Here is a 60,948-nt window from a genome sequence, read left to right as displayed (position 1 = left end):
TCGCCGCGCCCCCTGCCGGCGGCCGGGCGCGGTGCCGGGGGCGTGCGCCGCCGCGGGACTACAGCTCCCATGCGGCCCCGCGGCGGCGCCGCGCGCGCGCAGTGCGGTGCCCCCGTGCGCGCCGCAGGCCGGGGCGGCCGCCCCGGCCCATCATGTAGGTGCAGCCGCGCCGGCCCCGCGCCAGCCGCGCAGGGACCCCCCGCCCCCGCCCCGCCCGGCCCGGCCCGGCCCGGCCCGGCCCGGCCCGGCGCGCCCCGAGCCCCGCGCCGCCCAGGCGGGAGCGCGCGCGGCGTTCCGGGGGGGGGAGCGCGCGGCTCGCATCTTTTGTGTGCGTGTGCGTGTGCGCGGCGGGCGGGCGGCTCGCCCCTCGGCGGGGCCGCGCGCGGGACGGCCCTCGGTGCGCGCGCCCGGCCCGCACCCGCCGGGGGACAATGTCTCAGCCCCGAGGTGAGAGCGCGGGCGCGCGTGCACGCGGGCGCGCGCGCGGGGGGCTCCGCGGGCGCTCGTGCATGCACGCGCGGGGCGCGCGCGCGCAGCCGCTTGTGCAACTCGGCGGGCGCGCGCGGGGCCGGGCGCGCAGCCGCGCGTGCAAAGCGCGCGTGCACGGCTGCGGGCGCGTGCACGGCTGCGGGTGCACGTGCAGGTGCGTGCACGGGCGCGGGTGCACGAGCGTGCACGGGCGCGGGTGCAGGAGACTGCACGGGTGCGGGTGCAGGAGCGTGCACGGGCGCGGGTGCAGGAGCGTGCACGGGTGCGGGTGCACGAGCGTGCACGGGTGCGGGTGCACGAGCGTGCACGGGCGCGGGTGCACGGCGCGTTCGCACGCCCGCCTTGCGCGGGGGTCGCCGCTCCCGGTGCCGCTCCCGGTGCCGCTCCCGGTGCCGCTCCCGGTGCCGTTCCCGGTGCCGCTCCCGGTGCCGCTCCCGCCGCCGCTCCCGGTGCCGTTCCCGCTGGCTGGCGGTGCTCGCCGCCGCCGCCGGGACGAGCGAGCCCCTCGCCTGCCTTTGGCACGGAACGAGGTGGGGGTGCTGGAGGAGCAGCTGCAGCCCGGGATCGGCGCGGGGTTAAAGCAAACTTTTAAACAAGTCCGCGAGGGAGATGAAAGGTGAAACTGGAGTGGAGTTAGCAGGAATTAAATATATACCTATGTTTCCATGGGAAAGTATTGTTCTCGTGCCAGCGCTGAGATCATTTTCCACCCGTTTCTCTGCCCCCCCCCCCCCCCCCCCCCTTTCTCTTTTAATATTTGGTAACTTTTGGTCAGAGGCAGCAGTGGGGTTTGTCACACCAGCACGCCCCGAGCGTGCAAAAAGGCTGGAATGGAGCGTTTGGGAAGTGCAGGAATTGGGTATTTGGGAGCTGCAGAAAGGCAGGAATGGAGCGTTTTGGAACTGCAAGAACCGGGAGCATTTTGGAGCTGCAGGAACAGAGAGTTTAGGAGCTGCAGTTGAGAATTTAGGAGTTGCAAAAGGGCAGGAATGATGCATTTTGGAGCTGCAGGAATTGTGCATTTTGGAGCTGCAGAAGTTGAGAGCTAATGAGTTACAAAAGGACGGAAATTGGGCATTTTGGAGCTGCAGGAGTTGAGCATTTAGGAGCTGCAAAAGGCTGGAATTGGGCATTTTGGAGCAGCAGGAATTGAGCATTTTGGAGCTGCTGAAGTTGAGAGTTTAGGAGTTGCAAAAGGACAGGAATTATGCACTTTGGAGCTGCAGGAATTGAGCACTTTGGAGCTGCAGAAGTTGAGAGTTTAGGAGTTGCAAAAGTGCAGGAATTATGCACTGTGGAGCTGCAGAAAGGCAGGAATAAAGCCTTTAAGAGCAGCAGGACTGGAGCTTTTAGGAGCTGCAGAAGGGCAGGAATTGGGCTTTGTGTAGCTGCAGGAGGCCAGCATTTTGGAGCTGCAGGAGTTGAGAATTTACGAGTTGCAAAAGAGCAGGAATTATGCATTTTGGAGCTGCAAAAGCTGAGCATGTAGGAGCTGCAAAAGGGCAGGGATAATGCATTTTGGAGCTGCAAAAGCCGAGCATTTAGGAGCTGCAAAAGTACAGGAATGATGCATTTTGGAACTGCAGGAGTTGAGTATTTTGGAGCTGCAGGAGCTGAGCATTTAGGAGTTGCAAAAGTACAGGAATTATGCATTTTGGAGCTGCAGAAGTTGAGCATTTTGCAGTTACAAAAGCACAGGAATTACGCATTTTGGAGCTGCAGGAGTTGAGGATTTAGGAGCTGCAAAAGGACAGGAATTATGCATTTTGGAGCTGCAGAAGTTAAGCACTTAGGAGTTACAAAAGCACAGGAATTATGCATTTTGGAGCTGCAGAAGGGCAGGAGTGATGCATTCAGGAGCTGCAGGAGTTGAGGATTTAGGAGTTGCAAAAGGGCAGGAGCTGAGCGCTGAGGAGCAGCAGGAGGGGGCTTGGGCAGGGGACAGCAGTGATTTATTTCTGCCAGCGTGCTGGTGGTGGCAAAGAGCACTGCCTCTTTGCTTTTTAACTCCCTGCTTCTTCCAGAGTGGCTCTGCCTTGTGCCCTTGCAAGGGCGGGGAGGAGGTGGAGAATTTAATATTGCAAAAATGCTGCGGGAATGCAACAGCCCCTGCAAGAGCAGGCGGGGAGAGCTTTAAGGAGGAGTAGCTGCGGCCATTCATTGTGAAAATCCATGCCTGTGTGTCAGCGAGCGGCCACACAGATGCAGCTTTTAGAGCTTTTGGAAGTATTTGGATTGGATGTTGCAGCTTGGCTCTCCCTGCATCCTGCAGCTCTTGCACATATTTGGGATTTTGGGGGTGAGAGGCAGCGCGTGGCCCGGCAGGAGCAGGTCCCAAAGTGGGTTTGGAGCTGGTGTCGTGTTTATTTATTTATTTATTTATTCAAACTAAGCCTTCCACAGTGATCCTTGCAAGGGGAGGACGTTGGGAAGGAGGTGCCTGCACAGCTCTTGCCACACAGTTTTCCTTTGTAAAAGAAAAATGTAAAGTTGTTGTATAATTTATTCCTCATTTGGGTTTGCTGCAGTCATCTTTTCCAGCCGAGCAGGGAATTGTAAAAGTTTCCAATGCAAAGAGCCAAGGAAGTTTGATAATACAGGATTGAACCCGGTGATACCCAGAGCACTCTGCCACTGCCTGGAGAGCCCTTGGGGTGACAGGGGGGTCCCCAAAAATCCTGGGTGGGGAGAGGCAAAGGCTGAGAATGCAGGGGAGGTGACAGGCAGGGACCTGCAGGGGTGCAGAGCGTCCCCCAGCACGGCCTTCTGCGTCCTCCAGTACCAGAAAAAAGGGAGGATGGAAGTAGCCAGCCCACAAAACATGATCTCAATGAATGGCATCATTCTTGACTCCCTTTGCCGTCCTCCTCGCTCTCTGCAGCACCAGTGCCTGCATTCCTGGCGCAGATAACTTTTCCAAGCTCAGCTGTTCAGGCCCAGCTTTTGCTCAGGAAGGGGTTTCAGCTCCGGGGTTTGCAGCAGAGGTGTTGTTCTTCGGGATAATCTGAGTTTTGGGATCGGGTTCTTTGGGCTAATCTGAGTTTTGGGATCATGTTCTTTGGGATAATCTGAGTTTTGGGATCAGGTTCTTTGGGCTAATCTGAGTTTTGGGATCATGTTCTTTGGAATAATCTGAGTTTTGGGATCATGTTCTTTGGGATAATCTGAGTTTTGGGATCGGGTTCTTTGGGATAATCTGAGTTTTCGGATCAGCTTTCATGTGTTGCACAGGAGGTTCCTCGGCAGCTCTGGAAAGTACAGCCCAGAGCCCCAGCCAGCTGCTGAGCCCTCTCCCTGCTTTGAATCCTTTCCAGAGTTGTTCAGAGAATCCTTTTGAATCCTTTTCAGAGTTGCCTGAGATTAATTTTTTTGTTGCAGCCTGTCAGGGGAACATGTGAGCAGCAGAGTTGTTCTTACTCCCTGCAAGGAATCCCACCTGGTTCAGGGAGACCCTACCTGTGCTATGCAAAAAAATGGGGGGAGGGATCTGCTTCCTGCACAGTCTGTAAAAAGGTTAAAACTGCCCCTGGAATTCAGAAACAACACTTTTCCTCTGGCCCTTTCTGCAGCAGGAATGAGCAGATGCCTCCAGCATTGTGCTCAGGGTCCTGAGCCACTTTACCTGTCCCTGATGGGCTTCCTGAGGGTCCACCCATATACAAAACTCACCTGAAGTCAAAGGCACCCCTGCATTTCACCCTGTGCTCGTTCATTCCCCCTTTCAGGCTGCAGACTGGTATTATTTTGTTGGATGTAGCAACCCATAGCAAATCAGCTTTTCCTGAGCACAGCAGGTTCCTGCAGCGTGTTCCTCACCTTCAGAGATGAGGCTGCTCTGGCCAGGAGGGCCTTGATGTTGATGGGAACTCAGAAGTTGAATCCTTGCCCAAAATCCAGCCCGTTTGGCTGTCATGACTAATAGGATATTATTTGGGAAGAGGAGCATGGGGGAAAAAAAAAGAGGAAGTCCATATTCATTGCAGGCCAAGCACAGTTTGAGGCTGTAAATCTGGACTCTGGTGACAGCAGATATATTCAGGAGTCTCCCATATTGCTTGCAACTGGGGGAATTATTCCCTGGCAAAGCCCACATGGGAGAAAACATCTGCAAATATGCAAATTTCTCCATTGAAATAAGAAAAGGGAAGGGGAAGCAGTGCCCATGAGAGCACTGATTCTTGAATACATTGAAATGATATTTAAACTAAGTATTGCTGCCTGTTGATGTCGCACCTAAAGCTCAGCCTCTTGTTTCAAATACCATTTTCAGTGCTCCAGCTGCAAAGGGAAGCTGAGATTATGAGCAGCACATCCCACGTGATGCTGGCTGAGCATGCACCCTATGGACTTTGACCAAAGGCCCTGCACCTAGTCCAAATACCACAGTTTTATGTGAAACACTCATGTTTTCCCCAGCCAGAAGTCTCAGCGGAGCAGCCGTAAAGCTGCAGTATTCCTTGTTGTTGGGTTTTTTTTGCAGCCCTAGGTAGGTGGCAGGTTGTTGCTGGTGTAGGATTAACCTGCCAGCAGCTCCTGTGGGTTGTGCAATGTGCATTTTGCCTCATCAGCACCACCTCAGCTTCTCCCCACTCACACACTCCCATGGCACAGGCACTTGGCAAGGGCACAGCCAGCAAAGCCGTGGCACGGTCAGCCAGGTGCAAGCCCAGCAAAGCCTGGACTAGCAGCAAATTTCAGCTCCAGTTGTTGATTTATGATTTATTTTTAATTACTTTTTTTTTTTTTAAGGGTGCCCTGTTGAATTAGTTTAGGAGCTGTGCTGCAGTGCTGGAGGTGCCTGTGTACCTGCTTTGGGTTAAGAGGGGGCAAATGTTTATAAAGAGGTTTAAAAACCTCGTGCAATGCCAGGCTGGAGGAATTACCCACCTCGGGAAGAGGAAAATGTGATTGGGGCAAAAAGTATTTGGCTGGAGATGAACCAAAGCTGTGCCCAGGTGAGCCAGGGGAGCTGAGACACCTGGGTGAGCCCTGGTCCCCTGTCCCCCTGTCCCAGCAGGTCCCAACATGTCCCTGCTCAGGCCAGCAGCTCCCTGCTGCTACCCAGCACATATTTAATATTTAAAAGCTCCAACTAGGGGCAATTCTAGCAATAAAAGTGCTAAGTTGCAGGAAGAAGGGAGCAGAGAGCTGAGTGCTCCTGCCAGGCTCCTCAGTGCCTCCGCAAGCGTGGCTCCTTTTTGGTGTTTAAATCACCAGAACCTCGGGGCTTCCTTGGGGCTGAATTCCCTCCCCTGACACATCCACAAGCTGCTAAGGTGAAGCAAATTATGCTCCATGAAAACCACAGGGGTAATTTGGAGAGGTGAGACACTTCATGTGGAACGTGGTTACAGCAGGTTTGCAGATTCTGGGTCCCCTCGTTGAAAATACACGAGGTGACTAAAAAGTTGCCTTTTCCCCCCAAACAGTGCCTGTGTTTGTTGCCACTTAGGCTTTTTCTCCTTCTGAAAAGAGCTGTGACAGCACCTCTAGAAGCCTCTCCGAAAAGGATTGAAAACCGACACACCTGACAAAAGCTGGAAAAAGAAGAATAGTGTGGGAGTTTTGTTAGCACAGGAGTGGGGATGCTTTCCCAGCCCTCTGCAAATGCAGAGGCCCAGAGCTCCTTAGCCTGGTCATTGTGATGGTTCCCAGCCCTGCCCCAAGGGATTCACCCCTTGAATTCCTGATGCTGCTCCAGAGGCGAAGCTCTGCCCTTCCCAGGGAGTGAAGGCACAGGGCAGGTCACAGCTGTGATGGCAGTGGTGGCACAGGCAATTCTGGGTAAGAATTACTCACCAGGAGTCCCTTCCTGCTGTCACTCACGTTTTGGGGGACCAATTTGGGGTGCATTTACAAGGTGGCAGCATCATTAGATGAAATGTTGAGTCAGCCTTCAGTGGCCAGAGAAATTGCAGGAGTGTTCTTTTGGTTTGAGACGTGGACAGAGCTATAATTAAAAAAAATCAAAATCTGTTTCATTACCTGTGGAGTTCCTTAGGGCCTGTCTGGGAATAGTTTAAGGGATTAGCATTATCAGCTCGAGCAGTGTGAGCAGGGAAGCAGATCCAGGAGGCTGGAGCTGTGCCACAGCAGATATTATGGTCTGTGGTGGCCAAGTGGTGAAGGCCAGTGGGTGCAATCTCCATATCTGCTCATTGTGCAAAAAGTTTGGGGTTTTTTGGTTTGTTTTTTTTTTTGGTTTGTTTGTTTGTTTGGTTTTTTTTTGTTTGTTTTTGTCTTCCAAATACACAATATTCTGCACTTGACAAGTGTGAATGGAAAAGTGACTCCTGCTCAGTGGCCTTGGCTCAGTGAAGAGCAGTTTGGAGAGGGGAGGTCTGAGGCTGTTGCTTTCTCTTGCCTCAAAGCCAAAATTAAGCCCATCCTTCCAATCTCCCCATCCTTTTAAACTGGGGATTCCAAACACTGAGGGCTCATCCCACCAGGACAGTCTCTGGGGTGCTGAGGCATTTCTGAGCCATCTTTCCTTTGGACGTGGTGCAGAGGGATGCTGAACATCCTCTGTGGGAGCTGCAAGAAGCCTCTGGTGCATCGCTGGTGCTGTGAGAGCTGCAGCAAATCCCTCTGGATCTGCAGCCCATCCTCAAGCAGGAGCCTGGATTTGGAGGGGCAGGGTCAGAGATGGCATCAGGGAAGGCTCAGGGGTAGGAGCTGCTCTGGCTGCATCCCCCAGTTGCTGTTGGAGCAGTGCCTGTGGCTTTTTGGGCTGCAAAATCTGAGTGCTGTGAAGCCCAATGCAAACAACCTCTGCAGCTGGGGTAGGGTTTCAGATCTGTAAGAGAAAAAGCATTTATTTTTCCCCTAGTTGAGCAGGAAAACTTCACAGAGCTGAGCTGATCCAGTTTCTTGCTGGTGCTGTTTTGTTAGCCTACTTAGCCTGCAATTTTATCATCAAGGCTGGGTTTTCTTAGCCTGCACCCAGGCAGATCAAAAATCGTGAGGATAACTGAAGCCACTTTTACTGCATTCAGATAAAAACAGTGGGGAAAAAAAAAAGAAAGGAAAAAAAAAGAAAAAACGCAGCAGAAGTTGCAGATGAGATGCCAAAGATAAGGCGGCAATAGGAAATCAGTGCAGGAGTCAACACTTGACTGTGTCTGCAAGAAGAGGCCTTTAATGAAGGCTGAATCAGCACGGTCTTGGGAGCTGCTTTTGAAGGAGAATCTTTTTCTAAACAAAAATATGTAATTGCACTCAGTGCAAAATGCTTCTCAGTGCCAAAAGGCCTCAGAGCATCGCGTGGCTGCTCTGTGCCAGTCCCAGGCGTGGTGGATTTTGTGCCTGTGCTCCCCTGCAGTGGGGGCTCAGCCCCCACTGCCTCACTCCTGGGTTTTCAGCAGGGCTTATTCCACGCTCGAGCAACAAGTTATAAAAATTACAGCTTCTCCCCATGGTATCATTCCTCTTCTGAATGTTTATTGCTTCTCCAGTAGCTCAAGGTCAGATATAGAAAATGACTCAAAAGTCTTTTGTTGCTCTGAGAGCACTAAGGTGATGGAAGGCCCAATCCAGCAAAGACAAACCTTCCCAGAGAACCAAAAGGGAAGGATGAAGGACTATTTTAAAGGCAAACCCACCACTGATGACTGACATTTTAAAGCAGGTTTGGATTAGATATTAAGAATATTTCCTGTGAGGGTGGTGAGGCACAGGGTGCCCAGAGCAACTGTGGCTGCCCCACCCCTGGAAGTGTCCAAGGCCAGGTTGGATGGGGCTTGGAGCAACTTGGGGCAGTGGAAGGAGTCCCTGCCTGTGGAATCAGATGAGCTTTAAGGTCTCTTCCAACCCAACCCATTCCATCACTGGGTGATTTTTCCCTGGATTTGCTCCGTTCTGTCTGCTCTCACATCTTTGGTGTGCAGCAGCCCCAGGCAGAGCCCGCTGCAGTCACTGCCTCAAGTCCCTGCAGTAGGAGGGGAAGCAATCCCTGCCACAGTCCTGCCAAAAAGCAGGGCACACGAGCTCAGGAGGTCCTTTTGGCAGCTTTGTGCAGCACCAGGCACAGCCCTGGGCACGGCTCCTTCTTGCAGGGCACCTCTCCAGCACTGGAGTCAGAGCCACACTTCCCAGCTTGGATTTCAGCACAGCCCCTTTTTCCTAGGGCTGCTTTAATTGCCTGCAATTAGGGTCTCCAGTGTTGCAAAAGTATGAAGGAATAAAACCCAGCCTGGCTCTGGAAGGGCTGGGATTGATTTCTTCTCTCAACCAGCTGATGCTGTGACCTTTCAGAAAGGAACTGTCAGCCTGTGGCTGTGGGGTTTGTGCATGCCCAGGGTTACAGCACAAATATGGGATATTTATTGTAGTTTTATCCAAGGAGAGGAGCACCTGTAGGAGCTGAGAGCAGCTCAAGGAAGAGACAGGATTTTATATGCTGTCATCAAAATGCCAAAACCCCTTTGGGCTAAGCTGCATCTTGAGTAGATTTGTTGAAGCACTTGACAAAAACGGCTGGAGCAGAAGTGCAAGGCACAGCACGGGGCTGTGGCAGCCCTGAGGGTGCAGGGGTCACCCCAAGCCCTGCAGAAGGAGGTCAGGCTCTGGCCAGCTGGGTGCCAGAGGTGCACACACAGGTCTGGCCGTGATTTCCTTTGCAGCTTTGGCAGCAGCAACAGGACAGGGAAGCTGCTGCAGCCAAATCCGAGCACTGCTGAGGTTTGGGATGGGAGAGGAGGAGAAATCCTGCAGTCAGTCCCCTCTTGCAGGTTTGCTTCTCTGAAGAGAAAGATGCTGCTGGTTAATGCAGAAGTTCCCTCCCAAGCAGACCTTGGTACTTAACTGTGTTAATGAAATGCTTTCAAAAACCCACAAGATTGACCTTCTCTGCTTGCCCACAGATTTTTCTCTCATTTAACAAGCAGAGGGTTGTCAGAGCAGCCTATTAAAGGAGAAGAAAGGCAGTGCTCTAATACTGTTGGGTTTTGGCCTGTTACAAAGTGTTTTTCTGCTTTTTTACTCCTAAAAGATGAAAACCACAATCCCTTAACAACCTACCAGGAGAAACCAGGCTGAGACAAGGAGTTCTTGGCTGAAATAAGGCATAAAGTCTGATAAAATAATGAACAGAAAATCTAAGTTTTTTAGGTATCTCTGGAATATGCCAGGACAACCATCATATCTACAGGTCCTTGTGCAGACAGAGGAATTGTCCTTTGGGAGAGACCCTCTAGAAAAAAACAAAGGCCAATAACACAGACTCTGACTTCCTTACCTTTCCCAAGGACACCAGCAATTTGCTCATTGCTAATAAAACTTTGGAACATATCTACAGAAACCTTGGATGCCTGCCAAGCAATCAGTTTTATAAATTAACCAAAAGAGCAGATCGTGCATTGCAGGGAAGGACATCCCACATGCCAAAGCAGCCCCTGACAGCAGCACCAGAACTGGAGGGAGAGCCCAAAATAGCCCCTGGCAGCTGGGGAGGGTGACACAGATGCTGCATTCAGAGATGATGAGAAACAAGTTGCTTTCTGGAGGCAAGAAATGAAAAAAATCTTCACTGAGAGAGTGATGGGGCACTGGAATCAGCTGCCCTGGAGGTGGTGGGATCACTGTCCCTGGACGTGGCACTCAGGTTTAGCTGATGGGGAGGTGTTGGGTCGTGGGTTGCACTCGATGATCTCAAAGGTCTTTTCCAGCCTGGTTCACTCTGTGATTCTGAAGTGAGACAAGGCTGAAGTGGCAGTGTTTGGCAGAGAGAAGGAGCCCAGGGCTTGCACCTCTGCAGGTCCCTGTGGGGTGACAGCCCTGGCAATGTCCTCTTGCTCAGAGCCACCTGAGCTGGGCAGCACCTCAGGCTTCCTCCCAGCGTGACTTCAGCTCCATTCATGTCATCAGGCAGCTTCCTTTACAGCCAGGCATGCCTTTTCTTTTTTTTCCTTTCTTTTTTTTTCCTTCCCCTCAAAAACATTTGGTACTTCCCCCGCAAGAAATCAGGAGCTTTCTGTCTGATAAGGGGCTGGAACAGCTTCCTGCAGTAGGAGAGAATTTCTCCTCTGGCTCTTCCTGCACAGAGCCAGAACAATGCCAGCGCTTCCAGCCTCGCATTACCTCGGATAATCTCATTTAGGGTCCATCCTGTGCGAGCATCTCCTGCCAAGGGGGGCTCCTTTTCCAGCAGTTGGCTTTAAAAAGGGTTTTTAAAAGGTTTTTAAAATGCCATTGCCACAGCAGAAAGGCAGGAGCAGTCTCTCAGGGCTGATGCAGAGCAGGGCCCTCTTTGGAACAGTAGGGGCTGAAGAAATTTTTTCTTTTCCCTTAATGGAGAAGCTAAATAGGATTTTTTTTTTCATGTCTTCATGCTGAAAGTGCACGTGGTAAACTCAGAATGTCTGAGTCCTTTTGCAGGATTCAGTGGGACTGAATGTGCTTGGTTGGGGTTGAGCACACACATAAAAGAATTTACAAGGTTGGGATGTATTTTGTCTTGGTTGCTAAGTGGGATGGACAGTATGGATCTGTGTTGATAATTTATGTTATCCTGCTTCTCTTGGTTCATTTTCTCTCCCTGTTTTTGATTTCCTTTTTTCCCAATTCTGCTTCTCTGCTCATGGAAAGCAGTATCCTTTTTGGGAGTGTGTGAGTGAAACTACAGCCTCAAACCTCACATGGGGAGTTCTGTGGAGGCTTTGGCAGAAAGGCTCATAAAGGGAGGTTTGTATTTTCAGCTTCTGCTTTAGAAGGCTGGGTGGAGAGATGTGTCCTGATGGGCTTTGATCCATGTGGACATATGTAGAGAGAAAAAAAATCTGCCCACTTGTGTCACTTTATAGGGAGGACAAGCCTTGCTGTCACAAGTCTGTCACCGTGCTGTGCTGTCATGGATTTCTTCAGTGTGTTTTCCAAATTGAGATAAAATTGCATGATAAAACCTGGGGAAAGGCTTTTGTTCTTTATAAATGGCTTGTGTTCTTGATATGCCAGACAAGCAAATGTGTGTTCCTCAGCCTGGAGGAGGAGGAGGTCTCAGCAATTCCAGCTGCTTCCCTGGGTGCAGCTCCAGCCTCTGCTCTCTGTGACAGGGACAGCACCAGGCAATGCTGGGGCTGGTCAGTGGGGTTGGGGTGGATTTTAGGGAAAGGTTCTTCCCCCAGAGGGTGCTGGGCACTGCCCAGGCTCCCCAGGGAATGGGCACAGCCCCGAGGCTGCCAGAGCTCAGGAGTGTTTGGACAGTGATCTCAGGGATGCACAGGGTGGGATTTTGGGATGTCTGTGCAGGTCCAGGAGCTGGACAGGATAACCCTGACGGGTCCTTTCCAGCTCAGGTTGTTTTTAGGATTTGAGGACATTTGAGATGGTGTGCTGGGAGCAGTGGAAGGGAGGCTTGGGCCATGTGTGAACTCAAGTTGCTGGGTGGAAAAACAGTTCAGGAGGTGTCTGGCAGGTCGTGCTCTCTGACCTCTGCTTTAAACAGGTTTGAACTTGAGAGAGCTTCCCTGGAAGCTGCATCCACCTTGCCCTGCACAGCCTGGAGCTCCTGGAGCCTCCCTCCTGTGCCAGCCCGCACTGCCCGGGCGTTGGCAGCACCCAGACCTGCTGCTGGTGGTGGAGCATCTCCAGGGCTTGGCTCTCCGTGCCCTGGTGGCTGCTGGCAGTGCCAGGAGCAGGAGGACACTCCTTGCCAGGAGCTGCTGGGCTGGGGCACAGAGGGGTCGTGTCGGGATCTGTGGTATTGATGATTCCGAGATTGTAAAAACTCTCTGTCTTTCTGTTTTGTTGTTAAAGAAGAAGTCATAATTTGTTTGTGTTGGTTTTTAAGGTTGTTTATTTTTGCTTATTTATAACATGTTCTGCTGCCCTGCCGTAGGTTTGTTTTGCAGGGCAGCGTGCGGGGTTCTGCCCCTCAGTGGGGTGTGATAAATATTATATATTAGAAACTACGTGTGCTATATTTATAATAATGTGTTAATGTCTATTATTTACGTTGAATAGTGTGTTCTTAGTTTAAACTAATAGAAAAATGCTAACACTATAGTGAAACATGGAGGGTATGAAGAAGGAAGAAGGAGAAAAAGGATAAGACACACAATTTCTTTTATTTTGTCTCTTTTGAACTTCTAATTTAGAATCTAAAAATTTTACTTTTGCACCCATGCCACACTTAATTATTACTTCTATCAAACACTCAGAGCTGGTAATTCATCCTGTAAGGTTGAAAACTCTTTTCCATGGGCAGAGATCACAGCCAGTGTCTCTGGGGGCTCTGTCCAGGGGGGTTCCTGACCCCTGCCAGGGTCCCAGGGCAGCCACAGGGAAGCCCTGGATTCCCACAGGGACACAGCTTTGGTTTTCCTGCAGTTCCTGTGGCTTCCCCCTGGGTGTTCCTGGGTGGTTTTAAAGTAGGACCTCCACTTTTGCTGGAGGCATTGCCAGCAGAGGGAGCAGGAGTTGGTTCCTCCCCTCTGCACTGGTCAGAACTATAAAATACCATCTTTAATAACTGAGATATAAAAATCAGCAAGTAAGCTCATGCATCGTTAAAGGATAGCAAGGAGCTATGTGATGGTGTGGCACAAAGGCAGGATAATCAAAGCCTTGACCTTCACGTGTTGAAACTTAATCACAATATTGGGCTGAGACTTTGCCAGAATTCCCAATGACAAAATGCAAGGAAGCAGGTCCTTTCCTACCTTGCCAGAGCTGCTGGTGTTGTGGTGTTCCTCTCAGGGAGGAGAACTCTGGGCAGAGTTGTCACCCAGTTTTTGACCTGCACATGGATTAACTCAGCCCTCCTGTTCATCAGGGCCTTCTGCAGAAGGTGAAGATGCTCGATAAAGAAATGGTTTGTGGCACATTCCTGTATCCATGGGTATTCCCATTGGGCTCTAAAAGTTATTGATATTTAATAACTCACAGAATGACCAAATCAATGGCAGTTTTCTCCCATTTGGGAATTTTCTCCCAATTTGGGAGTTTTCTCCCATTTTGGGAGTTTTCTCCCATTTGGGAGTTTTCTCCCAATGGGCATTTTTCTCCCATTTTATCCCAAGGTATCTTTACTCGTGAGCAGAAAATTTTAACTCCCAAGTTTTACATGCAGAGCATCAGCAGGAGATGTGTGCTGGCAGTGCAGTTGAAATGTCCAAATTTACAATATGCTGTACAAACCCAATCTGTGCTTGGTAAAACAAGGCTCGTGTGGCTGCCTGGAGCCCCTGGTAACAGAAATAAAAATGTACCTCACCTTGCCTGGATGGGATTTTATTCCAGCCTGCTGCGAGGGTGGTGGCACCAGGACAGGGATCCCACAGGGAAGGTGCTCAGTGAGCAGCAGCAGCTCTGGGGGAATGGGGCTGCCTTAGGGGTGGGAAGCAGGACTGGAGCATAAATCTCTGTGCATGCTCTTCTCTTTGGGGACAGTGCCACCCCAAGCTCCCCAGATGAGCCTTTCCTGACCCAATCACCCCCTGGTGATATCCAAGCCCTGCTTTTCCCAGGTTTAATCCTCCTGACCCCTTTGGGCTCAGCGCTTGCCCACGGGGCTTTGCCAGTGGGTGCCAGGAGGCAGCATGGGGAGGGTGGCGGTGAGGAGCCACCATGTCCCTTTTGGGGCTGACAGCTAAGCCAGGAGCCTGGCACTGCCTTTCCACCCCTGGTCCTGCTCAGCCTGGCACTTAGGCCAGCCTGAAGGGGAGCCTGAGCTCAGGCTGAGCTTTGGTCTGGGTGCCCAGAGCCCTGCCAGCTGTGCCCGCAGCATCGCCAGCCAGCAGGTGCCAATGTCACCTTCCTTTTCCAAAGCCATTGGCACTTCCCCGTGCTGGCAGCACAGCTGGCAGCTCCAGCAGGCTCTGGCTCCTCGGGAAGTGGTGCTGGCACTGCCAGGCTGGCTGCCCTGAGCTGGGCTGTGTGCTCGGGGGAGATGCAGCTCTGCTGCAGGGCTCCCGCTGGGCTGCTTCAAAACCCCCGTGCAGGATGTGCTGGGAGGAAATCCCAGCTGCACCGAGCACGTTAAAAACCTAAAAGCAATATTGGAATTAGAGAGAGAGCTTGGGCAAAAATGTGTCTGTGGGGTGTCTGATACGAGTGCATCCTGTCACCCTGAGAAAATTGGGGGTTGAGGCTCCACGTGGCAGTGGGGAAAGGAGTTGAACTTGAAAATATGGGTCCCTTCCAACTCAGGATATTTATAATTTGTAATTTATAATGAGGTGGATGCTTCACTGTTGGGAGCAGTGGGAGAAGTGTTTAGCTGGGCTGGGCCTCATGGATTCAAGGCAAACCCTGCTCCCCTTGTGTCTGAGGCAGATGCAGCACTGCTTCTGTGTTAAATGCAGGACAGTTGCTGCTGCCTGCTGGGGATTGGTGTGGGAAGCTGGCTGGAGCCCCGTGGTCACTCACGGTGGCATTCAGGGGTGGAATCTTGGTGGGTAAGGGGAAATAAAAAAGTAAGTGTAGTACTGGGATGATGCCCAGCTCATGGATGAACCCTCAGCTCACATCCTGGTCCAGGAGCTTCGTCTCCTCATCCATGGGTTGATGGGGAGCACCCACTGGCATGGCAGGGTCCCCTGGGAGACATTTTAGGGCACTGCTGCTGCTGCCCTGGGGAGCAGAGCCCATTCCCTGCTGCCAGAGGGGCAGAGCCAGCACAAAGGCTTGGGTGAGCCACGATGCAGGAATATTTGGGAGGCTCTTGGCCCTCTGTGCTGCTTTGGCACTGCTGGCAGGTGTGGGAGGTGTTGGTGCCTGGGCAGAGCCCAGCCCCTGCTCTGCCCACCTCCTCCCCATGCCAACCCTGCTCTGCCACGGCCAGGTGCTGCTTGGCACGGGGAGAGCAGACACGGAGGTAGGGCAGCGAAGGCAGCCTCGTCCTCCAAACCCTCCTCCACAAAAGCCCTTTTGTTCCCGGGGTGAATTCCAAGAGCTTTTCTCCACTTTTGATTCCAGCAAACTCCCACTTCAAGAAGACAGGCGAGGGCTGAAAACAAAGTGGCAGCAAAATGAAAAGTTCCTTGTAAAAAATCCCCAGCCAGGGCTGGAGGCTCTTTTCTAACAGCTTCCTTGGCCTGCATCTCCTGTGGATTTCCTGATTTGAGATAAGCAGTGAAGACAGCAGGCTCTGGGATGGGGAGGCAGGGAAGCCAGTGGACTTGGCAGAGGGAAAATGGGGGTGTGATTTGTGATTTGTGATTTGTGATTTATGGTGTGCTGCTGAGTGGGGGGAGCGCCTGCCCCACTGCTCACTCCCAGAGCTCCAGTGCTGGCATTTCTCATGATACAGGGGAAGGGGAGAGGCCACGGGGCTTCAGTGGCCTCTGTTGCTCCGTGGGATCTCCATCACTCCCACACCTTTCCCAGAGCAGCAGGAGGATGTGGCCGTGCACAGGGGATGCAGCCAGCTCCAATGACCACGAGGAGCAGAAAACCCAGTCCTTTAGGAGAGCACCCCTTGGAGCCCTGGAGGATTCCCCTGAACCTCACCTCTGTTTCTTGCAGCTTCCCTGTGGTGCAGCTGTGAGTGATTTTTGGGATTTGAGGGTGTTTGAGGTGGTGTGATGGGAGGAGTGGAAGGGAGGCTTGGGCCACCTGTGAAGTCAAGTTGCTGGGTGGAAAAACAGTTCAGCAAAGGAAGGTGAGAAGGAGTAAGAGGCTTTGGTCTTGATTCCTGGCAGGCTGTTGGAGATGGGAGGGTGCATGGACAAGGCGTGGAATTCTGCGTTTTGTGGGCTGCATCCTTTGGCAACTGCTGAAATCCTCATCCATGGCAGCCCCTTGCTCTGGTGGAGGTGACTCAGAGCCCACAGCAGCAGAGGTGGTTTTGCCTGAATTCCTCACTGCACACACCAGGCAGAGGGGACACACAGACAAGGCCTGTGCAACTCAGGGGTTTGGTGGGATCCTTGTGGGTCCCTTTCAACAGGGATGTCTGTGATTCTCCATGTCACCCGTGGCCACGGATGGAGTTATTAGGGCTGAAATTTGCGTGTGCACATGCTGGTGCTCCATCCCTTGCACCACCACCTCCTCCCATCTTCATCCCATGGATCTGAGGCACTGCCTGTTCCTCTCAGAGCCTCCTGCAGCCGGGAGAATCAGGAGAGAGCTGAACATTCCCACTTGCAGCCCGCTGGGAGAGGCTGTGTGGGATCCCGAGGTGCTGCTGGGGTCAGCCTTTTCCCAGGTGGGTGGGATTCCCCGGGCTCAGGTGCTGCTCCTGCAGCTGATGATGCCACTGTGTGCACAGAGCTGCTGCTGTTTGGGGGGAGCTGTGCCCTGTCCCCCAGACCCCAGAGTGGGAGCAGCGGGATGCACACGCCAGGTGGGTTCAGCCAAAGTGTTGTAAAAGGGATTTTCATGTTCCCATCTCCCATGGCCTGTGCTGAAAGCTGGAGGCAGGCAATGCACTCCTATCTCCCATCGGCACCTAAGGGACGATGGATTTGGGGCTGCTGTGCATTGCAGCTGCTGTCTGCAGGGAAGCTGGCTGATCCCAGGCTGCCTGCCAGGCCAGGGCTCTGTCTGGCCTTGTCACATCTGCAGGTGCCAGCGTGGTGCTGGCAGCAGCTCAGCAGGAGCAGGACAGTGTGGGTGGCCCCACACCGTTCCCTGGATAGACTGGAAGTGACGCTGTATCTGGGCTAGGAAGGGATGTTAACTGGGAAGGGACTTTTTTAACTGGGAAGGGACATTGTCTGGCCAAGCTGTTTGTCCTCAGCTCCCCATAGCATCAGGAGAGAGCGTGTGGCTGCTCTTTGCTGATCTCTGAGAGTGGAAATGGGACTGAGGCTCCTGTTTCTGCTCATGTTGGTATTCCTGCAGGAATGGAGTAGAGGAAATGGGGCAGAGCCCAGTTGGGAAGTGGAATTCATGTTGCTGGGATGTCCAGTGTGGGGGCCTGTGAAACAGCTCAGTGAGGTGTCAGTGGCTTCCCCAGGACACAGAGGATCCTGAACAGCCATACCTGTAGGATCATCTCCATCAGACAACCAGCCTTCATCTCCACACTGGCCCTGGGTGCTGGTGTCCCACAAAACCTGCTGGATGGTTGCTCCAACCTGTGATTATCCCAGTGCTCTCTGCAGGAGCTGCAGGGGGCTCAGGTCTGTTTGGTGGGGGGCTCCAGAATTGCCCCAAAGCTGTATCAGCTGCCTGTCCCCTGCCCAGGTCCCTGCAGCTCCCTCCAGGACATGTCTCGGCACAGATCCCATGGCTGATCTCTATCAAATGTGTCTCTTCCGCTTGCACTCAGCAGGTCTGAACTCCTCTGAGATTTGGAAATGCACTCTTATCAAGGGCACAGACAGACTCTCGTAACCAAAATGTGCAGATAAACAAGGAGAAATTGCATCCTCTGGTTTCCGTATTGTCATGAGTAACACAGCAGCCTGCAGCCCTTTTCCAGGGTGTGTTAAGAGGAAAATGGGCAGAGTAAGAGAGATTAGCCCGAATCAGGAAATTACCTTCAAAATTGAATTACTGAAATACAGAGCTTGCTGAAAGGCGGGCAAATAGGTCCTGATACTTGCAGGGTTTGGCGACATTTCTGTCCATGTCTGCACCGCAGGATGCTCAGATGAAATCTGCTGGAGTCCGTATTGCAGAGCTCGCTGCTCTGCCTCCTTCCAGCCTTTTCTTCTGCTGCCGTTCAGAGCTTCTCCTGCTGGAGGCCGGGCTGAGGCAGGCACCGAGCCCTGACCTTGTGATTTTACCTGGCAGCAAAGGCGCAGATCTCTGTCTCGGCGGCGTTGGTGCCCCAGCAGGGCTGAGCTGCGTCAGCCGCCGGCAGCGCGGCTCCGCGGCAGAGCCGGGCCGGGGACACAAATAACCCTGGCATTGCTCAAGCCTGCCCCATGCACCGGCTGCACCTCGCCGCTCCCTGCACAGCCCTGCTATTTTGGTTTGGAGCCTCTCCTGCCCTGGGCTTATTACAGCTTGTGGGCTTGAGTCAGAGCAGCGAGTTCAGCCCTGCGCCCGAGAAACCCCGGGGCGAGCGCTGGTGCTGGGACACGGCTGGGTGCTGGGGACATGGGTGGGTGCTGGGGACATGGGTGGGTGCTGGGGACACGGAGACATGGATGGGTGCTGGGGACACGGAGACGTGGATGGGTGCTGGGGACATGGATGTTTGTCGGGGTCATGGCTGGGTGTTGGGGTCATGGCTGGGTGTTGGGGACACGGATGGGTTTTAGGGATATGGATGGGTTTTAGGGACATGGATGGGTGCTGGGGACATGGATGGGTGTTCAGGACATGGCTGGGTGCTGAGGCATGGCTGGGTGTTGCATGGGGACGTGGATGGGTGCTGGGAACATGGATGTTAGGGACATGGCTGGGTGTTGGGGATATGGATGGGGGTGCTGGGGAACATCTGGGCACTGGGGCACAGACGGGCTGGGGCACATCTGGGTGTTGGTGCACAGACAGGGGCTGGGGCACATCTGGGTGTTGGTGCACAGATGGGCTGGGGCACAGACAGGGGCTGGGGCACATCTGGGTGTTGGTGCACAGACAGGGGCTGGGTGTGGCACCCTGAGGACAGGACGGTGACTTCCATCCCCACCATTCCCATGTGGGTGTGACTCACAGCCAGTTTGGGTTCAGCTGGTGCTGGTCAGGGGGGCAGCTGTGCCCAGGCCATGCCAGGCCGTGCTCTCCTCTTCAGGAGCCTTGGGAATTCAGATGGGATGCCAGGGCAGCATCGCCTGCTCCTGAGATGTGCCAGTGTTCCAGGGTTTCCTGCCTTGCTCTCCTTCTGGTACACGCTGGAAAAATTCACCACAGCCATAAAAATGCTCTCACCTTTCCAAAATATGACTCCTGGGGGACAGAAAGGAAAATAAATAATGCTTTAGTTCAGACATCAGGGTGTGAGTTGCAGTGTGGGCACCGTGGGGCTGTGCTGTGCCCAGAGCTGGATGTGCCAGTGGCCACGAGCTGTGCCAGCAGCTCCATGGCATCCAAAGCAGAGGAGGAAAGGCTGGAGCTGGAGCCACCTCGGCCCCAGGACTGTGGCAGGCTCAGCTCCATTCCCCAGGCAGCCCAGAAATGTTGTTAAGGAAACACATCTCAAGTTTGCCGTTTCCAAGGAGTTGTTGCAAACAGCCATGAGGCAAGTCACAGATAAAGGACGTGTGGGGAATGTCCCTGTCCTGCACAGAGGACATGCCACCATCCCTGGAGCATCCATTTGCTTCCAGCACATCCAGGTGCAGTGATGGAAGAGCAGCCAGTGGCCCTTGGCCACTGACTGCCAGGGCTGAGGAGAGAGCAGCTCCCTTGGGTTTCAAGGAGAAAAATAAATCACAAATCCACCTCATCCCATCCCTTGGCCTTTGGTTGAAACTTCTACATTTTTTAAACATCTCTTGCATATTAAATTCTTTTTGTGGCTTAATGAGGGGTCCTAAACCAGATTTTCAGACCCACTTTTCCACGTTGTTGGTGCTTACATGAACACCTGGCTTTTGGTTTTCTCCAGAAATTAGGGCTTGGCTAAAACTCGGTGTTTACAAACTGGATGGTGAGCACAGCTCAGCCACTCACCCAGCCTGTCCCTGGCACAAAGGGAATTTAAGCACCTTTACCAAAATGTTGCCAAGGCACACAACCCAACCACAGGGGCAGAAATGGTGAGAGAACTTCCCTTGTGCCTCCCTGCCACTGTCACCACTGTCACCAGCACCTGTCACCTGCTGCTCCATCCCACAGGCACTTAAATCCAAAATCCATTGCCTGGTTCTGCACTTGGACTGCCCAAAGGGCAAATTTCCAAGGGTTTTCATTTGGAGCCCGTGGGAGGAAGGTGGATGTAGGGTTGCGTCCCCTGTTGATGTAGTAAAAAAGTTACCCTTTGTCTCCTTAAAAAGGACAAAAGCCCAGAAGTTTCTCTCCTCAATTTGGTTAAAAGACACCTCACAAGACCTTGGGGACTTCACCTCAAACTTAAGGATAGAAAATTGGACAGGAGCCAAAAAGTCCTGCCTAAGCAATTCCCTAGAAAAGAAGAGAACAAAAGAAGTAAATAGCTTTTGTGAAGTTTTTTAGCAGGAGCAAGAACTTCTTGCCCTGTCTCGGTTTTTCTCTGTAAAGAGCTTTGTTATTTTGCTTTTTAATAAAATTTTCTGTTTCCAGCACTGTCACAGGAGCCATCCTGCTGCTTTTATACCACCTGAGGTAGCTGAGCTGTCAAGGCTGTAATGTTTGAATAGACAAACATGAGTTGGTAGTGCAGGAGTCACTGTGGAGATGCCACATGGGGATGTGGCCACCAGGGTTTGGTACTACAAAACCCACCAGAAGTGGCTGCTTGAGGAGTGTACCCCTTTTGTGTTCTCTTTGAGGGCTTGGTTTGCACTCCAGCTGGAGTGGAGCCAGAAGGAGTCCTGGTCCAGCTCCAGCAGCACAGCCTCTCCTCAGGCTCACTCGTTGAGAACACACTTTGTTATCTCTGTGTATTTGGATTTTTCAGCTCGGCAGGGAGCCCCGGGCTGTGCTCACGGGTGTTGTTTAGTCTGGAGTGGGCAGTGTTTGAGTGGGGACACCAGGGATGCTCCTCTCACACTGGGCTGGGATGTCCCCAAGTGTGAGGCAAGAATTTAATTGCTTGGGGGAGAGTCCTGGGCAGGATTAAAGGCTTCAAACCTTGGGCACTGGGCAGTGGTGAGGAGCTGGTGCTGGGGCAGGTGACAGGACATCCCCAGGCCTCAGGTTTGTGTAACAGCCATAAGAATTCACAAATAGAAATAATGAACCTGTGAGACTATTTGTAATACTTGTCAAAAACACTTTTTTAATTTCTTTGGTCATTTTTGGTCATTCTGTCAAAATATTTTTAAATACGAGGTTGTACACCTACAGCAGCAGTTGCTCCAGGTGACCCTGCTCTGCCCTGGGTGCTGAAATATCTTTGAGATATCTCAGTGTTTGTGTCCAGGAGGGTTAATGAGGGAGTTTCTCAGAGATTTGGGTATTTCCAGGTGTCCTGCAAGGCTTAAAGTTCTATTTGACAGCATCAAACCCAGCATTGTTGGTGAAATGTGGCTGGAGCAGAGCTGTGGATAGAAGTAGCCCTTTGCACTTGCACACCAAGGCTTTGCAGGAAGAACTCTCTCCTGCTCAGCGTCTCCAGAGTGGCTGGGACACAAAAGAAATATTCATAATTCCTTGGTTTTTCCAGAACCATTTGGGTTGGGAGTTTTGCACCTAAGCCATGGCCATGGGTCCTGTCCCTCTGCAAAGTGACACTTCAGGGTCAGGCCAGACTTCGGTTGTGGAGCCTTGGGAGCTGCCCATGAGCTGCCAAAATTCACTTTTCTTCCATGGAAACCCATGAAACATTCCCATTTTGCCCTCATTTGAGGGGTGGGAGTTTGCTCACAGAGACTACAGCTGATAGGGGAAAACCAGATGATTTAGCCTTCAAAACCTTCCAAGAAATCAGACCAAAAATCCTTGGGAGAGACAGGAATCGTAAATGAGCCACTTTTATCTCCTGAAAAATGGGAGAAAGAGGCATTTCCTGCCTGTGAAATTTTACCAGCAAGTTATAAGCCTAAGAGTGTTGTTTGAAAGGAAGTGTTGCTACATGACTATTGAACACATTTTTAATAATACATTGTGGTGAAGACAGAACTAGTTAATATCCTTTAAAGGAAGTAGGAGCTTTTTGTGGCAAGGAACCATTTATTTTGGATTAAATCATAAAAAGTTTTTGACTGCAGTGAAAAGTCTGGAGACTGGGATTTTCCTTCAGAAGTCAAAGTTTATTTTCTGTTACAGCCTATGTGGGCAGCAAATTCCTCTGTCTTCCCTTCCTTTGTTATTCTCTGTTCTTTCCACTGTGAAACGTTGAAGTTTCCTTGTTCAATATTGATATTTAACTAACTGAAGGGGGTTACCAGCATCCATCCCCGTGCTCTGTCAGTGGGAAGAGGTTAAGGAGCCCCTTGGCAGTGTGCTTCCCTCCCCTCCCTCAGGAATTGGGTTTAAGACCTTCCCAGGGAAGTGTTTTGTGTGTTTTCGTTGAGTCAGGGTTTCTGTGTCCTGTTCCAGTTCTGCTCTCAGGCTCGGTTTGGTTCTTGGGCTGGGCCAGGAGCGCTCGGGGTCGGGGCTGGGGCACGGGAGCTTCCAGGGATGCTGCAGCCAAGTGCTGCCATCAAAACCCAAAAATCAGGGAGTCACTGAGGCTGGAAAAGCTCTCCAAGCTCATTGAATCCGAGCAGTAACCCAGCACTTCCAAGCCCACCTCTGAGCCACGTCCCCACGTGCCCACATCTATTGAATCCTGCAGGGATGGTGATGCCACCACTGCCCTGGGCCCTCTCCCAGTGCCTGCCCACCCTTTTGGTGAAGAAATTCCTCCTAATTTCTAATCTGAACCTCTCCAGGCTGTTTCTTCTCATCCTGAGAGGGAACTTGCCAGAAAGGCTTTGTAAAGGTGGCACCTTCTTCAGCATCAGTTGGCTCAGTATTTACTGTGGGGTATTTTTTGTTTTGGTTTTTTTTTTTTCCCTAAAAGAAAGTAGATTTAAGCTTCTGCTTAATGTCACAGATTCCCTGGAAGTTTTGTTTATCAAAACCGGGTTCTGGAGATATCTCTCAGCATCACTCCAAACCAGGCTTGCTTTTTTTCTCTCTCAATTATTCTTAAAACTTGGCTTTGGAGTTAAGTGCTTGTGGATGTCTCCATGTGCCACATTACAGGGAGAGCTCTCAAATGAGCTTGAGCTCGAAGGCTCAGGGACCAGCAAGGCTCCAGGGCTTGTTTACACAGAAAATTCATAGTTTTTTGGGTGCTGGGCAGCAGATGCACAATCCCATCTGCTGAGCCACCAGCAGAAGCTTCTGCAGAGGGAGCCACGTTTAGACTTTGAGCTGTGTGTGGTGCTTCACTGGGGCTTTTCCTTATTGCAAATCCCAAGGGATTGCAGGAAAACCCCTCTGCAGTGGTGGGCTGTGCCCCAGGCTGCAGCCCTGGGCTGTTATTTCAGTGTCTGAAGCACCTGGAGCCTGTGTGGATACCTGGTACCTGCCATGGGTGGCTTTTGTCTTTCAGTCCCTGAGCTGGGGACTCCTGTATTGAATCACCTGCTTTTCTCAGATTTGCAATCTCCAAAAGCTCGGTTTTTGTGTCAGATGGGGCTGACAGGGGCCACAAGCGACGCAGACCGACAGATAAACACACACGGTGGTTTTGTCCAGGAAACAAAGCTAAAAATAGTAATGATTCATAAAAACACTGTGGAAAATACTGGTTTTCTGGTGCATGGAACAGGTACCATCCAATTTTGTGTGCTATTAAGCTGCCCCCACATTTGGAGCTCCTGTGCAGATGATTTTCTCCCCGAGCCGACGTCTGCTCTGGCAAACTGGGGGATTTTATTTTGACAGAGAGACACTTGCTTGGCAGTTCCTATTGAACAGAACTGATCTTGAGGCTTCCAAATACTCTTTTCCTTAAAAAAAAAAAAAAAAGCCTTTTAAGTGTGTTTGTGTTTGGGGAGAAAGTCAATCTTGTGAGCTGGACTGTTGAATTCTGGAGGGAAGGGGGATCCTGGTTCCTGCATCCCACTGCAGCCTGCTGGGGTGGTTCTGCTGCTTATTTTGGTTTTAGAGCAGTGCCATGCTCAGGATTGCTGGTGCTCCTGCAAACCACTCACAGACCTTGGCCCCAGAGGCTTGGAGAGGCGAGTGCTTTGCATGTTGGAACAAAAGGAGCTCAGAAATTTGGCCTGATCCAGTTAAAAGCCGTGAAATCACCTGATTTCAGCCCAGGATTCATTAAATAACCATAAAGGCAGCACATCCCCCCCACCATCCACACACCTCTGGGTGCTGCAGGTGCAAGTCCTGGCCATGGCAATTCCCATTTCCCATCCCTGGTGCTATCATGAAATCCATGTCTTACTCAAGCTGCTGTTGTTGCTTTCTGCTTTCTCAAAAAGCAAACCCCAAAGAATGTTAAACCCTGCCTGCGCTTTGGCAGCTGGGAGGCACGGACAGATTGTGCTTCAAAAAAATGGCAAAGTTTCAAAATATTGTGTTCTGTCAAGAAGAGACAAGGAAAATAAACTCCCCAAAATGCAGATTTTATTTCCCTGGGAGGAAAGGTTTTTAATGTTTATTTGGGTTTGGCCTTTTGCTCCCTGGTTCTGCTGACACCGCTTGTGAGCCACGATAAGATTCAACGCTGCACAACCTTTTCTGGGCCCAGTTCAAATCAGCTTCTTTGCCAGTAGATTCATTTTCCCCTTCCCATAGCAGTTCCTGAGCATCAGGGACAGCACATGGGGTGGTGCAAGCAAAGCCACGAAGGATAACGTGGAAAAAAGGGAATAGCAGAGCAAATTTGTGCCTATTTCTTTGACTTGGGTTGTGCCACTGTGACTGCAGCAGAGTGAATCCTCTGGAGGAGCTGCTGAGTGTTCACAGGGACAGTTCAGCTCTAAAAGAAGCAGTTTCTCCATAGGCAATTTGGTGGGTTTTAGTGTCTGCTTTTCCACGTGCAAAATCAGTTTGAAGATGCTTTTCCTGTTCTTGTGCTGTTCCTTGAGGATGCAGAGAGGTGGCTGGGATGGCAGCTTGGAAAATGCCAGAGGAGCAGGGAATTGCTTTCCCTGCCCTGCCAGACCTGTATTTTTGAGATTCCTTTTTTTGGGTAAGGTGCCAACATCCAGAAGAGCTCTCCCCATGAGCATCCCACAGGGCTGAGGTGCACTTGGCACAGCCTGGGCAGGAAGGGGGATCTGGAGCATCCAGCACAGCTGGGCTTGCTCCTCACTTCTGCCTCCTGCATACAACCCAAAAACTGGAAGGAAAAGGGTCAAAGAGCAGCTCTGCTCACTGGAGGAATTCCTCCATTGGTTTTTAGAATAGTTTTTCCTTCCTTACACACCTGTGGGAGTCCAGAGCTTCCCTCTGGCTGCCCTGGGACCCTGGCAGGGGTCAGGAACCCCCTGGACAGAGCCCCCAGAGACACTGGCTGTGATCTCTGCCCATGGAAAAGAGTTTTCAATCTTACAGGATGAATTACCAGCTCTGAGTGTTTGATATCAGTAATAATTAAGTGTGGCATGGGTGCAAAAGTAAAATTTTAGGATTCTAGATGAGGGGTCCAAAGAGGACAAGATGGAGGAAATTGGGTGTGCCTTGTCCTTTTTCTCCTTCTTCATGCCCTCCATGTCTCACTGTGGTGTTGGCATTTTTCTGTTGGTTCAGGCTGGGGACACACTGTCCAACGTAGGTGACAGATATTGGCACGTTCTTGTAAATGCAGCCCAGGGAGTTTCTGGTGTTTAATGTTTGTCACATCCCACTGAGGGCAGAGCCCCACACGCTGCCCTGCAGGACAGAGCTGGGCAGGGCAGCAGAACATGTGAGAGATCAACAGAATAAACAACCTGGAACCAGCACAGACCAATTCTGCCTTCTGCTTTGGCAGGGGGCTGACAGACAGAGACTTTCTGCAATCTTGGAATCATCAATACCTCAGATTCCAACACCAGCTTTTATTTTTGGGAAAACTCAGAGCTGTTCTTTGTGCTCTCCCTGACCTTGCTGCTTTTATTTTGCTTTTCCTGTGTGAGCTTGGGAGCTCCTGGGAGCAGAGAATTGGCTTTTGTTTTTCAGTTTTTTTTCCCTGTGTGTGTTCACATCTCTGTTGATTTCTAATCCCAGCAGTGAGTGTGCACAGGGGTTTCCAATAAATGCACTTCCCATGAGGTGTCAGCTGGGTTCTTGCAGCTTGCCCCATCCTTTGTCAAAAGGAGAGAGCATGATCCCATCTTTTGGAGCAGATGAAGGAAAAAAATACTAAAAAAACCCACCAAAAAACACTAAAAATTAAAAAAACCCCACCAAAACCCCAAACAAACAAACAAACAAAAACATATTTGAAAAACCCCAAACAAAAACAAAACAAACAAAAAAACCCCCAACAACAGCAACAAAACAGCCCAAAACCAAAATCTCTAAAAAATTGCTAATCTGAATTGATTATTTGAGTCATAAATGCAATTTTCCATCCTGGATGCCTGCCCTTTGATCCAGCACCCCTCTGGCACTGGGATGCACAGGCACCTATTGATGTGTCAAAAGGAAAAACAAATTCAGACTTGTATAGGTGAAGTTTGAGAGAGAGGGTTGGGAACTGAGAGTAAAACTCCTGCTTAAAAGAAAGAGTAATTAATAGAAATTGTTTGATTAAAAATGCTGAATACCTCAATGAGATGCAGACAGTAAAACTGCTTAAGTGAAAGAGTAATTATTAATATAAATTGTTAGATTAAAAATGCTGAATACCTCAGTGAGATACAGAGAATAAAACTCCTGCTTAAGTGAAAGAATAATTATTAATATAAATTGTTAGATTAAAAATGCTGAATACCTCAATGAGATGCTTGTGCCTCTTTTTGGAGGGGGTGGACCAGGGATTTTATTACCCAGCCAAGCAGGCAGATGTTTCCCTTGGGCTTTGGTGACATGAGTGATGTTTCCAGGTTATTTTCTCCATGAATTGGAGCCCCCGTGCTGAAATGGGGCTGGATCTGTGCAGTCATAAAAAGGTTCTTGTGTTTCTCTCTCTGCCTGGCTCTCGTGGCTGCTGGGTTGGACCCCCTTTCCAGGAGAGCTGCCTCACATCTTGAGCTGCCTCCAGCTCAGAAAAGCTTGGCTGGTCAGTGTGAATAGAAACAAATGGCTTTGAAGCCTGCAAACTTGAATTCTGCTTTATTTTTGCTGGGTTTGCATAACTTTAGTGACCAGGAGATGAAACGTGCACTTAAACAGAATCACAGTCTGCACTTCTAGATGCAATTTGAAGGAGATGTTTTATCCTGCCAGGGTTTGAAGTTCTGTATCTGGAATTGTTTTAAATCTGAGAAGTGTTTGAAGGGATCCTGTGTGTGTAGGAGGAGAAATACCTCTCCCTTTGCCTGTTCTCGTGGCCTGCCTTTGCCAGAGCTCTTGCTGCTTTCTGGCCTGAGCTGGCAGGCAGGGCTCACAGGTTTTAATGAAACCTTGCTGAACAAAGGCACTCTGTGTTTGAACTCTGTGCCCCGAGTCTGCCCCACCAGCCTGGCTGGGCATTTCTGTTAAATGAGGTCAACACATATAGACAAGCTGTGTTTTGCAAATTAACCCCAAGCAAATCATAACAAACAACAGCAGCCAAAAAAAGTGCCTTTCTTTAAGTCTGCCTCTTTCTTGTTTCGCAGGCAAGAAGAGAAACCCTGGGCTGAAAATTCCTAAAGAAGCTTTTGAGCAACCACAGACAAGCTCCACGTAAGTCTGCAAACACTGAGGCAGAGTGGAAAGCAAACCACGAAGCCCAGCTGCCTTCCAGCCTTGGCTGGCACCTGGCAGTGCCCAAGGCCAGGCTGGATGGAGCTTGGAGCACCCTGAGATAGTGGAAGGTGCCCCTGCCCATGGCAGGGAGTGGAATTAAATTATATTTAATGTCCCTTCCAACCCAAACCATCCTGGGATTCTGTGACAATTTCTCAGCCCTTGCATTTCCCAGGGGGTCTCAGCTCCATCTGAGATGCATCATTCAGTCTCATGTGCAGTAAAATATAAAAAGATAAAGACAAAAAGAAAAAGATAAAAAAAGAAAAAGATAACAACCAGAATGGGCCCCCAGTTTCCACTGGTGTGGCACTTCGGCCACCAGTTTGAGTAGCAGGCATTTGGTCAAGGCACAAAACCTCCTCCCTTTCCCTGCCTGCTCAGCCTTGCAGAAGGAATCCCTGTTTTTGAGGCCCTTTGTGCAACTCCAGCCTGCTTGGCTTTCTTTGCTTCTGTGGGTTGAGTGTTTTTAGCCTGTCAGCCTGTGCTGTGTGACTGAGGTGATGATTTACAGCAGGTTTGGATGTTCCTGCCTGTTTAATCCATTTTTCCTGCAGGCTGGCAGAGATTTGGTGCTTGATTTCACAGTGAATCCCGCTGGGATCCTGCAGGGGCAGGCTGGGTGTGAGAAATGCCAATTGCAGTCACTTCTTCTCTTTTTTTGGGGTGACTTTGTGGATCTGTTGATCCTGCAAAGCCAGGTGGCTGCTCAGGGCTGCCGCGAAGGTGTGAGGGGATGCTTTGGGGGCTGGATTTAGTCACTGAGGGAAAATTCATCTTTGTAGGGAATATTTCAAATCTTCTCCCTTTTCTTTCACACAGACCACCCAGAGATTTGGACTCCAAAGCCTGCATCTCTATTGGTGAGGAGGTAAGGCTGAGAGACCTTTGGGACCAGAGACCATCCTGGGCTGGCTGCTTGTGAGATTCACTTCAACCCCCCCCAAAAAAGGGCAGAGGATTAAATCCCAGCTATTATAATTAACACAGCCCATTTCACCTGAAAGAAAGAGCAGTTTCTGGAGGAATAAAAGCTGAGAAGATCCAACTGGGGAGCTCATGGGGGCTTGTGAGCCACGTGCAGCCATAAATATCCAAGTGGCCCCTGGTGTTGGTGCTCCTGCAGCCAGGGCTGTGTGGGTGGGACCCCAGAGTGGCCCCATGGCCAGCTGGAGCTGCTGCTTGGCACTGCCCTGCTGACGTGCCCCCAGCACCCACCCCTTCCCTCCCATGGCACGTGGGCTCCCTTCATATTTTCCACTGTGGAAATTCCTTCCTTGCTGCACTGAGGTGCAGCTAATCCCCTGGAAATAACCATTATCAGGCAAGGGGGTTGCTGACAGAGGTGTTTTACTCTCCTCTGCAGTTCCTTTGCTGATTTAAAGCCTTCACCCCAAAATATTTCTCTTTGCTGATATTGAAGGTCAGTCTCCTCAAGAGCTGAACTCAGGGTTCAGCTTCCTGCTCTGGAGTCAAATCATTCTGACAGCATGGAAACCAATCCACCTGAATTAAAAAAAAAATCAGGGAAAAAAGCCCATGGACAGTTATTTTGACAGGAGAGAAAGGCAGAGCTGAATTCAAAAAAGCACTTTAAAGCTGGACAGTAAACATGTGAGGTGTGAAAGATAGGCCTTGGTGTCAGTGAGGTAATTTATGCAGTGAAATGCTAACCCAGCAGTGGTTTGAAATTCCTAATTTTGGAGGCTTTGCTTTCATTTTGGATTTTGTGTTCGGAGCAGGGGCTGGGAGGTGGAAGCATGGTGCAGCAGGGAGGCAGAGCAAATGCCTGCTCTAAGAAAATCACCTGTCCCTGCAGTCCCAGCAGTGAGGGGAGGCTCCAGGGCTCCCAAAATGCTCCAGGAGCAGTGAGGGCAGGCTGGGTGGTGCAGAGGGAACCCCACTCAAAGCTCCATTTGAGAGGAACTCCACTCGCAACCCCAGAGGAGGGGAGCCCCACTCACAGCCCCCAGTGGGAACCCCACTGAGAGCTCCCAGAGGGGAACCCCACTCACAGCCCCTAAAGGGAATCCCACTGACATCCCCAGAGGAGGGGAACACCACTCACATCCTCCAGTGGGAATCCCTCTCACATCCCCTAAAGGGAACCCCACTCACAGCCCCAGGGCTCAGGCTGTTCTCCAGGCACAGGTCTGGCACACTTTATTTTGCATTTCCCCTGGCTCTGTGACCTGTTTATCCAGGTTCCTTTAGGATGGGCACCAGCATTTCCACACCCCCCCCCAATCCCAAGGGGAAGGAAGCCACTTTCCCAAGGCTGGGAGTTTATCCCAGCTGGGGAAGGGATGCACAGGGGGAGGATGTGCCAGGCAGGGCTGCACGAGAGGGGCAGCAGGGCTGCACTTGGGGAGCTGCAGGGCTGCAACTGGGGATAGCAGGGCTGCAATTGAGGGGCAGCAGGGCTGCAATTGAGGGGCAGCAGGGCTGCACTTGGGGACCAGCAGGGCTCTACTTGGGGACCAGCAAGGCTGCACTTGGGGGGCAGCAGGGCTACAGGTGGGGAACAGCAGGGCTGCAACTGGGGGGCAGCAGAGCTGCAATTGGGATAGCAGGGCTGCATGGGGGAGGCACAGCACAGAACGTTGGGGGGGAGCAGGGCTACACTTGGGGGGCGCAGCTCAGCTCAGCTCAGCCCAGCTCAGCCCAGCCCAGCCCAGCTCAGCTCAGCTCAGCTCAGCCCAGCTCAGCCCAGCCCAGCTCAGCCCAGCCCAGCCCAGCCCAGCTCAGCCCAGCCCAGCTCAGCTCAGCCCAGCTCAGCTCAGCCCAGCCCAGCCCAGCCCAGCCCAGCTCAGCTCAGCTCAGCTCAGCTCAGCCCAGCCCAGCCCAGCCCAGCCCAGCCCAGCCCAGCTCAGCTCAGCTCAGCCCAGCTCAGCCCAGCCCAGCCCAGCTCAGCCCAGCTCAGCCCAGCCCAGCCCAGCCCAGCCCAGCCCAGCCCAGCTCAGCTCAGCTCAGCCCAGCCCAGCCCAGCCCAGCCCAGCCCAGCCCAGCCCAGCCCAGCCCAGCTCAGCCCAGCCCAGCCCAGCCCAGCTCAGCCCAGCCCAGCCCAGCCCAGCTCAGCACACACACCCAGGCCCCGCTGCTGCCTTTTGTCCCGCAGAACTTTGAGGTGAAGGCCGATGACCTGGAGCCCATCTCCGAGCTGGGACGAGGTGCGTACGGGGTGGTGGAGAAGATGCGGCACATGCCCAGCGGGCAGATCATGGCAGTGAAGGTAGAGTGAGCCTCGGGGGCTTCTGTCCTTTCTGGGGTGCTGGGCACACCTGTAATCCCCCTTGTTCCTTTCCTGACATTTGCTGCTTTCCTCATCTTCTTTCCAAACAGGGAGATTTGGGTGGTTTAACCAAGAAAGGGGGGTGTTTTAAAAGCGGGGTGCTCCAGCATTGTAGTGCATCAGTCACATTGTTCACCTTTATCCACAATATTCCTCTTTGTCTAGGATTCAATACACCATCATTTTTAAAATACACACATAAATTTACATATTTTTACACATTTTAAAATATATTTACATATAATTTTACATATTTTTTCTGCTGTAGCCCCTTAGATTCACTTCATAATTATAAAGAAGGATAAATCCAATTGCACAAGAGACTCTTCTTCTTCTGGGACTTTTTCAGTCTCCTTGGAACAGGAAGTTTTTTGTTGGGATTTCCGCGTTTTGCCTGCCGCAGTGGGATCTTGACTCATGGCAGGCTTGTAGATACTATCATGAAAAGTTTTCATAACAACAGCTTAGACTCATAAATTTGAAGATTAGGGAAATGGTCATGGGAAAAACTGTAGTTTGGGAAGGACCAGTTTTTGCTTGGCTGAATTTTAGTTTCCTTTCAGAGTAAGAGAAGAAGATCTGGAAACTCTGAGCAAACTCTTTGCTCCTCAGTTGTGGGTAGATTTTGCTGTGGGTGCTGGCTGGGCCAGGTCCCAGGACCTTTGTGCTCTGCATTTGGTGTTTTTGTTTGCTTTGGTGTTCCCCAAACTGCCAAAGACCTCTCTGGGGTGATGGAAGATCTCGGCTGGGCGTGGCGGGAGCATTCAGGCTCTCTGTGATGCTGAGTTTGATTCTGTCCCATAACTGACCTGGGGTGGCTTTGGCCAGGGAGCCTGGGAGGTGTGTGTGACCTGTGCCTGCTCTGCTGTGGTGTTTGGCAGCTGAGGTCTCCAGATATTTTACATCAGGGACATCTCTTCCTGGGAGACTGGGAAATGCTCCTTTTCCAAAGCCATGGGGAACCCACGGGCTCTGGAGCCCTCCTTTGTGCCAAAACCTGCTGATGGAACAGAATTGCACTCCAAAAATCCCGGCTTCCCACCAGCCTGGAATTTGATTTCCTGCTCCTTTCTCCTCGCCAAGCCACTTCTTTCTTTTGGCTCTTGCATAAAGAGTGGTGTTTGCAGGGAAGAGCAGAACCACCAGTGGTGAGAAAACCCTGGGGTGCTCCTGCACCAAAGCTTAGAATTAAACAGAGGATTTGATCTGAGAAAAGCCTTCCAAACTTAAGTGCTAGAAGTGAGAATGTGGATTTACAGTTTAAAGCAGAGACGTGTTAATTAAGAAGAAAGTTTAGAGTTTCAGAGTTTAAGATATAGAAAAAATAAAAGTAGTTACAAAGGTGAACAAGGAATTTAGAATGCACTCCTGTAGGTTTGTGTGCCATAACATGATTGGCTGAGAAAGCTCACACTGCAGCATGAGTCTGTAAAATGAAATATTTAAGGATTGGATCAAAAGCATAAATATCCTTTTAAATATCCCCTGGGTGCTGGGCTGGGGATGTGCCTGTGACAAGGGTGGTGACAAAGGGGTGGCACGAGGGGTGCTGGGAGGGTCCAGGTGAGGTGCCAAGGCTTGGGGCAGACCTGACCTGCTCTGCCTTGCAGCGGATCCGAGCCACGGTGAACAGCCAGGAGCAGAAGAGGCTGTTGATGGATCTGGATATCTCCATGAGGACGGTGGATTGTCCCTTCACTGTCACCTTTTATGGGGCTCTCTTCAGAGAGGTGAGGCTCCTTGGGGCTCAATTCCCACTCCTGCACTTCCTGCAAGTGCCAGGATCTCATCTCCACCTGGACACCGAGGTTTGCTCAGTCCTGGCCCCAGGGTGTGTCACTAACTGTGGCTGTGTGTGGGACAGCCTGGCCACAGCCTGGGCCCACAGCGTTCAAATTGCCCTGGCTGGGCTTCATCCATGTGGAGGAAAAGTGTGGAAAGCTCTGAAAATGAGGATTTATTGAAGAGCTGAACTTTTCCTGGCTGGGCATTGGGAGCCTCAGTTCCTGATAACTTTCTGGGCTCCTAAATCACCGTGGCTGTGCTTTGGGAAGAGTGCACCCTAAATGGTAGGGAATGTGCACAGCACTGAATTCCAGAGCAGGGAAAAGAGAGCCCAGGACAGCTCTGAATGGGTTTAAAAAACAGGGAAGGGAAGGGAAGGGAAGGGAAGGGAAGGGAAGGGAAGGGAAGGGAAGGGAAGGGAAGGGAAGGGAAGGGAAGGGAAGGGAAGGGAAGGGAAGGGAAGGGAAGGGAAGGGAAGGGAAGGGAAGGGGGAAGGGAAAAGGGAAGGAAGAAGGAAGATATCTGGGTATCTGCTTGCTTTGCTCTCCAGGGAGATGTGTGGATTTGCATGGAGCTGATGGATACCTCACTGGATAAATTCTACAAGCATGTCATTGACAAAGGCCTGGCGATTCCCGAGGACATCCTGGGGAAAATCGCAGTCTCTGTGAGTAACAGCAGGGTGAGGGGGGAGGAAAGGGGTTTCTCTTCTAAGCCAAGTCCTGCTTACCTGAGCTGCCTGCTCTGTGTGCAGCAGGAAGAGGGTGGTCCATGTGCCAGCCCATGTGGCCGTTCCCATGTCTGGCCTGAAGTGATGTTGTGTATAAGCCACCAACGTGCCCATGCACACACGTGATGGAGAGCTGGCCCATGCGAGGTGTGGGGAGGCTCCTGCAGCTCCTTTCCCTTCTCATCGGGGTCTGGAGCCCCCAGGAAGACCCCTGGATACCCACCAACACCTCAGGCTGCTGGCAGGGTGCAGGACTCAGGGGGGATGTGGTTTTCTTGCCCTCCTGGTGGCTCTGGGGGTGAAGCCAGCTATCATTTTCTCCTCCTCCTGGTGCTGCCAGCTGTGATTGACTGTGGATTTGTCGTTTCAGATTGTAAAAGCATTAGAACATCTGCACAGTAAACTCTCCGTGATCCACCGAGGTGAGTGCCAGGCACACACTGCCCTGCTCTCAGCCTGGCAAGGGCTCCCAAAATACCTGAGATAAAGCAGAAATACTCCCCAGCATCTCAGAACCTGCAGCAAAACCCAGGCAGAGGAGATGGCTGCTGTTTGCTCCTTAAAATCTGCTGCTCCCAGTGTTTCCCTGAAGGGGAGAAGGGGCTGGCAGAGAAAGGAAGAGCTGCTTCCCTATACCCATGACCTAAACCCTAAACTCATGGTCTGCTTCATCACCTGGCTGAAATTCAGGCTTTTCCCCCTTTCTCCTTGGAAGGCTTTGGAGCAGGCTGTGCCCAGGTTTGTCCCCCAGCTCCGTGGCTCTGTGCTGGTGTGCAGTGACAGGGGATGTTGGAACCCTGGGTGCTGAGAATTTGGGACTTTCTGTGCTGACAGGCACTGACCCCCAGGAGAACACTGCATTTGACCTGAGGACATAAAAAAAGCTTCCAAAATGGAATGACAGAACTGTGATTGTGGGTGTGGAGTTTGGATAGAAGTGTGTAAAATCACAGGGTGGAAAACTCAGAATTTAAGGTTTTAGAATATAGTAATATATATATATAAAGTTTTTTATATATAAAATGTATAAGTTTTATATCTGAAACTCCACAAAGGATCTCCCTGCCAGCCTCTTCCTCCTGCACTGCTCCAGCCATCCTCACCCCTTCCACGAGCTTCCCTGAGCACCAGTGCAGCAGAGCAGCCTGATACCTAAACCAGCCTCAGATGAAATCATGAATCCCCTCCTTAAACTCTTCTGATGTTTTCCCCTCTGGAGAGTCTCAAAGCTGCCGTGAGCACACTCAGAAACAAATCTGCAGTTGCTGCTTGACACTTTTATTTTTAAAGGGTCATTTTCAATTTGTCCTGAGGAGGAAGGAGCCCTCCTGGAGGGTGTGAGTGCCTGGGAAGCAGCAGAGTTCAGCTGGAGCTGGCAGTGGCACTGGCTGTATTCTTCCTGTGCCTGGGGCTTGACTTTCTGCCTCTGTATCACTTACAGGAGGTGGATAGCCCTTCTTGGCTGCTGGGTTTCTGTGTGTACTGGTTTGATTTCCACTGAAAATTGTCTTATTTCAGCGTAGTGACAGATGGGTGAGAGGATTTTGGATACCTGATTGCAGAATGCTGATTAGAAAGCAGATATTAATGAGCTGTAAACCCACAGTTCTAATAAGCAGGACTCAAACACAGCTTCTATCATCCTTCAAAGGGTGTTTCAGCTCTTCCATTTAATTCTTTATCATGTGGAGACAGAGGATCTTCAGGAAGTGACCTGTTATTTCTGGGTGGCAGCAGAGAAAGGATTGCTCCCTTTGGAGCATCCCAGAGAAAGCAGGGTCACCTGTGCTGGAATTCCATTTGGGGTTAGCCTCAGAGAGCAATTCCCTGCTCTGCAGGAGAACACCTCCATGCTCCCCTGGGTGTCACCTCCTGGCACCTCTGGGTGCCTCAATTCCCCTTTCTGCTGGGATTGGAGCTGCCCTCAGGAGCCTGATGAGCACAGCAGGGATTTGTAGAGCCACGATGGGCAGAGATAAATCTGGCAGGAGCACAGAGATGAGACTGGCCTGGTTTCTGTGGGGTGTGGAGCTCCCACTCCCCTGCTGCTGCTCACGCTGCAGTCGGGCATTTTGTCCTTAAAATCAGCAGCCAGAGGTTTCTGAACCTTGGATCCTTGTCTCAGCTTACTGCTCTCTCCTTCCCCTGCAGCCCTTTCACCCTTTCCTGCCCCACATCCTTCCCCCACGGCTTGTTCCTTTTGATGGCATGACTCCAGACCCACGGGGCCTTGCCAGAGCTCCAGCCCTTTGCAGACATCCCATGGGATCACCCCGTGGAATCACCCCACAGAATGATCCCACGGAATCACCCCACAGAATCACCCCATGGAATCACCCTGTGGAATCACCCCAGAAATGACCCCATAGAATCACCCATAGAATCATGCACAGAATCACCCCACAGAATTACCCCATGGAATCACCCACAGAATGACCCCACAGAATTGCCCAAAGGATCACCCCACAGAATCACCCCATGGAATCACCCCATAGAATGATCCCACAGAATCACCCAAAGAATGACCCCAAAGAATGACCCCACAGAATGACCCCACAGAATCACCCACAGAATCACCCACAGAATGACCCCACAGAATCACCCCACAGAATCATCCCACAGAATCACCCCTAGAATCACCCACAGACTCACCCACAGAATCACCCCTAGAATCACCCACACTCGCCCACAGAATCACCCAAAGAATGACCCCACAGAATCAGCCCACAGAATGACCCCACAGAATGACCCCACAGAATCACCCACAGAATCACCCCACAGAACGACCCAGCCCCACGGCGCTGCTCCCTGTGAGCTCCGTGATGTCCATGGCCGCTCCCTGAGCAGTGGGATGTGCTGGGGGGTGCAGAGTTCCCTCCTGCTGCCCTGGACCAGGGAGGGGAGTGTGTGCAGGGACACTGGCAGGATGCTGACAGGCCCTGTGGCTGTCACCTGAACACCGGTGGGATTTTGGCTCTGCTGGGCTGCTTGTGCCCTCTGCTGATAGAACCCTCTGTGGCTGCTTGTGGCTTGGCCCAGGCACCCCCAGGTGACAGTGCCTGTGCTCTGTGTTCCTTCTTGCAGATGTAAAGCCCTCTAACGTGTTGATCAATACGCAGGGGCAGGTGAAAATGTGCGATTTTGGGATTAGCGGTTACCTCGTTGACTCTGTTGCTAAAACCATGGATGCAGGATGCAAACCCTACATGGCTGTAAGTTGAGAAGCTGCTTGGGGAGCAGCCAGAGGAACGTGAGCCCGGGGGGAAGGATCAGCCTCCAGCAGCCATCCTGGGGATTTGGGTAGCCCTGAGTGAAGGGATACAGCCCCCTGGGGAGGGGAGGCAGATCTCATGGCTCAGATCTCATCTGGGCTTCCTGCTGCCTCCTCACCCACCTGGGACCTTGGGGAAGGCTCTGGGATTGCTCCCATTGCTTGTTTGCCTTTTGCCCCGTGGGGACATGGGGAGGAAAACCACCCAGGGACTGGGAGCCTTGGGCTGCTCCTGGGAGCTGCTGTGCAGGGCTCACCCTTCACGGAGCACTTGATCAGGGTGAAAACAGTCCTGGAGAGCTGGGGCTTGTCAGCCCCTTTGTGCCAGCTGTGCCAGGTCAGCTCCACCACCCCAGCCCCTGGTGCAGGTGGCTCCTGGTTCTGGTGGCCCATTTCACTGCCTGCCCTTCCTGGTGGGGATGGGGAGCCTGCACAGCCAGGAGAGCGAGGTGGGGTGTGGGCTGAGGGGTGCTGTGCTGCCACCCTGAGAGACCCACCCTGGGCGTGGGCAGGGCTCTGGGAGCATCCCTGCTCCTCACCCACCTTTGTCTCTGTTGGTAGCCTGAGAGAATCAACCCGGAGCTGAACCAGAAGGGATACAGCGTCAAATCCGACATCTGGAGCCTGGGGATCACCATGGTAGGGCCAGCTGGGGGCTGCCAGGGCTGTCACCTGGGGATCACCATGGTAGGGTGACCTGGGGACTGCCAGGGCTGTCACCTGGGGACTGCCAGGGCTGTCACCTGGGGGCTGCCAGGGCCACCAGGAAGGCTCGGTGTCCCTCATGGGTTCATTTTCCTCCCCACAGCGATCCTGGTGGCACGGGGTGGGAAGGGGGAGAGCTGGGGAAGGTGCCCCGGGGTTGGAGGGAAGGAGGAGGGAGCTGCTTGGTCAGCTCCTGGCTGCTGTGGGATGTGGAGCTGCAGCTGCCGGGAGATGGCAGCATGGGCTAAGGCATGATGGATTCCAGCCCAGAGAGTCCTCCCAGCTCTCAGCCATTCACAGAGGCCCCCTCGGGACAGCAGGGACAGGGGTGGCTCCCAGGCAGTGTTTTGGGGGAATCCATCTGCTCCCAGAGTGGTTCCACAGCACAGTTACCCTGTGCAGGATGGGGCTGGCTTGAGCTGCCAGGGGATTGTGACAGGGATTGCCTGGGCAGCTGGCTGGGGCTCCTCCAGCCTCTCCTGTTTGCTGGGGGAGGATAAGCAATGTGCTGTGGCCAGGTGGGGTGAGGAAATCATAGAATCCCAGAATGGTTTGGGTTGGAAGGGGCCTTAAAGAGCATTTTATTGTACCCTCTGCCATGGCAGGGACACCTTCCACTGTCCCAGGCTGCTCCAAGCCCTGTCCAGCCTGGCTTTGGACATTTCCAGGGATCCAGAGGCAGCCACAAGCCCTGTCCAGCTTGGCTTTGGACATTTCCAGGGATCCAGAGGCAGCCACAAGCCCTGTCCAGCTTGGCTTTGGACATTTCCAGGGATCCAGAGGCAGCCACAAGACCTCTCCAGCCTGGCTCTGGGCACCCTGTTCCTCACCACCCTCACAGGGAACAATTCCCTCCTAATACCTAATTGATACCTCTCCTTTTCTAGTTGAAAAACCAATCCCCCTTGTTCCATCACTGTTTGCCCGTGTGAAAAATCACTCTCCCTCGTTTCTGCAATGCCCCTTTAGGCACTGCAAGGGGCTCTGAGATCCCCTGGGACGTTCCCATCTCCAGGCTGAGCAGCCCCCTTTGTGTGGATCCTACACAAACACCCCCGGGCGGGCACGCAGCCCTCCCAGATCCGTGGGGTGGGTGGGCTGTGGGTGTCCCCGTGCTGAGGGGTGGCTGTGTGTCTGCAGATCGAGCTGGCCATCCTGTGGGGTGGGTGGGCTGTGGGTGTCCCCGTGCTGAGGGGTGGCTGTGTGTCTGCAGATCGAGCTGGCCATCCTGCGGGGTGGGTGGGCTGTGGGTGTCCCCGTGCTGAGGGGTGGCTGTGTGTCTGCAGATCGAGCTGGCCATCCTGTGGGGTGGGTGGGCTGTGGGTGTCCCCGTGCTGAGGGGTGGCTGTGTGTCTGCAGATCGAGCTGGCCATCCTGTGGGGTGGGTGGGCTGTGGGTGTCCCCGTGCTGAGGGGTGGCTGTGTGTCTGCAGATCGAGCTGGCCATCCTGCGCTTTCCCTACGACTCCTGGGGCACGCCCTTCCAGCAGCTCAAGCAGGTGGTGGAGGAGCCCTCGCCGCAGCTCCCAGCAGAGAGGTTCTCAGCAGAGTTCGTCGATTTTACCTCGCAATGGTAAAATTCCCTCTTTTCCCTCTCTTTCCCTGGCCCCACAGGCAGCTCTCAACCCTAATTTTGGGCAGAGCATTCTCTGGGAGGGCTGGGCTCTGTGTGCCCTCGCTGAGCCTGCGCAGGTGCCCGGCACGCAGCGGGGCTGGGGGCAGCCGTGGGCTCTGCCTAGGAGCAGGCTGGGCTGCTCGAGGGCACACAGGGGATTTAGGAGCTCCTGGCCCTGATTGCCCCCATGCCAGCAGCACAGGGGTGCTGTGAGCAGGGACAGCTTGTGGCCCTGAGTGTGGAAGGACAGCAGGGTAGGGGATGGCTGCATCCTGTCTCAGGGGATGTCACAGCATGTGTCGCAGTGGAGACAGCCACAAAACACAGAGTATCACGACACAATTTCAGAAAGCTTCAGCCCATACAGAATAACACCACTCCAGAAGGCTGCAAGCACCCGCTCCTTCTTTACCCAACCTTTTACACCCCTCGTGTCCATGCACTGCACCTGTGTGCCCTCTGTTCCAGCACCCCTGGGCACTCCCTGGCTCATTGCTGCCAGTGCTGCTCATCTGCTTCTCACAGCTGGAACCTCTGCCAGGGACACAAACTGTGCCACACAGAGCCCAGGGACACAAACTGTGCCACACACAGCCCCACTGCCACGGACACAAACTCTGGCTCTCAGGACAGGTTTTGCCCGTGGTGTCCCCCTCTGCCTGGTGTCTGTCCCTCTCCTGGGGCCCTGGGGCTGCTGCTCTGCTCTCCCTGGGCCTGGCAGCTGGAAGCAGCAGGAGCATTTGGCTGTGCTGTAGGAAAAGGGCTGGAGCAGCCCCGCTGCTGTCTGCAGGCTGCACAGAGAGCTCAGGCAGCCCTGCCCTCACCAGCCCCCTCCAGCTTCCCTGCAGGGCTGGGTGCTCCAGGCAGGCAGTGCCTCCAGTGCCACCCACCCACCTGCCAAGCTGGCTCTGCATGGTGGCCACAAAGGGTGGCAGATGGGCAAACAGAGAAATGTGAGACTGTTCCTGAGCTGCCAGCAACGGGGCCAGGGCTCTGCCGTGCCCCAGGAAGGGCATTGTCAGCTGCTCCTGCCCAAGGACTCAGTACCTGTGGGAATCTGAGTATTGATGATTCTGAGATTGTAGAAAGTCTCTGTCTGTCAGCCCCGCTGCCAAAGCAGAAGCCAGAATTGGTCTGTGCTGGTTTCCAGGTTGTTTATTCTGTTTATCTCTCACATGTTCTGCTGCCCTGCCCAGCTCTGTCCTGCAGGGCAGCGTGTGGGGCTCTGCCCTCAGTGGGATGTGACAAACATTAAATACCAGAAACTCCCTGGGCTGCATTTACAAGAATGTGCCAATATCTGTCACCTACGTTGGACAGTGTGTCCCCAGCCTGAACCAACAGAAAAATGCCAACACCACAGTGAGACATGGAGGGCATGAAGAAGGAGAAAAAGGACAAGGCACACCCAATTTCCTCCATCTTGTCCCCTTTGGACCCCTCATCTAGAATCCTAAAATTTTACTTTTGCACCCGTGCCACATTTAATTATTACTGATATTAAACACTCAGAGCTGGTAATTCATGCTGTAGGATTGAAAACTCTTTTCCATGGGCAGAGATCACAGCCAGTGTCTCTGGGGGCTCTGTCCAGGGGAGTTCCTGACCCCTGCCAGGGTCCCAGACCTGCCAGGGCAGCCAGAGGGAAGCCCTGGATTCCCACAACTACCAATGTTTAGATTCTTCAGAGTCTTGTTCAAACGTGTTTTCATGTCCCTGGGGTCCAGCTGCTCAGCTCCTGACCCACGCTGGGGAATACCTGCCATGCCCACTGTGCCCTGGGTCTGGGAGAGGTGGGAGCTGCCTTGGAAAAACCTTCTCACAAGATGCCCCCCGTTCTTGCCAAGCCCACACTGAGGTTTTGGAGCAGCTGCTGTTCCTGCAAACAGTGCTGCTGGCTCTGCTGTTTCCCTGCTTGTGCCAGGCAGGCTGTTCCTCTCAGGGGATTTCTTTTCCAAGCCCTGTGTCTTGCAGCTCAGGCTGTGGCTGCTTTAGGAGTTACATCCACAGCCACTCTGGGGAGCACGTGCTGATTCCTGTCTTTGCAAATCCTGTCCTCCAGCGTCGCTGAAGATCCCTCACTGCCAGCAGAGTGGCACGGACTTGGAATGGTGAAGTTTGCACCAGTGTTGTGGAAAGGACTTGGAATGGTGAAGTTTGCACCAGTTTTGTGGAAAGGACTTGGAATGGTGAAGTTTGCACCAGTGTTGTGGAAAGGACTTGGAATGGTGAACTTTGCACCAGTGTTGTGTTGTTAGGGTCTGGGAATTCCTTCTGACACTGATCCAGGTCATATCCACTCTGTATCAGGCCTGGCTTAGGACTGTGTTTATCCATCTGCTGCCTGAAGTCTGATCACCTGTAGGCACTGCAGGAAGGTCTCTGCGATATCTGAGTCAGGATCAGATCCCAATATAACTCTTCATTCCTGAAAATTTACATTGATTTTGGTAACTTATCACCAGTTTTCCTGCTATTAGTAACCTGGGGATGAATTGGTTTTGTAGAGGGTCTAAATTAAGAGAATTACACCAAATCTGGACACAGCTAACCTTCAAATCCACCGTGTCATCTTGGCTGGGGCTGCTCCTGGGCTGGGAGGATGTGACACATCCCGTACCTTCGGGCCGGCGATATTGGCACGTATGGGCCCCGGGTTCCTCTGTTCATTCACAACATGACACTGAACACGAGCCCTCTACACACAGCAAGCAGGAAATATCTATTCAGTGTGTGTCCTCTGCTTCCTCTGGGCCCCAGCAAATCCCAGCAGAGGTTCTCACTTTTGTTTTGCTCAGTGTGACACCTTTTCCCCGCCACCGCCGCGTACGTGTGTGAAGATCTTTTCAAGTTGCTCCAAGTGTCTTTCCCCTAAATACACTGCCAGGAAGTGAGTAGAGATTACGTCCTGTCTTTTAAAAAGCTATTTTCTGCTGGAGGGAAACCAAAATAACTTCCAGCTACAACCCTCCAGGGCCATCTGTTGTAGGAGAGGAGAAAAAAAGGATGTCCCATGGAGCAGTCCCCGCTGATAACAGCACGGTGATAAACAAACAGTTGGGCACGTGCTCTGCAGCCACTCAGTCGCTGGTCCCAGGCAGAGCTTGGAGCCTGAATCCCTGCCCTGAGTCACTGGCCTGTTGGAGAGCACCCAAACTCCCAGCTGTACCCAGCCCCCAGCAAGAGGCAGTGTTTGAAGTGGTGTTCTTGGTGGCTCCAGATCTCTTGGTGGATCTTGAGCTCTTGGCTGTCCTTGTCCTCAAGGCCTAAATTGTTTCCTCAGCTTGGAGGAGTAGCTGAATTTATTCTGCAGAGTCTTTAAAACCTTGCTTGTGTCATGGTGTAATTTTATGGCCTTACTTAAATTGCAGGCAGAATGTAAATTCTAATTGTTTTCTTTTTTTTTTTTTCTCCCAATTAAAGCTTGAAGAAGAATTCCAAAGAACGGCCAACATACCCAGAGCTTATGGTGAGTGTGGCTGCATCAAGCAGTGTGTTCAGAGCTGGAAAGGGTCACAGTGAAGTGCTGAAAGCAGAGATTCCAGTAGTGGTGGTGTTTTGGGCTGCTTTGCATCTCTTTTTTCATACCAGATGGGAGAACTGTGACACTTCAGAGTCCTGGGAGGCTGGCTGCTAAGCAGAGATGCTCTTTGAAATCTCAGCCAGGTGCTTTTTTGGAAATCAAGGGAGAAAATGCATGTTAAAGCAGGTCATGGACAAGAATGTGGCTGTGAAGAATCAGTTAGTGAGGCTCAAATCCTCCTCTGGGTTTGTGTGATCAACTCAAATACCTCGGTGCTCCACAGGTGCTCCACAAGAGCTGCACAGTGGCCAACTGGGCTTTGCTGCCCTGGTGCTTTGGAGAGGAGGAGTTTTGGACAGAGTCACTGCTGGACGTTGGGGACAGGGATGAGTCTGTGACTAATAATCCCAGTTATTGAATTTCATCTGCTGCCTAGAGACTGTTTACTGGGAGAGATAACTGAGGAGTAACTAAGGAGGAAAATGCCAGTAAAGGTTGGTGACAGGGGAAATGCAGGACACTGGTCTGTGCCCAGCCAGAGCTCTGGGCAAGAACAGATTTTTCTGCTTGGTCTCCACAGCTTCATGGCCTCCCCCTCTCTCCTGACTTTCTGGTATTGATCCTGGTGCTCCTAAAAGCTGGCAAAAAGCAGGAGAGCTCAGGAAGTTGGTGTCTCACTCCTGCAGGCATTTCATCCTTTTTTACTCTCACACAACTTACAGCTTTCTAAAAGCAGGAAGGTGCCTAAATTTGTTATTTCTGAAGATCCTGACCCTGCATTCCTACCCCTGTCCAGTCTCAGTCTCAAGATCACCTGGATTAGAGGTGGAAACTGCTGAGGGATTTTTTTATACACTCATATTCCCTACCCAACAATTTTTGGGATGTACATTCTGCCATCAGAGGGTCAGAGTCATCACCACCTCACACCTTCTGCTCAGAGGTGAGAAGGTGCAGGTTAAAGGTGATTTTTACCTGCAAACCATGCTGGAAATCCACGACCCTGAGTTGTAGGCAGTGAATAATTCCCGTGGCATTTGGTGCTGTGCCCTATAATGCAATTAAACTATAAATAGATCTGATTGACACACAGCTTGCCCCCAGACTGGTTTCAAACAAAGGGAGGCCTGAGATTTATGGCTGTTTTTAAAAAAACTTTTTTTTTTTTTTGGGGGGGGGGTGGGGTGGGTATATTATTGAATAAATCCATCTGTATATTTTAAGCAAACTTCTGAACTTTGCCAAATGGCCTTTTATCAAAAAAGGTTCAGCGAAGCAGCTCCGTCTGCTGCAGCATTAATACCCATTGGCAAGGGAGTGCATTTCTATTGAATTAGCTTCTTGGATCACCCCTGCAGAGTATCTCAATGCTGTGGTATTTTATGGCTGACATGGATGTTGTGAGGTCCTGTGGTTGAGGGTTGCTGTTTTGTTGGGGTTTTTTCCTCTCTCTTACAGCATTAAGTTGCAGCGCTGGATTGGACTTGTCATTTAGACCAAGACTGCTCCCTTGCTTTCCTGTGGAATTGAGGTTTCTTATGGAAAATATGACTCTGTGCTATCTTGAGCATCAGGAAAGCTGATAGGGGTGCTTAATTACATTTAAAAACCCCCTTCCTCAGGTGAAGTGGAGCATGAAACTACTGCAGGAGCAGTGGTCTGCACACCCTGCCTGGCACGGGCTCTGTGCCAGGCTCAGAGCTTGGCTTCCCCGGGGCACGGGGCTGGAGGGCACTGCTGCCACCCCAGCACATTTTTGGGTGCTTCCAGCCTGTGGTAGCTGTGCTTTGGGTGTCACTTCAGGGGGGTGTGAAAGCAGGGACATCATGCTGGGATAATAACAAGACATTGGGGTCACCTCAGAGTTACTCAGGACACTTAATTCCTGTGACTGTCTGACCTAGGGAGACCTTAAGTTTTGTCTGGATCTTTGCCTCAACCCATTCCAGCCCTGTTTCCCACATAATTGTGCTTCCTCTTCCTTACTGGTGTGTCTTTGGATTGCTTCCCAGCCACTCTGAGCTGCCTCATCTTATTCCCTGGGTGACTTTCCACTCAAACCCACCTTGAAAAATCTCTTTTCTTTGCTCTTCTTCTCCCTCCACTTGGCCATTGCCAAGAAACAGCCAACGCTCAGGAACTGAGGTGAGGGGCAGCTTGGAAATGCCCTGGAAACTCCAAACAACCTTTAAAAATCCAACTTGAAATGAGAGGGTTGGAAATCAAACCCTTGTACAGAGCAGAGATCACTGTGAGCCCTGCAGGGCCCTGGCTGCCTTTTGCTTCTCTCTGACCTCCTCCATACAAATAAATCCGATTATCTGCCAGGACAGTGGGTGTCAAGCAGGGTTTTGGGGGTTTTCAGGTGGGGTCTCAGCTTGGTGCATTGCTGAGCCAACCAAACTGAATTGCTGGTCCTGGTGGAGAGGGGTTTTGTTGCTGTGGGGGGGATTTGGTGGTGTTTTTCCTCCTCACCCATATTTTTCCATTCATGCTGCAGTGTCGGCAGGGTTTTCTGGCAGGCTGTCTCCCCACCTCGGTCAGGATGAAGTAGTTAAACACACAAGTGGGGATGGTTTTCCAGTTGGGATGGCTTTCCTGTGTGGTGGCTGGGGTGAAGGAGCCTCTCCTGCTGCGAGGAGGGGCAGTTCAGGGAAGAAATGAGACTCAGGAGTCACCAGAGGGTAAATACACAGACAGAGCTGAGGGAAAAGCACTGCAGTCAGCAAGGTTTTCCCTGCTCCGGCTGGAGCCTGTGGGATGGGTAACCATGGTCTGGGGGGTGTTTTGGGGCAGATGCAGAGGGTTTTCTAAGCTTTCCCCTTGCCCCAGAGCTGCCCAACTCAGCCCTGCCAGGCAGGGCAGGGTTTGGGGGGAATCCAGGGCAGCATCACAATTTCATGGAGCAGCCCTTGTGCTCCCCGACTTGCCTCAGCTGTACAAACCCAATATTATGATGCTAAGGAGAAAACCTTCTTCACTGTCTAGAGGATTGTCTGAAAAGCCTTTTTTGCTCAGCGTGGCGAATAATAAACTTTTCTGGTTTTTTTTCTCTCTTTGCTTTCCCAGCAACATCCTTTCTTCACCCTGCACGAATCCAAAGAGACAGACGTCGCCTCTTTTGTCAAGCTCATCCTGGGAGACTGAGAACTGGACTTGTGAAAGAATTGCCCTTCTGTGGACTGGTGGGTGCAGGGGAGGGGCGCGTGGCAGGACTTGTCATGGAAGCACCAACAGAAAGTCGCCGTGTTTTGTTTTGTTTTGTTCTGTTTTGATTCTGAGAAACCCCCGCCTCGCCCGAGTTTTTTTAAAGGGTTCTTTGGTATCCATAGTGACATAGAACGAGCTGGTTAGTGGAATGAATTTTAATAAGGTTGGTAACCTTAAAAGAAAAAACAAAACAACAACAAAAAAAATGTTTTTTGAAAGAGTGATTTACATATTTAATGACAGTCGAGGTTCCTCTTCCTAACTTGCTCCTCATCCCCTTCCCTTCCCCTTGAACCAGAATTTGCTTTGTCATGGTAATAGGTGCTATGGTAGTCATGAAGTTGTATGTAGATTTATATTTTGTCCCTTCCATTATTTTAATATTTATGTTAAGTGCTTGATGGAATAGATTTCTGTTTTATATGAGGATGAGTGTGTGGTGATGATGATGATGATGATGATGATGATGATGATGATGATGCAAAATGAGGCCACAGCAAGAAGCACTTGTAGGGCTTTGCTGGTGAAAAGGTGTCCGAGCAGAGGAGGGAGGAGAGGAGAAGTGTCCCTGTTGTGGAATATATTTGATGTGCATCATAGAAGGAATTGATAAGCAAGACTTGCAGCTCAGCTGCTCGAGCTGTGCCAGGGGGGAGGCCCAGTGTCCCCCGTGGTCACCTCTTCTCCGGACACCGCGCTCCGAGTCCGGCCGGCGCTTCCCGGCCTCGGGCTGGGCCAGCCCTGTCCCACCCCTGCCCTGCTGGAGAGGCAGGCTGGGAGCTCTGGGGCTCACTGGGACAGTGTCTGGGACAGAAGGCCCAGGGGGAAGGAGGTTGTCAGAGAAGTTGCACAAAGAGGAGGAGGAGGAGGCTGCCCTGGTCAGTGCCCGCCTGCCCAGCAGCGTTGCAGTGCCCGAGGCTCCCTTGGGCTGGGGATGAGCTGCTTGGGCCTCAACGGGAGCTCCTCTCTCCTTCTCGGGATGAGACAGGATCGCAGGATGCACGGCCTGGCACCTGTGAAAAATGGGATGCTTTAGTGCTGGTTGCCAGGGCTCGTGGCACTGCCTTGGCAGCAATCCCTCCGTGCTTGCCCACAGGGTCTGGGAGTGCCAGCGTTCCCAGGAGCCCGTGCTGGGACTGGGCTGTGTCCAGCTGCCAGGAGCCCGTGTGGACTGGGCTGTGGCCAGCCCCAGCTGGGATGCTGCAGGCAGCCAGCAGCACTGGGCTCTGCTGTGGGCTGCAGGTGGGAGCTGCAGCCTGGGAAACCACGCAGGGACACCACAGCCCACCCTGCCCAGGAGCTCCTCGCTGCTGGCCGGCTCCTTGGGGACAAGCTGCAAGCCAAGGGCAGGAGAAGGGAGCTGGTGAGGTGGGAGAGGAGCTGGAGATCCTTCTGCCCTCAGGTCAGTCGCTGTCTGGAGCAGGGGGCACTGTGAGTGTTGCTGAGCCCAGAGCGAGGCCGCTGGTTTGAGCCACACCTGCCCAGCTGCCTGAGCTCCTCTGCCTTTGCCCGTGGCTCCTTCCCCCAGCCCTGCAACGGGGCCAGGCTGCACAAGTGCCTCGTGCCCCTGCACACGCTTCCATCCCCACCCCTCGCTTGGGCACAGCCCCTCGGAGCCAGGTCTGGGCAGAAACACGCTGCTCTGCAGTGCTGGACCTGTGCAGGTGTCACTGAACCTGTGCACAATGTCATTGCACCCTCCTCTGCAGTGCTGGACCTGTGCAGGTGTCACTGAACCTGTGCACAATGTCATTGCACCCTCCTCTGCAGTGCTGGACCTGTGCAGGTGTCACTGAGCCTGTGCAATTGTCACTGCACATGTGCAGGTGTAACTGAACCTCTGCAGGTGTCACTACACCTGTGCAGGTGTCATTGAGCCTGTGGGGGTGTCACTGCACCTGTTCAGGTGTCACTGAGCCTGTGCAGGTGTCACTCAGCTTGTGCAAGTGTCACTGAACCTGTGCACAATGTCACTCCACCTGTGCAGGTGTCACTGCAGCTGTGCAGGTGTCACTGAGCCTGTGCACAATGTCACTGAGCCTGTGCAGGTGCCGCTGCACCTCTGCAGGTGTCACTGAGCCTGTGCACAATGTCATGGAACCCTGCTCTGCCATGCTGGACCTGTGCAGGTGCTGCTGCAGCTGTGCAGGTGTCCCTGCAGCTGTGCAGGTGTCCCTGCAGCTGTGCAGGTGTCTCTGCACGCTGCTGTGCCAGCTGAGCAGCTGCAGGCTGTGCTGGTGCAGGCTGGAACAGTCTGAGCAGATTTTGGGGAGGGATCCCCAGAAGGGCTGGTGGGGAGGGCAGTGCTCAGAGCAGGGCTGTGGCTGGTGGCACGGGGTGCTGGGGACATGCCAACCCTTCCCAGAGGCGCACAAAGACACCGCAGTGCCTGGGCTGCCCCTGTCCCTGCCACCACGGGCTGGCACAGTGCCCTGGGCTGGCAGTGACAGACAGGGCAGGGCTTGTGGGGTGCTCAGTCCTTGTGCCCTCGGCTCGCAGGGGCTCGCAGAGGAGCCAGGCTGTGATTCCCAGCTCCTGCAGGCTTTGGGGAGGAGGCTCCCCGTGCTCAGCCCTGCCCCAGGAGCCTGCCCGGCCCTCGGGGAAGGACAGGCTCCGTGTCTCACCCTGTGCCCAGGGGAACCTTTCAGGTTACATTTCGTGGCGGGTGAAACACGAGGATGTTTTACTTCACAGTGTAATTTTAAGAGGCCTCGCATGGCTCATGATCTGCCCTCTCATATTCCATGGGGTGTGTGTGTGTGTGTTTTCTCTCTCTCACTTTCTCAGAGTCACAGAGCTGTTTTGATTGATTGTCCTCAGCTGCAGCTGAAAGTCCAGCCAGCCAGTTTATAGACTTGGTTCCAGCATCAATTCTCACTTTGAAAAACATGACATTTAAAACCACCCTTTGGTTTTCCTACATATGGATCTGATGCTTTTGTTCAAGATTGTTTTTGCTGCTTTTCCCCTGCAATATAAGTCTCATTTGGACACGGCATCTCCTTGACCTCAGAGCACCTTCATTTCAGTGCCATTGTAATTGACAGGTTGAATTTATGAGATACTGTCAAAGCTCAGTATTAATAGCAGATATTAATGTCACCAGCGTTTTCCAATGCAGAATTAATGGCAGTGCTGTCTGCAGCTAGGAACCTCTAAAAGGATTCCTCCGTGCTTCCACACAGGCCTTGATTTTCTGCTTTCTTCTCTAATCCCTTTGTTTTAATGACATTACAATAAGGTGTGCAGCAAATCCCTCCCCTTCCCTGCTCCTTCTCCATGACTTTGTCCCTTTTAAAGTCGTTTGTGTCAGCCCAAAGTAAGTGTGGAGCTGTCTGAGCACGAGGATGGGAAGTGCTGGGAGGGTGCTGAGGGGAGCTGTGGCAGCACAGGCTGTGGGGCTGTCCCTGCATCCCTCGTGGTGGCCACAAAGCTTGGCCTGACCCAGGAATTTCTTAGAGAGAAGCCTGAGCTTGGATGCTTCAGCTCAGGAGGAGAGCCAGGGACTCCTGTGTGCCTCAAAGCCCTACAGACCTGCAGGCTGAGAGTCAGGCTCTTCTCTCTGCTGCTTAATTGTCACCTCTGTGAAGATGAGAAGCCTTTGGTTGCTGCTCAGATCTTTGTTTGGCCAGACAGGCTCTGGGAAACCTTTCCTGAACAGCCTAGGTGTTGAGGATGAGGGATGTTCTGCACACAGGTTTTCTGTGTTCACACAGCACAGGGCTTGGGATTGCCCCAAACGGGGATTTTTAGAGAAGCAGGTCTCAAATGCCAGAATCTTAAAAGAACCCCAAAGCCAGGGAGCAGAGCGAGAGCAAAGCTGCTGGGAGCTCAGCACTGGGCTTGAGCTGGACCTGCTGTGGGTGGGTTTGCAGGGCAGGAAGGGCCTCTCCAGTCTGCCACAGGTTTTCAGGAGGCACACAGCCCATCCCCAGAGATCCCCAGATGAGATGTCCATCCTCCTCTTCCCCCCACTGTACAGCCCCTGCGATCTCCAGGATGCTGGAGGCCTTGCCATGGCTGGAGCTCTGAGGTGTCACTGGTAGCAAAGATGTTTTCTGGGTCCCCAGGAGCCCTTTGGACCCTTAAATCTGGAAGAGGAGCTGGAGGGCATTTTCTGGTTGCTGTTTTTAAACACCAGGTTCATGCTGCTGCACTGGGTGCAATGCCCATCTTTCCTGGAGTACAAACCTTGACACAGATATCCCTGTACTGTATTTCTGTGGATTTCCCTGACCTTTGATGAGTTTATTGATGACAAAGAGGCAACTCTGACTTGTTAAAGAGGTGAAACTTCATTTCTGGAGGCAGGTGTGTGACACAGGAGGCAGTTGGTGGGTCCCTACTTGAAAAAATCTCAAAAAAATCTCAATTCTCAACCTTGCTGTTGAGCAGGTGCTGCTGGATCAGTGCTGCTGCACCTTGCCCAGGTGGGAAGGGGCTGCCAGGGGCTGAGGGCACAGTCTCAGCTGGGATTTCTCCATGCTTGCTGCCAGCCAGGTGTGTACCTGCACATTCCCTTCTTCCCTGCACGTTCTGGAAGAGGAAATCCTGCTTGGTCAACACAGCATTGCTTCAGTGGCTGGTCTGGTGTGGTTCAGACAAGATTCCCACCAGCTCCTGTGTTTAATAAATCTTTTTTATTCAAAACAACCCCCAAACTCCTCTCTCAGAAAAGCCAGCCAAGATAAGATGCTCCTTTTTTTTTTTTTTTTTTTTTTTCCCATCTTGTTCCTTTTAGAGGAATTCTGGGAGCCTGTCTTGGTGCTTTCACTCTTTCACATGCCAAAGATCCCTCTTAGTTATGCTCCTGCCAAACCAGATCTGATAGCCTTGCCTCTGAAACCATCCACTTCCCTGCTCCTTGGGGTTCCTTTTGTTGCTGTTGCTTTTTCTTTGAATTTCCTCGTGTTTATTGACATGTCTATTGTTGAGCTTCCTGGACACATGCAGCTCTCTTTTTTGGGATACAGGGAAAGACAAATAGTTGCCTTCATTTCTGTGCCCCTGCTGTTGGGGAAATACTGTCAGTGATGTGATTCCTACAGATGGGATGGGTCTCATGTAGAGCTGGGGTCATGGAGGTGTAAACTGGCACTGCTCCATTGCCTTGGCTGGAGTAAGGCCAGTTTTGTCCAGCTGAGAATCTGTCCTCAGTGTCTAAACAGTTATTACACACTAATAAAGATTAATGATCATAAATCCCCACGGATTAGACATAAAATGGCAAGTTTTGCTCATTAATCTTTATTGCCATATTATGGTTGCTGATGTTAGAGCAGGCTCCCCTCTCTGCTCTGCAGAGAGGAGGGGGCTGAGCCTGAGGAGAGGGAGGGTGGACAGAACCCACAGAACACACCAGATGTCCACATTTGACACTCTGTGTCCTGCCCCAGGCTCCTTGTTTCCCTTAAGCAGCAGCAGAGGATGGATCCCAGAGCTTTGCCTGCTCCTCTGGCCTCTGCCTGGGCTATAAAACCCAGATTGTTTCTGGTGAGAAGGGATCAGATCTCCTCATTAATATTTCAGCTCAGCCTTTGCTGGAGCAGATGGAGAATGTGAAATTTGCCCTGTGCTCTGCAGAGCTGGGAGATTCCTCCCTGGATCATGGCTGGAGCAGTGGCGGCTCTGTTGAAGGTTGAAAGAACTCTGCTCCTTCACATAACCCCACTTCATAAAAACAGTGGCTTTTGGTAAATAGGGCCAGGAAAAGCTGCATCTCAGTTGTGAGGTGTTTGCAGATGAATAAACAGGAGCTGGTGGTGCCAGTGCTGCAGGCACAAAGGTCCATTGCTGGATAAATGGAAAGGACTCTGAGAGTTCAGTGAACTTCAGGGGTGGATTTAATGGGGACAGAATGAGTGCTCTGCTGGGCAGCTGCTGTCAGCCCTCCCTGCCAGGGGGGAGCAGGAGAGGCAGGACACAGCCTGGGGGCAGCCTGGCTGCCCTTCCCCTCCCCACATCTTCCTTCAGGCACAGATTTGTGGGCACTGCGTCCCACTCAGCCCCAGTTCCAGCAAGGGGAGCAAAACCTAAAACCCAAAGGAAACCCACGGGGAAAAACCTGCAGGTGACCCAAGGCATGCTGCTGCTGTGTGGCCTTAAAAAAAGGGAAATCCTGGGAGAGGCCTCGGGAGCTGAGAGAGGAGAAACTTTCAAGGTGGTCTCCAACCAGCTTAATGCTGGAAATACCCAATTTTCAGGCCAGCAGGAGGAGGGAATTGGCCAGGGACAGCCAGGGAGCAGCTGGGGCTGCAGGATGGTTGTGATGTGTCCTTCAGAGCAGCCCTGGGATGCTGGAGAGCTCTGGGCCTCCGTGGATTCCTGACATCCTGGGCACCTTCGGATTTCTATTTTCATGTCAAAATATTTCTCATCTTTTTCTTTTCATGGGATTTTACTGGCAGCCAGTGGGAAGGGGAAGGGGCCTGCAGTCCGTGGAGTGCTTTGGGGGAGGAAGGAGCTGCCTGTCCTCTCCAGTTCCCTGCTCCCTAATTCCACAGCTGGGAATTGGCTGCACGGCCGCCTTCCAAGAGCTCTTCCCTTCGTTTGCTGCCGTTCCACTGGAATTCCCTTTGGGAATGCTGGGCAGCTCTGGAGCTGCAGCAGCCCTGCTCTGAGCTGGCTCAGCCAGGATGAGCCTCAATCCCTTCCCTGGGAGCCTCCTGGTTTTTGGAGGATGGGGCGAGCGTCCAGCGGCCGCGAGGTTCTGCGGGGATAAGCCGGGAAAAGCTTGGAAGTGGAGATGGAAATCTCAAAAGATCAAACGTCTTTTGGCCATTTCCAAAGCTATCTACTGTTAGCCAGACCTGAAAACCCTTCCTAGAAGTTTTATTTCGGGGTATTTTGATCTGTTACTTTCGCTTTTGGGCTTAGCTAAATCCAGGAAACTCGCAGTGGTGTAATTTTTGAATAAAGACTAAACACACCCCAAATATTCCTGAACCGATCAGGAAAGCTGCTGCCTGGTTTATCTTCCAGGAATAATTCAGGCCAGCTCAGGCTTGAGTTCAGTCTGGTTTTGCCCCTAGATAATGATTCTTTTTGAGGAAATAATGAGAGCAGGCCAAAAGGCTGTGACCTGACACACCAAACCCTTCCAGGAGGTGGATGGAGATAAATGCTCCAGTGAGAGGGGCCAATGTCTGGAGGCTGGAAGAGCAGCCTGGCGTATCCATGGCCTCCAAAAACTCACATAGACACATTTTCCCCAAGAACTGTGGGATGGAGGTGTTGGATTCTGCATATCTGGGGATTTTTCCCTCTAGGAGAGAACATTCAGCCATCTCGGAGTGTCCCAGAACACCCAAAAGCCTTCAGCATTTTCATGGTTTTTTTGGGGTTTTTTTTCAGTATAGATACTGTGAAAAGTCAGGAAGGGCCAGGTGTCCTTGATTTGTTCATCCAGGGTGAAGAAATGTGGATTAAGTGCCTGGTAAAAGCCAAAAAAAGGTGTGTCTAAAGATAAATCCCAGGCTCTGTCAGAGCTGTTGAGCCAGGATCGAATTTTCCCAAATCCAGGTACAGCTGCAGAGCTCTCCATCCATTTTTAGCCCAAATTTAGTCACAAATCCTGCATAAACACCTACAGCATGGACTGTGCCTTCTGAGGGGCTTCTTGCAGGCTGGGGCTCAAAATCCAATATCCCCCAACCCAGGATTTGGCTCTGAATATTCCCTTTAAAATCCATGTGTAAAGTGAATTTCCAGGGCTCGGCCGCTGTTTTTATTTTGGTGAATCGAGTGGTTTGTGCTTGGTGAGGGCTGTCCCTGTGCCAGGGGCTGCTGGAAATAGTCACAACATCCAAAAGAGCTGCAATTCTGCATTTTTCAATAGCAGTACAACGAGGGGAAGCTGCTAAATGGAGCTTCTTGTAAGCTGGAAATGTGTTGGAGTAAAATTTGTCATTTCTTGTGGGGAAAAAAACCTTAAACAACACTCTAAAATTGTCCAAAATCTTCAATTTAAGGATTTACAGTTTTATTGGCAAAGATCCATGTTTAGCATCAATATATGGGATTTCTAGACTTTCTGTCTTAAGGTGTGAAGTCTGCTTTTTCTTGAGATGGGGGGAAACCTGTAACAAGAATATTTCTACATCATTTTGGCTAGGAAAAAAAAACCCAAACACCAAAATATGAGCAAAAAAATGGAAAAGCACCCAGATCCCAGTGGTCTCTGGTGTTGAAGAGGGCACATGAACCTGTTAGGAAGGAGAAGAGTTTCCAACCTGCTGTAATGCAAGTCCTTATTTTACTTTATTTTTAGGATTTTTTTTTTACAGTAACATCATTTGGTTGCTTAACTGTGAAAATCTCTGCTTTTCTATTCCTGTGAAAGGCTGATTATTCTTTCTCATGTTCGTTTTATTTATTATTTATCCCTTTCTGGTACTATCCAAGAGGTGCTGAAGGTATCTCCCAGCCTGCCCTTGAGCCATGTGGAATCCCTGTGGTATCTCCTAACAGCTGGGATGGCAGTAGACAGCTGATTATGATTTTAAATTATATTTATAGCAACTTAGATTGGTATTTCTTTACTGTCCTGGTTTGCTCTAGAATTAAGGATGAGGAGAAGCAATCTTGTTTCTTAAAAAATTGTAATTTTTTGAGTTTTCTTTTAACATCTTGGGGGCTTCTGAAGAAACCTGCTCACTTCAATGTTTTTAGGAGGGAAGCACGAGGTGGGTTTCTTGTTCCTTTGGGAGGGGATTGAGTAGCACCAGGGTTCAGTTCAGCTGTGTGTCACATCATTAAAACCACCCTGAATTCTGAGAAAACAACCCCTTTCCACCTGAAAATTAAAATCTGGTTGGTTTGTCCAAGGCTTTGCTCTGTCAGATTTCCATGGAGTTTGCTGAGCGTGGTCAGGATTGGCCAAGGCAGGGCTGGGGACAGGCAGGTGTCACCTCTGGGCTGGGGGACACGTGTCCTGCAGGAATATTGGAGCAATTCATCTGCAGCTTCCTGCTCTCCAGGGGATGTTGAAGGGAATCCCTTAAGTGTGGGAGAGAATCAGGACTGGGGGCTCGAAACCCATCAGGTTTTGTTCTTTTTATTCCCTTTCTCCCCTCTGAAAGGTCCTTCAAAAGCTTCCCCAGCCTTTCTGATAAAGAATAACAGAATCAGAGAACCACAGAGGCATTTAGGGTAGAAAAACCTTTAAAATCATCGAGTCCGACTAAAAACTCAGCGCTGCCAAGGCCACCACCAAGCCATGTCCCCAAGTGTCACATCCACACATGCTGAGCCCTTGCAGGGAGGGTGACTCGGGCCCTTCCCTGGGCAGCCTGGGCGCTCTGGTGCAGCTGTTTTCAGACAGCTCACGCTGCTTTTCTGGTTTGTTTTCTTTCCCCAACATATAAGAAACGTTGGGTAGCAGAATGTGGAATTGATTAGAAGTTCATAAAGCAGGGACCTCAGAAGGATGTGGGTATAAATGCTTTTCAGGCATCCGAGGTGAACTTTAAATGGAGCTTTGGCCCTCATTTGCTTTCTGCTTTTCAAAAACCATTTATGAGAAAGTGGAGCTGTCAAAGCTGTGCATGAACTTTGCCTTCTTGCAAATAACTTGTCTCAAAGTAAATTGTCCAAATGCACAAGAAACTTGTCTCAAAGTAAATCCAGTAGCTCCAGAAAGCTGGAATTATGTGCATTAGAGGGTGTGAGAAGTGTGTGTGTGTGTGTCTGTGAGTATGTGTTGTGCTTGGGGGGAGTGCAGGGAATAACTCAACCATTTTGAGATTTACAAAAACACAATGCAAGTGCTTTTGGAAAAAAAAAAAAAAACAAGGCAGCGTAAAATATTTATTTCTTGGCAGAAGTACATCAGACCACATCTCCCATCCTTCTTTTAATTGCTTGGTGTTTGTTTGTGTTGTGTCAGGCTTTGCTGGTTTCCTCTGCAGGGCTCTGTCACCTCACACAACCCCTCTCTCAGCCCGGGCACAGGGCAGCTCCAGCTCCTCGGGAGAGCCCTGGGGTGCAAGCAGGGCAGCAAAGGCAGAGCTGTGGTGTTGGGTTAAGGGCAGCACAGTGCAACGGGGGTGATTTTCAGTTTTCAGCCGTGTCGAGGGAACCCTTTCCTCGTGAGAATCCAAACCACCTCAGCCTGAGGCAGCACCCAAACCTCGCCTCGGGGAGGGTGGGCTGGCCAGAGAGCAGCTTGGAGCGTGTTGGGTGGCACTGACGTGGGTGTGAGGTGGCACTGGGCGGTTGGCAGCGTCCTGTGGGCTTTGCCCAGGGTTTGGAGCTGCCCCGTGCAGGGTGGGTGCCCCGAGCTCCCGTCCCAGGCTGGTCCCCGTGCTCCAGAGCCCTCCCGTGTCACCTGGCTGCCCACCTGCACAGCTGCACGTCCCCTCCCCCTGGCTCCAGCTTCCCTGTGCTGCCTTCACCCATCTCAGTGCTGCTCCTCGTGCCCTGGGGATGAGCAGGAGTAGCAGAGTGACAGCAGGACCGTGTGTGTAACGTTTGAGAGGCTTTTACTCCATGTTGTTGTTTTAATGAGATGCTTTTAGGGTCCCTGCTGAACTGGTATTCTTTAACCTTCACTGCCACAGATACTTTCTCCCCACCCTCTTCACTTCAATCAGATTGGCAAAATACATTTGACTTGAAAACTAAAAAAAAACCCAAACAACCCCAAACCCTGCTGATGGGATAAGTTACTCCTCTTTACTGTGCTTTGATTTGATTTCTCAGGATACTCAGAGGTTTTTCACTGCTGCTGAGAGGGGACAGTACACCTTTTTGGAGACTTCAACCACTGTAACAGTTTTCCAGATGTGTGTGTGCGTGTGCGTGTGTGTAACCCAGCACTGTGCGTGCGTGTGTTCTGCTGAATATCGTGTGCATCTCTGAAATGCTTCAAACAACTGCCTGGAAGTCAAAAACCAACCACCTCTTTCCAGTCATATGTTTGCCGTGACTTTTCATAACCACACTTGAAACTAGTGGTCTTGGATGGAAAAATTCAAAGAGCAGGGCATCGTTACAGCAATGGTATGTCAATCGAATTACGGAAAATGTACACAAAAATAAATAAATGAAATTTAAAAGTAACACTCTCTCAGCCTACCTGTGTTTCCCTCAGTGAAAGTGCTACCAGTTGTGTCGGGACATGCTTTGGGCTGCTTTTGCCATTGCTGTTGGAGGTTTTTGGGGATCATCTTACTCCCAGCAGCTTATCGTACGTTACTGAAAGCTCGGGAACGCTCAAGCTGCTCGACAGGGATAATTGTCAGCCCCACTGCTGCTGGTTTCCCTCTCCCTGCTCGGGCTGGCGGGAGCAGGCGCAGCCACATCCCGTCCAGCCCACATCAAAGGCACGGCCTGCAGAGACAGCAGCAGAGGCTTCCTGCCCCCAGCCCTCCCAAAAAATCAGCTTTTGCAGGGGTTCAAGGGAACAGCCCCGTGCCCAGCCCCGGCTCGGCTGGGCTGGATGCTCAGCTCGGTGGTGTGGCCGAAGGGCTGGCTGCAGCTGCTGGGTGCAGAAGAGATGTGCTGCTGTGCTGTGTTTCCCCAGGTCCTGCATTCCCCTGCCAGCCCCATCGCTGGTACCTGTGTTTCTTTCCAGGGTGACTCTCAGGCCGTGCTTTTGTCCTGATGCGAGGCCAGCGTTCACCCTGAGTTTATCGCCCGAGCCAAACCGCTTTGCTGGAGCGAAGTGTGTTGGGCTGGTCATGCTGAAACATGAATCGCTGCTTCCCTCCTCCTCGTGTAAATAAAATTATCCTTCCATTTATGTTAGAACTGCAGAAAACAATATCCCAGCTCCCTCTGCTGATCCTGCAGTCCCAGTGAGGGTGAGAGCACTGGCTGCAGAGCTGATGTGCTGCACAGTGAGCTCCAGAGAACCAGCCTGGTTAATAAAAAGTTTTGAGTGGCACAGGTTTTAAATGCAGCTTTGTAATGCAATTTTTTGGGTTGATGAAATGGCAGATCCTGCTCCCTCTGCCTCCCCTGCCTGTTTCATGTATGAAATGATAAAGTAATTCCACAGTGTCATAACGAATATCACATGGAAATGAGGAAGAGAACGGGAAAAGTCGAGTTGTAGGGAAAATCAATGTTTGCCACCTGGAAGAAGCACAGAGGCCTGGGCTGAACGCTTTGGGATTGCAGCAGGAATATTATAACCCAGCAGTGGGAATGCTGGTGATGCAGAGATTGCCATAAAAATGTCTGAAGGGAAGAGCTGCAAGAGGCACAGACCCATTTCTGAGAATCCTGAGCTGAACAGCTGCTGAAGTTCTCCCTGCGCTGCACATGCGTGTGTGTTCCGTTTAAAAGGAAGAAATTAAGAGCCATATTTTTATTTTATCAAATCAAATTTCCCCTGTATGCTCAGAATATTTATGCATCAGTGCTTTTTTTTTTTATTAGGGCTTTATCTCACTGTAATCAATTCCAAATACTAACCTATTTTTATCGCTGTAATGCAGCAGTAATTTCTAAGATGTAGATGGAACACACACGAGATGCCAAAAGCAATTTTATGGAGCCTCTTTTGTTGTCATCTACAATGCATCAGCTCTTGCCTTCAGCCTCCCATCAATTTTAAAAGCCCCAAGATGGAAAAAAAAAATTAAAAAAAATAAAAAGGAGCAAGTACAGCGAAGCAGCTGCCAAGGCCTGGAATAGCCTGAAATCCGTGTGCATCTTTGGGATGGAGGTTGATTGAACACGGCACAATAATGAAAACCGTGCTGAGCTTTGTAATGCAATTATCTGGGTTGAAAATGGCAGATCCTTTTTCCTCTGCCTTCCCTGCCTGCTCCATGTATGAAATTGTGAAGTAATTCCTGTGTTATCCCAACTAACATCACAGGGAAGTGAGGAAAAGAACAGGGAAAGTTGAGGCGTGAGGAAGAGAAGAGGGAAAGTTGGGTCTTGGGGGTTGTACAGAACGGTCCTTCTGCATCTTTCAAGGGAAATACAGGCTGGATATCAGGAAAAAGTGTTTTACAAAAAGGAGATAAAGTTCTGGAGTGGCTGCCCGGGGAGGTGGTGCAGTCACCACCCCTGGGTGTGTTTAACAAAGCCTGGATGTGGCTCTGGGTGCCAGGGTTTGGTTGGGGTGCTGGGGCTGGGGTGGGCTCGATGATCTTGGAGGTCTCTTCCAACCTGGTGATTCTGTGAATTCTGTGAATTAATTCTGTGATCTTCTATTTTCTCCTCTCCTTTGGGAGTCGTCCTGGATGGGCAGCAATATTGGCATCCAACGTGCAAATATGCCAGTGAGCATTCCAGAATCCCCATCCCAATTCCCACACCAACCAGCTTCCACCAAGCTCTTGTGCCCCTGAGGGGCACCTGCAACAGGAGCACCCATGGGTGTGTTCGTGGTTGAGGTTCTCCAAGTCTTTCCAGTCAAGATCTTGCCCACGAGACATCGCTGCTGCTCTCCCAAATTTTCCTGGTGTTACCACTCCAGCACACTTTTGGCTCCAGTTCTGTCTCTCTGGTGCTGGGAGTGGTGGTGAAACCAATATAATTGTGATTAGACAAGTGGAAAAGGCTTCAGACTCACAGAGAGCAGGGTTAGATGGGATGTTAGGAAGGAATTCTTCCCTATGGGGTGGTGAGGCCCTGGCACAGGTGCCCAGAGCAGCTGTGGCTGGCTTGGATCCCTGGCAGTGCCCAGGCCCAGGCTGGATAGGGCTTGCAGACACATGGAAGGTGGAAGGTGTCCCTGGACTGGGTGATCTTTAAGGTCCCTCCTAACCCAAATCATTCATTGAGTTTATCAATCTGTGAAGATATTGCAACGTTTTTGAAGCATGCACTGTACCCAAAGGTGATGCAGTTTATTGATGTTAACAACACAGATCTTTCATTCTTTTTCACTTACTTGCTGAATCCCACTAATAGACAATTGGGGATTCCAATTGTGGAGGCTCCTTCAGACTAAAAGCACATCCCATTTAATACCCAGTGATTGCTTTTAAGGCATGCAGATAAATAGGTCTCTTTCAATAGGCTTCTATTAACCACAGTCACTGGGAATAAATGGAGCAACATTACAGAGCATTGACAAATTATTGATGGCAAACATTTCCAAGCCACCTTTGTTGTTTGCCTGCCTCTTTCATATCGGGGGGCTTTTGGGAAATAACAATCAAAGCAGCCCCTCCTGGAGGAATCATTACTAAAGCATTTTGCATGCAGATTACTTCAGGCCTCAGCACCGCGCTCGGCTGGGTCGGGAGAGGAAGGCCAAGATTTGCTGATTGAGATCAGATGGCTGGTGGCGAGAAGGAATCTAGATGACTTAACTGGAGGGATTAGACTCAAGTCTTTTGGCTTCCACTTGGCTGTTTTATAAACTGCACGGCTGGGCCGCGTTCCCCTCGGCGCGTGCGCCGGGGCGGCTCGGGGCACCAGCCAGTGCCTCAGCGCTGGCAGGGCAGCCCTGCTGGGTGAGAAAGGCAAAGGCAGGGCAGGTGGAAGCTAAAATTAGCCCCTGGAGCTCCAGCACCTCCAGGCAGGCTGAGCCTGCCCCGCTGTCCCACCCCGCCGTGGCTTGGTGGGGGATGCTGCGGGGCAGAGCCGCTGGTCCAAAGCTCAGCTGGTGTTACAGAGTTCCAGCCACTGTTCCAGAGCTCCAGTCACTATTCCAGAGCTCAGCCACTGGTCCAGAGCTCAGCTGGTGTTCCAGAGCTCAGCTGGTGTTACAGAGTTCCAGCCACTGTTCCAGAGCTCCAGTCACTGTTCCAGAGCTCCAGTCACTGTTCCAGAGCTCCAGCCACTATTCCAGAGCTCAGCCACTGGTCCAGATCTCAGCTGGTGTTACAGAGTTCCAGTCACTGTTCCCAGAGCTCCAGCCACTGTTCCAGAGCTCCAGTCACTATTCCAGAGCTCAGCCACTGGTCCAGATCTCAGCTGGTGTTACAGAGTTCCAGCCAATGTTCCAGAGCTCAGCCACTGTTCCCAGAGCATCAGCCACTGTTCCAGAGCTCCAGTCACTGTTTCAGTGCTCCAGTCACTATTCCAGAGCTCCAGTCACTGTTTCCAGAGCT

General features: G+C 51.6%; 1 protein-coding gene across 1 annotated transcript; it reads left to right on the top strand.

Annotated features, from left to right (window-relative positions):
* Positions 1-295: 295 nt before the first annotated feature.
* Positions 296-56,989, top strand: MAP2K6 (mitogen-activated protein kinase kinase 6). Its single transcript, XM_021536912.3, has 12 exons — positions 296-447; positions 27,669-27,735; positions 28,621-28,669; positions 30,917-31,030; positions 32,701-32,820; positions 33,426-33,542; positions 33,976-34,027; positions 36,690-36,817; positions 37,438-37,515; positions 39,014-39,153; positions 42,619-42,664; positions 45,788-56,989. The coding sequence occupies exons 1-12, from the start codon at positions 432-434 to the stop codon at positions 45,863-45,865; spliced, it is 1,005 nt and encodes a 334-aa protein (XP_021392587.1). The 5' UTR covers positions 296-431; the 3' UTR covers positions 45,866-56,989.
* Positions 56,990-60,948: the final 3,959 nt, after the last annotated feature.

This window comes from Lonchura striata, chromosome 18, assembly GCF_050655825.1.
Source record: "Lonchura striata isolate lonStrDom1 chromosome 18, ASM5065582v1, whole genome shotgun sequence".
NCBI lineage: Eukaryota > Metazoa > Chordata > Aves > Passeriformes > Estrildidae > Lonchura > Lonchura striata.
This window is presented reverse-complemented; position numbering and strand designations above follow the sequence as displayed.

Bases quoted from the DNA above. Each gene is read 5' to 3' on its own strand.
- MAP2K6 (XM_021536912.3), top strand. The intron at 27,736-28,620 runs GTAAGTCTGCAA...TCTTTCACACAG, and splicing joins CAACCACAGACAAGCTCCAC to ACCACCCAGAGATTTGGACT. The intron at 37,516-39,013 runs GTAGGGCCAGCT...GTGTGTCTGCAG, and splicing joins GGAGCCTGGGGATCACCATG to ATCGAGCTGGCCATCCTGCG.